At 25.5% G+C, this 57,166-nt stretch overlaps 2 protein-coding genes across 6 annotated transcripts in view; both read left to right on the forward strand.

Moving 5' to 3' along the window:
- Positions 1–302: 302 nt before the first annotated feature.
- On the forward strand, positions 303–21,523 carry LOC126845605 (uncharacterized). Of its 4 annotated transcripts, none has more exons than XM_050584358.1 (5): positions 303–523; positions 19,091–19,238; positions 20,656–20,723; positions 20,971–21,121; positions 21,402–21,487. In XM_050584358.1, the coding sequence occupies exons 1-5, from the start codon at positions 437–439 to the stop codon at positions 21,470–21,472; spliced, it is 525 nt and encodes a 174-aa protein (XP_050440315.1). In that variant the 5' UTR covers positions 303–436; the 3' UTR covers positions 21,473–21,487. The 4 variants fall into 4 exon arrangements, with proteins under 4 accessions (XP_050440315.1, XP_050440314.1, XP_050440312.1 ...); XM_050584357.1 differs by lacking the exons at positions 19,091–19,238; positions 20,656–20,723; positions 20,971–21,121 and adding exons at positions 882–1,029; positions 2,503–2,570; positions 2,876–3,026 and having other exon boundaries at positions 307–523; positions 21,402–21,523; XM_050584355.1 differs by lacking the exons at positions 19,091–19,238; positions 20,656–20,723; positions 20,971–21,121; positions 21,402–21,487 and adding exons at positions 882–1,029; positions 2,503–2,570; positions 2,876–3,026; positions 3,307–3,462 and having other exon boundaries at positions 308–523.
- A 32,795-nt stretch (positions 21,524–54,318) lies between these two features.
- The window catches only part of LOC126845607 (uncharacterized), a 3,096-nt gene continuing 248 nt past the window's right edge, over positions 54,319–57,166 (forward strand). Inside the window, exons 1-4 of one of the 2 annotated variants that reach the window (XM_050584360.1) lie at positions 54,319–54,485; positions 54,836–54,983; positions 56,456–56,523; positions 56,830–56,977. In XM_050584360.1, the coding sequence (XP_050440317.1) occupies positions 54,399–54,485; positions 54,836–54,983; positions 56,456–56,523; positions 56,830–56,977 (451 nt within the window). In that variant the 5' untranslated portion in view covers positions 54,319–54,398. The remainder of the gene's footprint in view (positions 54,486–54,835; positions 54,984–56,455; positions 56,524–56,829; positions 56,978–57,166) is intronic. The other variant, XM_050584361.1, reaches the window with a different exon arrangement.

The raw sequence follows: 57,166 nt of genomic DNA on the forward strand, positions 1-57,166 counted from the left end.
AACTATTTCGGATATATAGAGATGATACTCGAGTAAATCGATCCAAAGGGAAAAAAATGTGACCCTTCTTTTTAGGTATTAGGTCTATTTTTCATAGTTTTTCTTAAACAAAAGGTTAGCAACAAAATTTTAAGAAATATGTTTGTTTGTGTTATTGACTATTGTCCCAGTCTAGATTATTCTAAATATGTTCTTTAGATGCGGCACTACCGATAATCGTTGAAAATATATGCATATATTTTACACATAACTAAACAGTTTTAAAATGTGGTAAGTACATAAAAAATAACAGTTAGGGATTGCGTTTACTATAAATGCCATACAACGCAAATAACAACGTTCTTAAGTATCTGTTGCTTAAAGCGAAGTTCACGGTTCAATAGTTACAAACTTAGTTAAATATTCTAAATCCAAGTTTATTGTTCGAATATTTAAAATGTTTTCAAAAACCATGATACTGTTTTTTTGCGTGGCATTGTATTTTTCGAATTGTCAAGATGCTCCTCCTAATCAAAATCAACTTGTAAGCATAACGAGTACTGATTAATTATTAATAATAAAATACCTAAGATTGTTGCTTAACAGTGTACAAAATGTAATGTATAGTTTAGAAAAATACTTTAATGTTTAAACAACTTCCATTTTCGCACCGAAGAGTTTTTTAAGTAATATTTTCACTTATAACCAATTTTTGATAACAATAACAAAAAAACGTTAACTAATATGAAATTTATGTTATTATGCTGAAAAAATTTGCAAGCCATTTTATATATCTGTTTTATATATAACTACGCATTTTTATTTTCGTTAAAGAAGGATCAATTTAACTTACAAATTGTATTATACAATTTAATGAGTGATTTTTATTCTTATAACAACAGGAAGCAATAACAAGAATAGTCAATGCGCATAAAATAAGGGGTGGCCTGAAATACCAAGGGCTATTAGAAGTAGTTGACCAAGTAAAAACGGAAACAGGCGCAAATGGAAATTACTTCGATCGTGATGCTGTAGAAGCGAGAATAATAAGTAATGAATAATATGATAATATTCAACAAATATGTTGAGTAAAATGTACAAACCTATTAAAAAGACATTTTAATAATCAAATCTATCATTTGTAAAACTGTACATTGTATTCGTAAATTACGAACAAATTAATCAACTGTCAATGATGAAACCATTTTTGGTGCATACAAAAATATTAGCAAAACATGAGATACATAATCAGATTTAAAAAAAAGACAATACAGTAGGGTGGGGCATAGTGGGGCCGAGGAGGACAGAGGTTGAGAGGAATTATTACAACTCAATATGATAAAATTACTCTCGAATAAATGCTTCGATGCGAATCAGTAGTTAGTATTTTCAAATCAGTAAAATTCAAACCAAGCATAGTATAAACCAGCATAGTAAAAAAAAAGTGAGGTGTTGTGGTTACAAATAGCATCAAAGTGTTTATTTGAAAGTGATTTTATGACGTTTATCAATAAAGCTTCCTGTAGACCCGTGACCTCTCCGTCCCCGCTATGCTTTGATTACATTATTCCTCGACGCTACTGTACTAGTCCTCTCGGATTAAATTACTTTCAAACAAACGCTTTGATGCTAATTTATAAACACTACACTTCATTTTAACTCTTTTTTACTATGCTTGTTTATACTGTGCTTGGTTTAGACTTTACTGATTTAAAGATACTAGCTACTGATTCGCATCGAAGTGTTTATTTGAAAGTGATTTTAATACTTTTAGTTGTAATAATTCCTGTAAACCTGTGACTTCCCGTCAAAATCATTGTGGCCCAAATGACAAATAATTAAACCCTTGTTAAATTTATTTGGAATGGTAGGTGATTCATGTTTTAACCGTTTGTACTCCAAAACTTAAATTATAATCACTTATTCTCAATAAAAATAATATTTATGTATTATGTACTTTCATTAGAGTAATCGCACACTAACTCTTTATACTTCATAGATTATACTCTTTCATAGCTCTAATATACTTCTATTTTATTAGCTTGACAATGTACAAAACCAAACCTTTACATAGATCCTCAAATTGTATATTTATTTCTTGTATTGTTCTAAAGAAAAATTGAGTATCAAACATTGAAATTAAAAGTAAATCTTAAACTGTAATGGAGAAAACAATAAATTATACTTTTATATATTACTTATTAGTAAGAACTAATCAATGAGAGGTGCGATGTTTATAATTTAGCATCAATGCGTTTTTTTCAAAGTAGTTTTATCCTAGAGGACTAGTACACACATTAAAACTCGTATGGTTTGTTTTTTAAATTTAAACTGTTAAGAAGTAAACTTTTCAATTTACCGCCCCCTCCCACCAAGTACTAACTAGATAAAATTTTTAATTTACAGAGTTGCTATAATATTAAAAATAAAAATGTTGTAACACAATATTACACTCAAATTTTTTGCTGTTAAATTTACCGTATGTCATTTTTTAAAAATATATATACAATTGTATTCTTTCAGACTCCTTTTTAACGAAAGAAGATATTGTAACTTACACTCGAATGATTCTAGGTGACAATGAATCGGCGGTAAATATAAAACTAAAATTACTATATTACAATTTAAAGGTTGGTTAGATTAGGTTTATTTGAAGTATTCAAACTTTCAATTATTCTATGCAAATTGGTTTTATTTATTCTTATAAGTATAATAAGTGTATAAAATGTATGATAAATACGTTTCTTTGATTATTGCTGTTAAATATGCAAAATGTAAATTAATGTCTTAGAAAATTAATCCTATATTTTTAACGTTCCTATTATTTTGCTAAAAATGTTTTATTTGTAAATTGTAATGCACATTTTAATGTCTATTCTTATTCTTATAACAATAGGAGTATATAAGAGCTTTATACGATGGCCAACCAACTTATAAGGAAGAAATAAAATTTGTTCAAGCAGGTTTTCTCATTCAAGCAGCAGCACAAGCTAGGCATAGGGATACAGCCCCTTCTACATTTCAACTATTGATAGCGGAAATGATAAGTAATAAACAATAGAAAAATATTTAATAAATATGTTGAGAAAAATTTTTAAAAATTAGACATTTTAATAATATAGTCTATCATTAATTGCACAACTATAAATTATATACTTTTTTATAAAAATGAAATGTATCATGTAATTTTACATTATTATTCTTCAATTACGAAAATTTGAACAAATAATCTTCTGCAAGTGGAAAACATATTTTTTCTCAATATATTTGTCGTTGAATTGGCCTGATTCGTTTGATTAAAAAATGTATAATACTTTGTACTTTTAGGACTCACGTTTCTTTTTTGGACAAAAGATGATATGATTCGCAACATTAGTGAAAAATTAAATTTCAATTAATAAAATTAATGCGTGTGTGTACTATATAGTATGACACATACAAAAATGTAGTCTTGATTGATTAATAAATCATTTTGCTCTTACATTTCGTTAGTATTTATTTTATTACTTCCTATAACTCAACTGGATAATATTGAAGTTATAACAACATTTACATTAAAAAAAAATAAAAATAATCCATTCCTAATTTAAATCCGTTTTTGAAATGAGGTGTAAACTATTTTAATAGTTTACTTTTTGAAGTGTTGTGTTTAGACTTTAGATCAGAATAAAAACACATCATCATTCATCGTATGACTAATGCGTTCTCAAACTCGTATCAAAGCTAAAATATTACCATTAGCACTTTTCTAGGCTACAATATATTTCATTAATATTAGTATTATTGTGTATTCATTATAAACCAATACATACAGGATATCTCATATGAATTTTAAAATTTTTGAGACTTTTTGGTGTTTATAACCCATGATTCTTCAACAAAAATAGTCGAATTAGTTCTAAATTTGTATGGGCTGTTATAAAGATAAAGTACTAACGATAAACATGAACAAACCAAAAAAATATCAAAAAGCTATTCCACTAGAAGAGTTGGCGACTTTTTCTATATTTATATTTTGCGTGTAAAGGTTTTGATTTTAAGGACTAGAATTTAGACTGCAGAAAGACCTACGATAACGGGGCTATGTAATACACAATTTTCACTCTCGTGATATTCCTTTCACAAGAAAATCACACTTTGACCGTAGTTAATTTCTAGGTTGCTCTGTATGAGTGAATCAATAATTTAAATAGTAAAGATATAAAATCTACTTGAACCCTAGACCATAAAAATTATACACTTCTTGCGTACACGTGTTACGACAACGATGTTGTCATCTTCAGCGCTAACAACAGACTGAGTCTCCCTACTATTCTCTGTTCTCACTAAGCCTTGACTGTACTGGCTTTTTTAATTAATAGTTATTGATATTCAAACAGTTCACATCACTCGTATAGTTATATCCAATAATGGACAAAACATAAATTATAATCGTTGTATCGATGTTTAGGAAAAGTAGTAGTATTATGTTAGTTAATTATAATAAGTATTAAATACAAATTGTAAATTATAAATTTATATTAAAGGCTTTTGCCGAATTGATCTGTCTTTTGACTGGTTTCAACACTTCACAAAAATGTAAAATTTAATAAAACATTTTCAGCTGAGTCTGCAACCACGAAAGAGCATTTTCATGTCTCGTTGAAGTACCAAATTAATTTAAAGTAGTGGTGAAATTATAGACAATCATAGATAGATAATGATATAGTATATTAACAAGCTAATATATAAAGTGGCTAGTATATTAAAACATCAAGTTTCTGGCTAATATTTTAGTATTTAAAATCTGGCTTAAAACAATTCATAAAAATATGACCTCTTAAATTATTGAATTCAATTTAGTTCAGTTCTAGTTTGAACGTTGGGAATACAGCATAGTCGGTGAAACTCCCCAAATTATATTCTTTTTTTATTTAGTTCATGTACCCATTTTCTTTTTTTCGTCTTGCTGGACTCAAGGTAAGCAGAAGAAGCAATTCTTCTTTGTCAGAAGAACTGCTAGACATTTTGTAAAATAAAATGAAAACAGAAAACGTGAGATAAAAAAGTGAAAAATAAAAAACAACCAGCAGTACACTCTTGGTAGTGGCAATTTTCACACTGGTTCGCTCACACTTGTCCGCATTCTATTTGACTATCCTAGTCCGCAGTGGACCAACGGACTAGTTGACGGACATGTCCGCTTTCTGTTGGCCGATCCTTAAATCGTCATTTATATTCACCGTACAAAGTCTAGAGATACGTTTATTATAATATTTGTTTACTTAATTTGTATTATAATCCTTTATGTTTTAACATAATAAGAAATGTTAGTTTTACAAAATAGTGTGTATAGTTTTATAGTAGTTTTTTTTTTTAATAAGATAAAATGTTATCTGCATTGATTGAGACAGTGTAAACAACTGAAATAAACAAGCTTTTTTTGTCTCCACTGACCGCGTATCTAAATATTGTATAGCGAAGGCTGTGTTTAATTAAGCCTTAGAAGGCAGACAGTCGTGAGTGTGATCCTCCCCCCCCCCCACTGCACCATAACAAAGTTAAACGAATGGTAAGTTCCAAAAGGTATCACAAACATTGAATATTATAAGAAACTTCGTATTTTACGAAAACGATTTGTATGGTTTTATTATTATTTTTTTTTTTTATCAAAACCGAAGTGTTTTTCTTAACATATTTTGTTATGCAGTTGTTTCTGTATTTAAATGTTTGGCCTATTTTATTTCTTGCACGGTAGAATCTCGATGTTTCAATAATATTAGCAAATATCTTGATATGTCTAATTATTCTTATTTTATGTATTGCATTTAAAAGGAAATTTTAGATTAAATATTTTTTTTTTGGCAACAATGCTATCAATACTTTTTTTAAGACTTACGCAATATTTTTCGACAATTTATATGGTTTTATATTGCACGATTATATTTTAACATTGAAATATGTTGTTAGCAAAGTTAACATGTCGTTTTTACAACGACTGTTGCAATGTAACAATTTAAGACATAATTTGGACTAAAAAAACAAAGTAAAAATAGAACCAAATTGTAAAGCATTAAATAGACTATTTGCTAACAACAACTGTTTATTAAGTTTTTATGTTTTAACATATCTAAAAAAAAAATATAATTTTATAGTGATATTTTTTTGAAACAAAATTGTTTTCTGTTATGATTGTCGTACAGTATCAAGCTGTATTTTATAAAAAATTTTGTTTTGTTGCTTGTGTTTTAAAACGTTTAAATGTATTGTAGAACTTTATTGTAATAATAATAGGGTCAATAGCAATAAAGTATCTATGAAAATAATTAAAATTTGAATTGAACATTATTTTTCGACTTTCGATGAGCATCTAAACGAAATTCAAATAACACATGCCTCATAGCATATAAGTCGTTGGTGCAATTGAAAGTTTTTTTTCACTGTTTTTATATTTTGTCATACATCAAGTTGTTTTTTGAAACAATTTTTATTTTTTGTTGATTGTCTTTATATGATTTAAAAAAAATATGAAATGTAGAACTCTACATTACACAAGTTATACAGATACATATTATGTATCTGTTCTGATTCCGACATAATATTTTAGTTGTAATTGATAATTACTATTAATTACAATTATAATATTTAATAGTATAACTTAAAGAAATATACAACTAATATCAGCTGTAGTTATAACATTTTATTGGTTGGAATAAAAATCAAAATTTTGACACTAAAAAATTTCTGCAATTTCTCATCGGTTTTAGGCCCTAAGATTATTTCTTGAAAATGTATTTAATATCTAAATAACAAGTTTTTCTAACAAAACATTTAATTGGGTAAACTATAAAATAATCGTGTCTCTGCATTAATATAGTTCAATTGGACCAACTATGTATTTTTTCTGTGTAAGAGGGAAGTACACAAATCAATATAATATACATTATTTAACAAATGTTATTAAAACTATACAATAGAAACATATTTTTTAAAATATGACGCCAAAGGCATTATTATTTGGAAAATAACAGCACATAATACCGTGTTCTTACAAAACACGGAAGCCTGAAATAACATTTCATTAGCAATAAACAATTTTGGTTATCGTTGCATGAAATAATTGTGGAATATTTTAAATATTCCTGATATTTTTTGAAAAAAATAAGTCAAAATGTTTAAATATATTATTTAACCTATAAATTAAGGTGATTAAGCTACCCTCTTCAAAATATTAAGTTGGTCCAACTAAAACCATGGTTACATGAGGGCACGATACGATTCTAGTTGGACTGACTTATTTAAAATGTGATCCCACTAAAAGTAAGCACATAATAGGGGCTCATCAAATTTCTTGTTCAAATAACTAAATAACAAGTTGTTCTAACAAAACATTTAATTGGGTTATCTAAAAATTTATCTTGTCTGTACATTAATACAGTTCAAATTGGACCAATAATATACTTTTTCTGTAGAGTAGGGTAGTATACAAATCAATGGTGTAGATACATTAAGGATAAACCACTTATTTTTTCTAAAAAAATTCTAAGTTTTGGTTTTCCCATTTAAAAACATCTACAATTACTAAATTTCCAAACATATATGTCAAAAAAATATTCAATTGAATATAATATACACTATTTAACAAATGTTATTCAAACTATATACAAACATATTTTTATAAATATGACGCCAAAGGCATTATTATTTGGAAAAAAACAGCACATAATACCGTGTTCTTACAAAACACGGAAACCTGAAATAACATTTCATTAGAAATAAACAATTTTGGTTATAGTTACATGAAATAATTGTGGAATATTTTAAATATTCCTGATATTTTTTGAAAAAAATAAGTCAAAATGTTTAAATATATTATTTAACTTTTAATATTCAATTGAACATAATATACATTATTTAACAAATGTTATTCAAAGTATATAGAAACAGATTTATTAAAGTATGACGCAAATGGCAATAATATTTGGAAAAAACAGCACATAATACGATGTTTCTAAAAACACTTGATCCGGATGAATTATATCTTTGACAGTAAACAATTTTAGTTAGCTATGCATGAAAATATTGTTAAAAATAATTAATATTCCAAGTTTTTCGAACACAATTATTATTTCAAAATGTTGAAATATAATTTAACCTATAAAATAAGGTAAATAAGTTACGTTCTACAAAAAACAATGTCGGTCCAACCAAATTTATGGGTAATATGAAAGCACAATACATTTCTAGTTGTACTGAGTTATTAAAATTTGATCCCACTAAAAATACGCATATTATAGGGACTTAATACTATTTTAGTTTATATATCTAAATAACAAGTTATTCTAATAAAATATTTAATTGGGCCAACTATAAATTAATCGTGTCCCTACATGAACCATATTTTAAGTGGGATCAACTATATATATTTCTCTCTAGGAGGACGGTATTCAAATCAATGGTATAGATATATCAAATAAATGTTTTATGTGGAATACACATAATACATTAAGGAAAAAACACTTTTTTTTTTTTTAAACAATACTAATTTTTAATTTTCCCTTTTAAAAAACATTTACAATTACTAAATTTGCAAACTTATGTGTCAAAAAAATATTCAATTGAACATAATATACATTATTTAACAAATGTTATTCAAACTATATAGAAACAGATTTATTAAAGTATGACGCAAATGGCAATCATATTTGGAAAATAACAGCACATAATACCATGTTTCTAAAAACACTTGAGCCGGATGAATTATTTCTTTGACAGTAAACAATTTTGGTTAGCTATGCATGAAAATATTGTTAAAAAAAATTAAATACTCCAAGTTTTTCGAACACAATTATTATTTCAAAATGTTTAAATATAAATTAACCTATAAAATAAGGTGAATAAGTTAGGTTCTACAAAAAACAATGTCGGTCCAACCAAATTTATGGTTAACTTGAGGGCACAATACATTTCTAGTTGTACTGAGTTATTAAAAATTTGAACCCCACTAAAAATACGCATATTATAGGGACTTAATACTATTTTAGTTTATATATCTAAATAACAAGTTATTCTAATAAAATATTTATATGGGCCAACTATAAATTAATCGTGTCCCTACATGAACCATATTTTAAGTGGGATCAACTATATATATTTCTCTCTAGGAGGACGGTATTCAAATCAATGGTATAGATATATCAAATAAATGTTTTATGTGGAATACACATAATACATTAAGGAAAAAACACTTTTTTTTTTAAATAATACTAATTTTTAATTTTCCCTTTTAAAAAACATTTACAATTACTAAATTTGCAAACTTAAGTGTCAAAAAAATATTCAATTGAACATAATATACATTATTTAACAAATGTTATTCAAAGTATATAGAAACAGATTTATTAAAGTATGACGCAAATGGCAATAATATTTGGAAAAAACAGCACATAATACGATGTTTTTAAAAACACTTGATCCGGATGAATTATATCTTTGACAGTAAACAATTTTAGTTAGCTATGCATGAAAATATTGTTAAAAATAATTAATATTCCAAGTTTTTCGAACACAATTATTATTTCAAAATGTTGAAATATAATTTAACCTATAAAATAAGGTAAATAAGTTACGTTCTACAAAAAACAATGTCGGTCCAACCAAATTTATGGGTAATATGAAAGCACAATACATTTCTAGTTGTACTGAGTTATTAAAATTTGATCCCACTAAAAATACGCATATTATAGGGACTTAATACTATTTTAGTTTATATATCTAAATAACAAGTTATTCTAATAAAATATTTAATTGGGCTAACTATAAATTAATCGTGTCCCTACATGAACCATATTTTAAGTGGGATCAACTATATATATTTCTCTCTAGGAGGACGGTATTCAAATCAATGGTATAGATATATCAAATAAATGTTTTATGTGGAATACACATAATACATTAAGGAAAAAACACTTTTTTTTTTTTAAACAATACTAATTTTTAATTTTCCCTTTTAAAAAACATTTACAATTACTAAATTTGCAAACTTATGTGTCAAAAAAATATTCAATTGAACATAATATACATTATTTAACAAATGTTATTCAAACTATATAGAAACAGATTTATTAAAGTATGACGCAAATGGCAATCATATTTGGAAAATAACAGCACATAATACCATGTTTCTAAAAACACTTGAGCCGGATGAATTATTTCTTTGACAGTAAACAATTTTGGTTAGCTATGCATGAAAATATTGTTAAAAAAAATTAAATACTCCAAGTTTTTCGAACACAATTATTATTTCAAAATGTTTAAATATAAATTAACCTATAAAATAAGGTGAATAAGTTAGGTTCTACAAAAAACAATGTCGGTCCAACCAAATTTATGGTTAACTTGAGGGCACAATACATTTCTAGTTGTACTGAGTTATTAAAAATTTGAACCCCACTAAAAATACGCATATTATAGGGACTTAATACTATTTTAGTTTATATATCTAAATAACAAGTTATTCTAATAAAATATTTATATGGGCCAACTATAAATTAATCGTGTCCCTACATGAACCATATTTTAAGTGGGATCAACTATATATATTTCTCTCTAGGAGGACGGTATTCAAATCAATGGTATAGATATATCAAATAAATGTTTTATGTGGAATACACATAATACATTAAGGAAAAAACACTTTTTTTTTTAAATAATACTAATTTTTAATTTTCCCTTTTAAAAAACATTTACAATTACTAAATTTGCAAACTTAAGTGTCAAAAAAATATTCAATTGAACATAATATACATTATTTAACAAATGTTATTCAAAGTATATAGAAACAGATTTATTAAAGTATGACGCAAATGGCAATAATATTTGGAAAAAACAGCACATAATACGATGTTTTTAAAAACACTTGATCCGGATGAATTATATCTTTGACAGTAAACAATTTTAGTTAGCTATGCATGAAAATATTGTTAAAAATAATTAATATTCCAAGTTTTTCGAACACAATTATTATTTCAAAATGTTGAAATATAATTTAACCTATAAAATAAGGTAAATAAGTTACGTTCTACAAAAAACAATGTCGGTCCAACCAAATTTATGGGTAATATGAAAGCACAATACATTTCTAGTTGTACTGAGTTATTAAAATTTGATCCCACTAAAAATACGCATATTATAGGGACTTAATACTATTTTAGTTTATATATCTAAATAACAAGTTATTCTAATAAAATATTTAATTGGGCTAACTATAAATTAATCGTGTCCCTACATGAACCATATTTTAAGTGGGATCAACTATATATATTTCTCTCTAGGAGGACGGTATTCAAATCAATGGTATAGATATATCAAATAAATGTTTTATGTGGAATACACATAATACATTAAGGAAAAAACACTTTTTTTTTTTTAAACAATACTAATTTTTAATTTTCCCTTTTAAAAAACATTTACAATTACTAAATTTGCAAACTTATGTGTCAAAAAAATATTCAATTGAACATAATATACATTATTTAACAAATGTTATTCAAACTATATAGAAACAGATTTATTAAAGTATGACGCAAATGGCGATCATATTTGGAAAATAACAGCACATAATACCATGTTTCTAAAAACACTTGAGCCGGATGAATTATTTCTTTGACAGTAAACAATTTTGGTTAGCTATGCATGAAAATATTGTTAAAAAAAATTAAATACTCCAAGTTTTTCGAACACAATTATTATTTCAAAATGTTTAAATATAAATTAACCTATAAAATAAGGTGAATAAGTTACGTTCTACAAAAAACAATGTCGGTCCAACCAAATTTATGGTTAACTTCAGGGCACAATACATTTCTAGTTGTACTGAGTTATTAAAAATTTGAACCCCACTAAAAATACGCATATTATAGGGACTTAATACTATTTTAGTTTATATATCTAAATAACAAGTTATTCTTATAAAATATTTAATTGGGCCAACTATAAATTAATCGTGTCCCTACATGAACCATATTTTAAGTGGGATCAACTATATATATTTCTCTCTAGGAGGACGGTATTCAAATCAATGGTATAGATATATCAAATAAATGTTTTATGTGGAATACACATAATACATTAAGGAAAAAACACTTTTTTTTTTAAATAATACTAATTTTTAATTTTCCCTTTTAAAAAACATTTACAATTACTAAATTTGCAAACTTAAGTGTCAAAAAAATATTCAATTGAACATAATATACATTATTTAACAAATGTTATTCAAAGTATATAGAAACAGATTTATTAAAGTATGACGCAAATGGCAATAATATTTGGAAAAAAACAGCACATAATACGATGTTTCTAAAAACACTTGATCCGGATGAATTATATCTTTGACAGTAAACAATTTTAGTTAGCTATGCATGAAAATATTGTTAAAATTAATTAATATTCCAAGTTTTTCGAACACAATTATTATTTCAAAATGTTGAAATATAATTTAACCTATAAAATAAGGTGAATAAGTTACGTTATACAAAAAACAATGTCGGTCCAATCAAATTTATGGTTAACTTGAGGGCACAATACATTTCTAGTTGTACTGAGTTATTAAAAATATGATCCCACTAAAAATACGCATATTATAGGGACTTAATACTATTTTAGTTTATATATCTAAATAACAAGTTGTTCTAATAAAATATTTAATTGGGCCAACTATAAATTAATCGTGTCCCTACATGAACCATATTTTAAGTGGGATCAACTATATATATTTCTCTCTAGGAGGACGGTATTCAAATCAATGGTATAGATATATCAAATAAATGTTTTATGTGGAATACACATAATACATTAAGGAAAAAACACTTTTTTTTTTTTAAATAATACTAATTTTTAATTTTCCCTTTTAAAAAACATTTACAATTACTAAATTTGCAAACTTATGTGTCAAAAAAATATTCAATTGAACATAATATACATTATTTAACAAATGTTATTCAAAGTATATAGAAACAGATTTATTAAAGTATGACGCAAATGGCAATAATATTTGGAAAAAAACAGCACATAATACGATGTTTCTAAAACACTTGATCCGGATGAATTATATCTTTGACAGTAAACAATTTTAGTTAGCTATGCATGTAAATATTGTTAAAAATAATTAATATTCCAAGTTTTTCAAACACAATTATTATTTCAAAATGTTGAAATATAATTTAACCTATAAAATAAGGTGAATAAGTTACGTTATACAAAAAACAATGTCGGTCCAATCAAATTTATGGTTAACTTGAGGGCACAATACATTTCTAGTTGTACTGAGTTATTAAAAATATGATCCCACTAAAAATACGCATATTATAGGGACTTAATACTATTTTAGTTTATATATCTAAATAACAAGTTGTTCTAATAAAATATTTAATTGGGCCAACTATAAATTAATCGTGTCCCTACATGAACCATATTTTAAGTGGGATCAACTATATATATTTCTCTCTAGGAGGACGGTATTCAAATCAATGGTATAGATATATCAAATAAATGTTTTATGTGGAATACACATAATACATTAAGGAAAAAACACTTTTTTTTTTTTTAAACAATACTAATTTTTAAATTTCCCTTTTAAAAAACATTTACAATTACTAAATTTGCAAACTTATGTGTCAAAAAAATATTCAATTGAACATAATATACATTATTTAACAAATGTTATTCAAACTATATAGAAACAGATTTATTAAAGTATGACGCAAATGGCAATCATATTTGGAAAATAACAGCACATAATACCATGTTTCTAAAAACACTTGAGCCGGATGAATTATTTCTTTGACAGTAAACAATTTTGGTTAGCTATGCATGAAAATATTGTTAAAAAAAATTAAATACTCCAAGTTTTTCGAACACAATTATTATTTCAAAATGTTTAAATATAAATTAACCTATAAAATAAGGTGAATAAGTTACGTTCTACAAAAAACAATGTCGGTCCAACCAAATTTATGGTTAACTTGAGGGCACAATACATTTCTAGTTGTACTGAGTTATTAAAAATATGATCCCACTAAAAATACGCATATTATAGGGACTTAATACTATTTTAGTTTATATATCTAAATAACAAGTTGTTCTAATAAAATATTTAATTGGGCCAACTATAAATTAATCGTGTCCCTACATGAACCATATTTTAAGTGGGATCAACTATATATATTTCTCTCTAGGAGGACGGTATTCAAATCAATGGTATAGATATATCAAATAAATGTTTTATGTGGAATACACATAATACATTAAGAAAAAAACACTTTTTTTTTTTAAAATAATACTAATTTTTAATTTTCCTTTTTAAAAAACATTTACAATTACTAAATTTGCAAACTTATGTGTCAAAAAAATATTCAATTGAATATAATATACATTATTTAACAAATGTTATTCAAACTATATAGAAACAGATTTTTTTTAATGTATGACGCAAATGGCAATCATATTTGGAAAATAACAGCACATAATACCATGTTTCTAAGAACACTTAAGTCGGATAAAATATATCATTGGCAGTAAACAATTTTGGTTATCGTTGCATGAAATAATTGTAGAATATTTTAAATATTCATAATTATTTTCGAAAAAATGAGTCAAGATGTTTAAATAAATAATTTAACATATACATTAAGGTGAATAAGTTACGTTCTAAAAAAAACAATGTCGGTCCAACCAAAATGATGGTTAGTTTGAGGACACAATACATTTATAGTTGTACTGAGTTTTTAAAAATTTGACCCCACTAAAAGTACAAATAGTATAGGGGCCGAATTCATTTCTAGTTCAAATAACTAATTAACAAAACATTTATGTCGGCCTTATAAAAGCTAATCTTGTCTTAATATAGTTTAAATTGGACCAATAATATATTTTTTCTGTGGAAGAGGGTAGTAAACATAGCAATGGTATAGATTTAAAAATATGTCTTATGCTATATACCCAAAATACATTAAGTATAAAACACTTTTTTCCTGAAAATAATTCTAATTTTTAGTTTTCCTTTTTTAAAAACTTTTACAATTACTAAATTTGCAAATTTAACTATAGTTGAAGTCGGACCAAATATAAATTTTTTCTCTCTAGGAGAACGGTACACAAATCAATGGTATAGATATCTCAAATATATGTTTTATGTTGAATACACATAATACATTTAGGATAAGACGTTTTTTTTCAAAAATAATTACTCCAATAATGATTTTAAGAAATCTTTGCCCACCTAAGTTATGCAATGGTACACGTCTGCGTGTAATTGCTTTTCAGAAAAATCTTATAGAAGCTAACATTTTTACTGGTTCTGCAAATGGCAATTCAATTTTTATTGCTCGCATACACATTGTACTATCAAATGATCCTTTCCAATGGAAGAGATCGCTAGCTATTTATATTTTTATCATGATTATAATATTTGTGATAATATGTTAAACATATAATTTTTGTGATATTTGCTCATCTTTTATATTATTTATTATCATAAGCTTTCATATCAATTATTATTTTTATACTATTATTTTTAATTCTGTGTTGTTACGTTTTAAGAATCACAACAGACCTGTAAGGGCTCAGAGACAAAATTTGAATTAGATATAGATATTTATTTTTTTTATTTCAAGGGTCTCGCGTACTACTATTGTAGAACACCGATAATCAATTTTATTTTAAATGGTTTTAGGATTTCTTTATCACAATGATAATTATTATACCTTTAAATGATATTGTATTTTTGATATCTGTTAAGATTTCGGACTTTATTTTTTGTGTAATTCTGTATATTGAGCGATAAAGTTGCATATTCTACTATTGTAGATTACGCGACTACTCAGGTACAACATTTTTATACATTGTACGTTTATGGGTATATTTTAAATGTTATGTATTGATGTTATACACTTTATTATACTATATATATACTATACATATACATAATAAATATATATATATATATATATATATATATGTATATAAATATGTATATATATATATATATATATATATATATATATATATATATATATGTGTAAAAATATGTATTTTAAAAATATTGTTTTATTTATTCTCCTTTAAATTGTTACAGTTCCTTTTATATGTATTAAATTACTTAATATTGTACAACATTGATAGGAAATACACAATATATATGAGAATTGAATAATGTGGTCAAATCATTAATTTATGTTGCAATAATACATTTTAATTGGCAAAATTGTAATTTTTCTACATATGTAGACGCGCGACTACTCATGCGATTTTACACCGCGCGACTAATGCAGGGTTAAAGCTTTATTATAAACGTTATTTTGGTTGATTTACACTTAAAAAGACATTGCTTCTACAGTGAGTTACCCCCAAAAAGAGTGTTGCAAAACATAGTTGGACAACAAATATATAGACACTGTGAATTACGTCGCACTGGTTGCCTTTATATATTTCCTTAAAATTAGACGGGAGGGAGGGGTTCGACATACCCATCAGCACGATGACGTAACAATGGGGGAGGGTGCGTACGAGAACCTAAATTAATTTGGCGTCGTGTGATGATGGTTATCTAATCACAATATTTCTTCGGAAAACGCCGGGTAATTTGGCTAGTATTCGATATATCTTTATAATTGATTTGCATACCATCCTCCTACACAGAAAAAATATAATAGAGTTGGTCTAACTTAAACTATGGTTAATGTAGGGACACGATTATTTTTAGTTGGCCTAATTAAATGTTTTGGTAGAACAACTTGTTATTTAGTTATTTAACTAGAAATGTATTGTGCCACTATAGTATGCGTACTTTAAGTAGGATCAAGTTTTTAATAAGTCAGTCCAACTAGAAATGTGTTATGCCATTAAATTAACCATAAATTTGGTTGGACCAACTTTGTTTTTTTGGTATAGTCGCTTAATCACCTTAATTTATAGGTAACACAATACGCTGTTGGTTGATTTGTGTTGTTGGACACAGCTTAACCTCAGGTTCTTCGTGGCAGCTGAGGTGTCCACTGCACTACACCATGTCTCTTAAACAGAAAATTACTCAACGTTTTTACTCGTGTTTTGACATTACAGCCTGATCTCCATTGCATTATAGTACAGAGTGATTTTTTTATCACGAGCCACTCAACATCTTATAGGGCTTACAAACAAATTACAAATTTTTTTTTAATATTGTTTTTATATAATGTGATCTCAATTTTCACAATTTTTTTTGTTTTTACCCCCCTCCCAACTTAGTTTTTTTGATAACAACTTTAGAAACTTAAATAGTAACGTATATATTTTATTAAAGTTTTAAGCTGAGAATAATGTACTAAAAACTTGGACTGGTCGATAACCAGTTTCGGATAACTATTTTTGAAGTTATTTAAGTTTCAAGTTTAAGGCAAGAGGAAGGTGGAGTGGAGTATTATTTTTAACTACGCGCCTTTCCTAACCGCACTTCTCCTCCCATCCTAGTCTTAAAACCCTTATAACTTTAAAAATAGTTATCTGAAACTAGTTATCGACCAGTCAACATTTGTTATACATAATTCTCAATTTAAAAAAGAAATAAAATATATACGTTACCATTTAAGTTTGAAAAGTTGATATAAAAAAATAACTAAGTTGGAAGGGAGGGTAAAAATTACAAAATTTGTGAAAAATTTAGATCAGATTGTATACAAACAATATGAAAAAAAAATTTTAATTTCTTATTAAACCCTATGACATATTGAAGGGCTTATGATAAAAATATCACCCTGTATAGTCTTCTGGGAATTATAATATTTTATTGTCAATTGCAATAGTATATGTATATGTTTACTTTTCGTATTTCATATTGGCACAGGGTAATCCATTTAACATTTGTATATCTTACATAGACATGTTTAAAAAAAAATATGATTTTGTTTTATATCTTTTTTTACAAGTTACAGATATATATAGACCTATCTTCAGCTCTTTAGTTTCAAACCAAAACAATTTTAACATTTGGGGGGAGGGGGCAGGATGCAGGGCTATCGAAATTTGATTTGTGGCTATTTGGGGATAGAGACATGCCTTATAAATGTTCTATAAAAATTGCGCTTCGATCCGACCGTTTTTCAATAAGATCTAGTGAGTTAAAGTTCGAAGTTTAAAATCCGGCAAATTTTTTTTCGATTATGTTAGTTTTTGGGGGCAAAGAAGTCTTATGGTCCACCAAAGTACCAATAATCGCAAACTATTTCGGATATATAGAGATGATACTCGAGTAAATCGATCCAAAGGGAAAAAAATGTGACCCTTCTTTTTAGGTATTAGGTCTATTTTTCATAGTTTTTCTTAAACAAAAGGTTAGCAACAAAATTTTAAGAAATATGTTTGTTTGTGTTATTGACTATTGTCCCAGTCTAGATTATTCTAAATATGTTCTTTAGATGCGGCACTACCGATAATCGTTGAAAATATATGCATATATTTTACACATAACTAAACAGTTTTAAAATGTGGTAAGTACATAAAAAATAACAGTTAGGGATTGCGTTTACTATAAATGCCATACAACGCAAATAACAACGTTCTTAAGTATCTGTTGCTTAAAGCGAAGTTCACGGTTCAATAGTTACAAACTTAGTTAAATATTCTAAATCCAAGTTTATTGTTCGAATATTTAAAATGTTTTCAAAAACCATGATACTGTTTTTTTGCGTGGCATTGTATTTTTCGAATTGTCAAGATGCTCCTCCTAATCAAAATCAACTTGTAAGCATAACGAGTACTGATTAATTATTAATAATAAAATACCTAAGATTGTTGCTTAACAGTGTACAAAATGTAATGTATAGTTTAGAAAAATACTTTAATGTTTAAACAACTTCCATTTTCGCACCGAAGAGTTTTTTAAGTAATATTTTCACTTATAACCAATTTTTGATAACAATAACAAAAAAACGTTAACTAATATGAAATTTATGTTATTATGCTGAAAAAATTTGCAAGCCATTTTATATATCTGTTTTATATATAACTACGCATTTTTATTTTCGTTAAAGAAGGATCAATTTAACTTACAAATTGTATTATACAATTTAATGAGTGATTTTTATTCTTATAACAACAGGAAGCAATAACAAGAATAGTCAATGCGCATAAAATAAGGGGTGGCCTGAAATACCAAGGGCTATTAGAAGTAGTTGACCAAGTAAAAACGGAAACAGGCGCAAATGGAAATTACTTCGATCGTGATGCTGTAGAAGCGAGAATAATAAGTAATGAATAATATGATAATATTCAACAAATATGTTGAGTAAAATGTACAAACCTATTAAAAAGACATTTTAATAATCAAATCTATCATTTGTAAAACTGTACATTGTATTCGTAAATTACGAACAAATTAATCAACTGTCAATGATGAAACCATTTTTGGTGCATACAAAAATATTAGCAAAACATGAGATACATAATCAGATTTAAAAAAAAGACAATACAGTAGGGTGGGGCATAGTGGGGCCGAGGAGGACAGAGGTTGAGAGGAATTATTACAACTCAATATGATAAAATTACTCTCGAATAAATGCTTCGATGCGAATCAGTAGTTAGTATTTTCAAATCAGTAAAATTCAAACCAAGCATAGTATAAACCAGCATAGTAAAAAAAAAGTGAGGTGTTGTGGTTACAAATAGCATCAAAGTGTTTATTTGAAAGTGATTTTATGACGTTTATCAATAAAGCTTCCTGTAGACCCGTGACCTCTCCGTCCCCGCTATGCTTTGATTACATTATTCCTCGACGCTACTGTACTAGTCCTCTCGGATTAAATCACTTTCAAACAAACGCTTTTATGCTAATTTGTAAACATTACACTTCATTTTATAGATACTAACTACTGATTCGCATCGTAGTGTTTATTTGAAAGTGATTTTAATACTTTTAGTTGTAATAATTCCTGTAAACCTGTGACTTCCCGTCAAAATCATTGTGGCCCAAATAACACATAATTAAACCCTTGTTAAATTTTTTTGGAATGGTAGGTGATTCATGTTTCAACCGTTTGTACTCCATAACTTAAATTATAATCGCTTATTCTCAATAAAAATAATATTTATGTATTATGTGCTTTCATTAGAGTAATCGCACACTAACTTTTTATACTTCATAGATTAAACTATTTCATAGCTCTAATATACTTCTATTTTACTAGCTTGACAATGTACAAAACCAAACCTTTACATAGATCCTCAAATTGTATATTTATTTCTTGTATTGTTCTAAAGAAAAATTGAGTATCAAACATTGAAATTAAAAGTAAATCTTAAACTGTAATGGAGAAAACAATAAATTATACTTTTATATATTACTTATTAGTAAGAACTAATCAATGAGAGGTGCGATGTTTATAATTTAGCATCAATGCGTTTTTTTCAAAGTAGTTTTATCCTAGAGGACTAGTACACACATTAAAACTCGTATGGTTTGTTTTTTAAATTTAAACTGTTAAGAAGTAAACTTTTCAATTTACCGCCCCCTCCCACCAAGTACTAACTAGATAAAATTTTTAATTTACAGAGTTGCTATAATATTAAAAATAAAAATGTTGTAACACAATATTACACTCAAATTCTTTGCTGTTAAATTTGCCGTATGTCATTTTTAAAAATATATATACAATTGTATTCTTTCAGACTCCTTTTTAACGAAAGAAGATATTGTAACTTACACTCGAATGATTCTAGGTGACAATGAATCGGCGGTAAATATAAAACTAAAATTACTATATTACAATTTAAAGGTTGGTTAGATTAGGTTTATTTGAAGTATTCAAACTTTCAATTATTCTATGCAAATTGGTTTTATTTATTCTTATAAGTATAATAAGTGTCTTTGATTATTCCTGTTAAATATGCAAAATGTAAACGTTCCTATTATTTTGCTAAAAATGTTTTATTTGTAAATTGTAATGCACATTTTAATGTCTTATCTTATTCTTATTACAATAGGAGTATATAAGAGCTTTATACGATAGCCACCCAACTTATAAGGAAGAAATAAAATTTGTTCAAGCAGGTTTTCTCATTCAAGCAGCAGCACAAGCTAGGCATAGGGATACAGCCCCTTCTACATTTCAACTATTGATAGTGGAAATGATAAGTAATAAACAATAGAAAAATATTTAATAAATATGTTGAGAAAAATTTTTAAAAATTAGACATTTTAATAATATAGTCTATCATTAATTGCACAACTATAAATTATATACTTTTTTATAAAAATGAAATGTATCATGTAATTTTACATTATTATTCTTCAATTACGAAAATTTGAAAAAATAATCTTCTGCAAGTGGAAAACATATTTTTTCTCAATATATTTGTCGTTGAATTGGCCTGATTCGTTTGATTAAAAAATGTATAATACTTTGTACTTTCAGGACTCATGTTTCTTTTTTGGACAAAAGATGATATGATTCGCAACATTAGTGAAAAATTAAATTTCAATTAATAAAATTAATGCGTGTGTGTACTATATAGTATGACACATACAAAAATGTAGTCTTGATTGATTAATAAATCATTTTGCTCTTACATTTCGTTAGTATTTATTTTATTACTTCCTATAACTCAACTGGATAATATTGAAGTTATAACAACATTTACATTAAAAAAAAATAAAAATAATCCATTCCTAATTTAAATCCGTTTTTGAAATGAGGTGTAAACTATTTTAATAGTTTACTTTTTGAAGTGTTGTGTTTAGACTTTAGATCAGAATAAAAACACATCATCATTCATCGTATGGCCAATGCGTTCTCAAACTCGTATAAAAACTAAAATATTACCATTAGCACTTTTCTAGGCTACAATATATTTCATTAATATTAGTATTATTGTGTATTCATTATAAACCAATACATACAGGATATCTCGTATGAATTTTAAAATTTTTGAGACTTTTTGGTGTTTATAACCCATGATTCTTCAACAAAAAGAGTCGAATTAGTTCTAAATTTGTATGGGCTGTTATAAAGATAAAGTACTAACGATAAACATGAACAAACCAAAAAAATATCAAAAAGCTTTTCCACTAGAAGAGTTGGCGACTTTTTCTATATTTATATTTTGCGTGTAAAGGTTTTGATTATAAGGACTAGAAGTTAGACTGCAGAAAGACCTACGATAACGGGGCTATGTAATACACAATTTTCACTCTCGTGATATTCCTTTCACAAGAAAATCACACTTTGACCGTAGTTAATTTCTAGGTTGCTCTGTATGAGTGCACCAATAATTTAAATAGTAAAGATATAAAATCTACTTGAACCGTAGACCATAAAAATTATACACTTCTTGCGTACACGTGTTACGACAACGATGTTGTCATCTTCAGCGCTAACAACAGACTGAGTCTCCCTACTATTCTCTGTTCTCACTAAGCCTTGACTGTACTGGCTTTTTTAATTAATAGTTATTGATATTCAAACAGTTCACATCACTCGTATAGTTATATCCAATAATGGACAAAACATAAATTATAATCGTTGTATCGATGTTAAGGAAAAGTGGTAGTATTATGTTAGTTAATTATAATAAGTATTAAATACAAATTGTAAATTATAAATTCATATTAAAGTTCATATTAAATTCATATCAATATTGATGACAACATATTGTACTTAATTTTAAAATTGTTTTCATTTTAAAATTGTGCACTGAAAATGATCGATGAAACGAAACGATTGATTGATCTAGTGGGAGAATGCGTTTATTTGAATGATACGCAGAATCCGCTGAAAAATGGACAGATTCGGCAAAAGACTGGTTTCAACACTTCACAAAAATGTAAAATTTAATAAAACATTTTCAGCTGAGTCTGCAACCACGAAAGAGCATTTTCATGTCTCGTTGAAGTACCAAATTAATTTAAAGTAGTGGTGAAATTATAGATAATCATAGATAGATAATGATATAGTATATTAACAAGCTAATATATAAAGTGACTAGTATATTAAAACATCAAGTTTCTGGCTAATATTTTAGTGTTTAAAGTCTGGCTTAAAACAATTCATAAAAATATGACCTCTTAAATTATTGAATTCAATTTAGTTCAGTTCTAGTTTGAACGTTGGGAATACAGCATAGTCGGTGAAACTCCCCAAATTATATTCTTTTTTTATTTAGTTCATGTACCCATTTTCTTTTTTTCGTCTTGCTTGACTCAAGGTAAGCAGAAGAAGCAATTCTTCTTTGTCAGAAGAACTGCTAGACATTTTGTAAAATAAAATGAAAACAGAAAACGTGAGATAAAAAAGTGAAAAATAAAAAACAACCAGCAGTACACTCTTGGTAGTGGCAATTTTCACACTGGTTCGCTCACACTTGTCCGCATTCTATTTGACTATCCTAGTCCGCAGTGAACCAACGGACTAGTTAGACGGACATGTCCGCGCGGACAGTCCGCTTTCTGTTGGCCGATCCTTAAATCGTCATTTATATTCACCGTACAAAGTCTAGAGATACGTTTATTATAATATTTGTTTACTTAATTTGTATTATAATCCTTTATGTTTTAACATAATAAGAAATGTTAGTTTTACAAAATAGTGTGTATAGTTTTATAGTAGTTTTTTTTTTAATAAGATAAAATGTTATCTGCATTGATTGAGACAGTGTAAACAACTGAAATAAACAAGCTTTTTTTGTCTCCACTGACCGCGTATCTAAATATTGTATAGCGAAGGCTGTCCCTTAATTAAGCCTTAGAAGGCAGACAGTCGTGAGTGTGATCCTCCCCCCCCCCCCCACTGCACCATAACAAAGTTAAACAAATGGTAAGTTCCAAAAGGTATCACAAACATTGAATATTATAAGAAACTTCGTATTTTACGAAAACGATTTGTATGGTTTTATTATTATTTTTTTTTTTATCAAAAACGAAGTGTTTTTCTTAACATATTTTGTTATGCAGTTGTTTCTGTATTTAAATGTTTGGCCTATTTTATTTCTTGCACGGTAGAATCTCGATGTTTCAATAATATTAGCAAATATCTTGATATGTCTAATTATTCTTATTTTATGTATTGCATTTAAAAGGAAATTTTAGATTAAATATTTTTTTTTGGCAACAATGCTATCAATACTTTTTTTAAGACTTACGCAATATTTTCCTACAATTTATATGGTTTTATATTGCACGATTATATTTTAACATTGAAGTATGTTGTTAGCAAAGTTAACATGTCGTTTTTACAACGACTGTTGCGATGTAACAATTTAAGACATAATTTGGATTAAAAAAACAAAGTAAAAATAGAACCAAATTGTAAAGCATTAAATAGACTATTTGCTAACAAGAACTGTTTATTAAGTTTTTATGTTTGAACATATCTAAAAAAAAAAATATAATTTTATAGTGATATTTTTTTGAAACAAAATTGTTTTCTGTTATGATTGTCGTACAGTATCAAGCTGTATTTTATAACAAATTTTGTTTTGTTGCTTGTGTTTTAAAACGTTTAAATTTATTGTAGAACTTTATTGTAATAATAATAGGGCCAAAAGCAATAAAGTATCTATGAAAATAATTAAAATTTGAATTGAACATTATTTTTCGACTTTCGATGAGCATCTAAACGAAATTCAAATAACACATGCCTCATAGCATATAAGTCGTTGGTGCAATTGAAAGTTTTTTTTCACTGTTTTTATATTTTGTCATACATCAAGTTGTTTTTTGAAACAATTTTTTTTTTGTTATTTGTCTTAAATGATATAAAAAAAAATATGCAATGTAGAACTCTACATTACACAAGTTATAGCGATTACATATTATGTATCTGTTCTGATTTCGACATAATATTATAGTTGTAATTGATAATTACTATTAATTACAATTATAATATTTAATAGTATAACTTAAAGAAATATACAACTAATATCAGCTGTAGTTATAACATTTTATTGGTTGGAATAAAAATCAAAATGTTGACACTAAAAAATTTCTGCAATTTCTCATCGGTTTTAGGCCCTAAGATTATTTCTTGAAAATGTATTTAATATCTATATAACAAGTTTTTCTAACAAAACATTTAATTGGGCAAACTATAAAATAATCGTGTCTCTGCATTAATATAGTTCAATTGGACCAACTATGTATTTTTTCTGTGTAAGAGGGAAGTACACAAATCAATATAATATACATTATTTAACAAATGTTATTAAAACTATACAATAGAAACATATTTTTTAAAATATGACGCCAAAGGCATTATTATTTGGGAAATAACAGCACATAATACCATGTTTTTACAATACACGGAAGCCTGAAATAACATTTCATTAGCAATAAACAATTTTGGTTATCGTTGCATGAAATAATTGTGGAATATTTTAAATATTCCTGATATTTTTTGAAAAAAATAAGTCAAAATGTTTAAATATATTATTTAACCTATAAATTAAGGTGATTAAGCTACCCTCTTCAAAATATTAAGTTGGTCCAACTAAAACCATGGTTACATGAGGGCACGATACGATTCTAGTTGGACTGACTTATTTAAAATGTGATCCCACTAAAAGTAAGCACATAATAGGGGCTCATCAAATTTCTTGTTCAAATAACTAAATAACAAGTTGTTCTAACAAAACATTTAATTGGGTTATCTATTAAATATATATCTATATTCAAACTATATAGAAACAGATTTTTTAAAGTATGACGCAAATGGCAATATTATTTGCTAAATAACAGTACATAATACCGTGTTTTTAAAAAACACTCGGTTAGCAACAGATTTTTAAGAAAATTGTTTGTTTGTGTTATTGACTATTGTCCCATACTAGATTATTCTAAATATGTTCTTTAGATGGGGCACTATCGCTAATCGTTGAAAATATATGCAAACTCATGTGTCAAAAAAATATTCAATTGAATATACTATTCATTATTTAACAAATGTTATTCAAACTATATAGAAACAGATTTTTTAAGTATGACGCAAAAGGCAATATTATTTGTAAAATAACAGCACATAATACCATGTTTCTAAAAAACACTTAAGTCGGATAAATCATTTCATTAGCCGTAAACAATTTTGGTTAGCTATGCATGAAAATATTGTTTAAAATATCAAATATTCAATATTTTTCGAACCCAAAAAGTCCAAATGTTAGGTAAAATATTTAACATATAAATTAAGGGGAATAAGTTATTCTTTACAAAAAACAAAGTCCAACTAAAACTATGGTTCATATGAGGGCATAATACATTTATAGTTGGACTGAATTATTATAAATTTGTTCCTACTAAAAGTACGCATACTATAGGGGTTCAACACATTTTTAGTTCAAATAACTAATTAACAAGTTGTTCTAACCAAACATTAAATTGGGTTATCTAAAAATTTATCTTGTCTGTACATTAATACAGTTCAAATTGGACCAATAATATACTTTTTCTGTAGAGGAGGGTAGTATACAAATCAATGGTGTAGATACATTAAGGATAAACCACTTTTTTTTTCTAAAAAAATTCTAAGTTTTAGTTTTCCCATTTAAAAACATCTACAATTACTAAATTTCCAAACATATATGTCAAAAAAATATTCAATTGAATATAATATACACTATTTAACAAATGTTATTCAAACTATATACAAACATATTTTTATAAATATGACGCCAAAGGCATTATTATTTGGAAAAAAACAGCACATAATACCGTGTTCTTACAAAACACGGAAACCTGAAATAACATTTCATTAGAAATAAACAATTTTGGTTATAGTTACATGAAATAATTGTGGAATATTTTAAATATTCCTGATATTTTTTGAAAAAAATAAGTCAAAATGTTTAAATATATAATTTAACTTTTAAGTTAAGGTAAATAATTTAAGTTCTACAAAAAAACAATGTCGGTCCAACCAAAATTATGGTTAGTTTGAGAACACAATACATTTATAGTTGTACTGAGTTATTAAAAATTTGAACCCAAAAAAAGTACAAATAGTATAGGGGCCGAATTCATTTCTAGTTCAAATAACTAATTAACAAAACATTTATTTCGGCCTTATAAAAGCTAATCTTGTCTTAATATAGTTTAAATTGGACCAATAATATATTTTTTCTGTGGAAGAGGGTAGTAAACATAGCAATGGTATAGATTTAAAAATATAGGTTTTATGTGGAGTACACATTATACATTACGGATAAAACACTTTTTTTTCTAAAATAATACTAATTTTTAATTTTTATTTTTAAAAAACATTTACAATTACTAAATTTGCAAACTTATGTATCAAAAAAATATTCAATTGAACATAATATACATTATTTAACAAATAGTATTCAAAGTATATAGAAACAGATTTATTAAAGTATGACGCAAATGGCAATAATATTTGGAAAAAAACAGCACATAATACGATGTTTCTAAAAACAATTGATCCGGATGAATTATATCTTTGACAGTAAACAATTTTAGTTAGCTATGCATGAAAATATTGTTAAAAATATTTAATATTCCAAATATTTCGAACACAATTATTATTTCAAAATGTTGAAATATAATTTAACCTATAAAATAAGGTGAATAAGTTACGTTCTACAAAAAACAATGTCGGTCCAATCATATTTAAGGTTAACTTGAGGGCACAATACATTTCTAGTTGTACTGAGTTATTAAAAATATGATCCCACTAAAAATACGCATATTATAGGGACTTAATACTATTTTAGTTTATATATCTAAATAACAAGTTGTTCTAATAAAATATTTAATTGGGCCAACTATAAATTAATCGTGTCGTTATATGAACCATATTTTAAGTGGGATCAACTATATATTTTTTTTCTCTAAGAGGACGGTATTAAAATCAATGGTATAGATATATCAAATAAATGTTTTATGTGGAATACACATAATACATTAAGGAAAAAACACTTTTTTTTTTTTAAATAATACTAATTTTTAATTTTCCCTTTTAAAAAACATTTACAATTACTAAATTTGCAAACTTATGTGTCAAAAAAATATTCAATTGAACATAATATACATTATTTAACAAATGTTATTCAAAGTATATAGAAACAGATTTATTAAAGTATGACGCAAATGGCAATAATATTTGGAAAAAAACAGCACATAATACGATGTTTCTAAAAACAATTGATCCGGATGAATTATATCTTAGACAGTAAACAATTTTAGTTAGCTATGCATGAAAATATTGTTAAAAATAATTAATATTCCAAGTTTTTCGAACACAATTATTATTTCAAAATGTTGAAATATAATTTAACCTATAAAATAAGGTAAATAAGTTACGTTCTACAAAAAACAATGTCGGTCCAACCAAATTTATGGTTAATATGAAAGCACAATACATTTCTATTTGTACTGAGTTATTAAAATTTGATCCCACTAAAAGTAAGCACATTTTAAGGGCTCAATAAATTTCTTGTTCATATAACTAAATAACAAGTTATTCTAATAAAATATTTATATGGGCCAACTATAAATTAATCGTGTCCCTACATGAACCATATTTTAAGTGGGATCAACTATATATATTTTCTCTCTAGGAGGACGGTATTCGAATCAATGGTATAGATATATCAAATAAATGTTTTATGTGGAATACACATAATACATTAAGGAAAAAACACTTTTTTTTTTTTAAATAATTCTAAGTTTTAATTTTCCTTTTTAAAAAACATTTACAATTACTAAATTTGCAAACTTATGTGTCAAAAAAATATTCAATTGAATATAATATACATTATATAACAAATGTTATTCAAACTATACAATAGAAACAGATTTATTAAAGTATGACGCAAATGGCAATAGTATTTGGAAAACAACAGCACATAATACAATGTTTCTAAAAACACTTGAGCCGGATGAATTATATCTTTGACAGTAAACAATTTTAGTTAGCTATGCATGAAAATATTGTTAAAAATATTTAATATTCCAAATATTTCGAACACAATTATTATTTCAAAATGTTGAAATATAATTTAACCTATAAAATAAGGTGAATAAGTTACGTTCTACAAAAAACAATGTCCGTCTAATCAAATTTATGGTTAACTTGAGGGCACAATACATTTCTAGTTGTACTGAGTTATTAAAAATATGATCCCACTAAAAATACGCATATTTTAGGGACTTAATACTATTTTAGTTTATATATCTAAATAACAAGTTGTTCAAATAAAATATTTAATTGGGCCAACTATAAATTAATCGTGTCGTTACATGAACCATATTTTCAGTGGGATCAACTATATATTTTTTTTCTCTAGGAGGACGGTATTCAAATCAATGGTATAGATATATCAAATAAATGTTTTATGTGGAATACACATAATACATTAAGGAAAAAACACTTTTTTTTTTTAAATAATACTAATTTTTAATTTTCCCTTTTAAAAAACATTTACAATTACTAAATTTGCAAACTTATGTGTCAAAAAAATATTCAATTGAACATAATATACATTATTTAACAAATGTTATTCAAAGTATATAGAAACAGATTTATTAAAGTATGACGCAAATGGCAATAATATTTGGAAAAAAACAGCACATAATACGATGTTTCTAAAAACAATTGATCCGGATGAATTATATCTTAGACAGTAAACAATTTTAGTTAGCTATGCATGAAAATATTGTTAAAAATAATTAATATTCCAAGTTTTTCGAACACAATTATTATTTCAAAATGTTGAAATATAATTTAACCTATAAAATAAGGTAAATAAGTTACGTTCTACAAAAAACAATGTCGGTCCAACCAAATTTATGGTTAATATGAAAGCACAATACATTTCTATTTGTACTGAGTTATTAAAATTTGATCCCACTAAAAGTAAGCACATTTTAAGGGCTCAATAAATTTCTTGTTCATATAACTAAATAACAAGTTATTCTAATAAAATATTTATATGGGCCAACTATAAATTAATCGTGTCCCTACATGAACCATATTTTATGTGGGATCAACTATATATATTTTCTCTCTAGGAGGACGGTATTCGAATCAATGGTATAGATATATCAAATAAATGTTTTATGTGGAATACACATAATACATTAAGGAAAAAACACTTTTTTTTTTTTAAATAATTCTAAGTTTTAATTTTCCTTTTTAAAAAACATTTACAATTACTAAATTTGCAAACTTATGTGTCAAAAAAATATTCAATTGAATATAATATACATTATATAACAAATGTTATTCAAACTATACAATAGAAACAGATTTATTAAAGTATGACGCAAATGGCAATAGTATTTGGAAAACAACAGCACATAATACCATGTTTCTAAAAACACTTGAGCCGGATGAATTATATCTTTGACAGTAAACAATTTTAGTTAGCTATGCATGAAAATATTGTTAAAAATATTTAATATTCCAAATATTTCGAACACAATTATTATTTCAAAATGTTGAAATATAATTTAACCTATAAAATAAGGTGAATAAGTTACGTTCTACAAAAAACAATGTCCGTCTAATCAAATTTATGGTTAACTTAAGGGGACAATACATTTCTAGTTGTACTGAGTTATTAAAAATATGATCCCACTAAAAATACGCATATTTTAGGGACTTAATACTATTTTAGTTTATATATCTAAATAACAAGTTGTTCTAATAAAATATTTAATTGGGCCAACTATAAATTAATCGTGTCGTTACATGAACCATATTTTCAGTGGGATCAACTATATATTTTTTTTCTCTAGGAGGACGGTATTCAAATCAATGGTATAGATATATCAAATAAATGTTTTATGTGGAATACACATAATACATTAAGGAAAAAACACTTTTTTTTTTTAAATAATACTAATTTTTAATTTTCCCTTTTAAAAAACATTAACAATTACTAAATTTGCAAACTTATGTGTCAAAAAAATATTCAATTGAACATAATATACATTATTTAACAAATGTTATTCAAAGTATATAGAAACAGATTTATTAAAGTATGACGCAAATGGCAATCATATTTGGAAAAAAACAGCACATAATACGATGTTTCTAAAAACACTTGATCCGGATGAATTATATCTTTGACAGTAAACAATTTTAGTTAGCTATGCATGAAAATATTGTTAAAAATAATTAATATTCCAAGTTTTTCGAACACAATTATTATTTCAAAATGTTGAAATATAATTTAACCTATAAAATAAGGTAAATAAGTTACGTTCTACAAAAAACAATGTCGGTCCAACCAAATTTATGGTTAATATGAAAGCACAATACATTTCTAGTTGTACTGAGTTATTAAAATTTGATCCCACTAAAAGTAAGCACATTTTAAGGGCTCAATAAATTTCTTGTTCATATAACTAAATAACAAGTTATTCTAATAAAATATTTATATGGGCCAACTATAAATTAATCGTGTCCCTACATAAACCATATTTTAAGTGGGATCAACTATATATATTTTCTCTCTAGGAGGACGGTATTCGAATCAATGGTATAGATATATCAAATAAATGTTTTATGTGGAATACACATAATACATTAAGGAAAAAACACTTTTTTTTTTTTAAATAATTCTAAGTTTTAATTTTCCTTTTTAAAAAACATTTACAATTACTAAATTTGCAAACTTATGTGTCAAAAAAATATTCAATTGAATATAATATACATTATATAACAAATGTTATTCAAACTATACAATAGAAACAGATTCATTAAAGTATGACGCAAATGGCAATAATATTTGGAAAAAACAGCACATAATACGATGTTTCTAAAAACACTTGATCCGGATGAATTATATCTTTGACAGTAAACAATTTTAGTTAGCTATGCATGAAAATATTGTTAAAAATATTTAATATTCCAAATATTTCGAACACAATTATTATTTCAAAATGTTGAAATATAATTTAACCTATAAAATAAGGTGAATAAGTTACGTTCTACAAAAAACAATGTCGGTCCAATCAAATTTAAGGTTAACTTGAGGGCACAATACATTTCTAGTTGTACTGAGTTATTAAAAATATGATCCCACTAAAAATACGCATATTTTAGGGACTTAATACTATTTTAGTTTATATATCTAAATAACAAGTTGTTCTAATAAAATATTTAATTGGGCCAATTATAAATTAATCGTGTCGTTACATGAACCATATTTTAAGTGGGATCAACTATATATTTTTTTTCTCTAAGAGGACGGTATTAAAATCAATGGTATAGATATATCAAATAAATGTTTTATGTGGAATACACATAATACATTAAGGAAAAAACACTTTTTTTTTTTAAATAATACTAATTTTTAATTTTCCCTTTTAAAAAACATTTACAATTACTAAATTTGCAAACTTATGTGTCAAAAAAATATTCAATTGAACATAATATACATTATTTAACAAATAGTTATTCAAAGTATATAGAAACAGATTTATTAAAGTATGACGCAAATGGCAATAATATTTGGAAAAAAACAGCACATAATACGATGTTTCTAAAAACACTTGATCCGGATGAATTATATCTTTGACAGTAAACAATTTTAGTTAGCTATGCATGAAAATATTGTTAAAAATATTTAATATTCCAAATATTTCGAACACAATTATTATTTCAAAATGTTGAAATATAATTTAACCTATAAAATAAGGTGAATAAGTTACGTTCTACAAAAAACAATGTCGGTCCAATCAAATTTAAGGTTAACTTGAGGGCACAATACATTTCTAGTTGTACTGAGTTATTAAAAATATGATCCCACTAAAAATACGCATATTATAGGGACTTAATACTATTTTAGTTTATATATCTAAATAACAAGTTGTTCTAATAAAATATTTAATTGGGCCAACTATAAATTAATCGTGTCGTTACATGAACCATATTTTAAGTGGGATCAACTATATATTTTTTTTCTCTAAGAGGACGGTATTCAAATCAATGGTATAGATATATCAAATAAATGTTTTATGTGGAATACACATAATACATTAAGGAAAAAACACTTTTTTTTTTTTAAATAATACTAATTTTTAATTTTCCCTTTTAAAAAACATTTACAATTACTAAATTTGCAAACTTATGTGTCAAAAAAATATTCAATTGAACATAATATACATTATTTAACAAATGTTATTCAAAGTATATAGAAACAGATTTATTAAAGTATGACGCAAATGGCAATAATATTTGGAAAAAAACAGCACATAATACGATGTTTCTAAAAACAATTGATCCGGATGAATTATATCTTAGACAGTAAACAATTTTAGTTAGCTATGCATGAAAATATTGTTAAAAATAATTAATATTCCAAGTTTTTCGAACACAATTATTATTTCAAAATGTTGAAATATAATTTAACCTATAAAATAAGGTAAATAAGTTACGTTCTACAAAAAACAATGTCGGTCCAACCAAATTTATGGTTAATATGAGAGCACAATACATTTCTAGTTGTACTGAGTTATTAAAATTTGATCCCACTAAAAGTAAGCACATTTAAGGGCTCAATAAATTTCTTGTTCATATAACTAAATAACAAGTTATTCTAATAAAATATTTATATGGGCCAACTATAAATTAATCGTGTCCCTACATAAACCATATTTTAAGTGGGATCAACTATATATATTTTCTCTCTAGGAGGACGGTATTCGAATCAATGGTATAGATATATCAAATAAATGTTTTATGTGGAATACACATAATACATTAAGGAAAAAACACTTTTTTTTTTTAAATAATTCTAAGTTTTAATTTTCCTTTTTAAAAAACATTTACAATTACTAAATTTGCAAACTTATGTGTCAAAAAAATATTCAATTGAATATAATATACATTATATAACAAATGTTATTCAAACTATACAATAGAAACAGATTTATTAAAGTATGACGCAAATGGCAATCATATTTGGAAAATAACAGCACATAATACCATGTTTCTAAAAACACTTGATCCGGATGAATTATATCTTTGACAGTAAACAATTTTAGTTAGCTATGCATGAAAATATTGTTAAAAATATTTAATATTCCAAATATTTCGAACACAATTATTATTTCAAAATGTTGAAATATAATTTAACCTATAAAATAAGGTGAATAAGTTACGTTCTACAAAAAACAATGTCCGTCTAATCAAATTTATGGTTAACTTGAGGGCACAATACATTTCTAGTTGTACTGAGTTATTAAAATATGATCCCACTAAAAATACGCATATTTTAGGGACTTAATACTATTTTAGTTTATATATCTAAATAACAAGTTGTTCTAATAAAATATTTAATTGGGCCAACTATAAATTAATCGTGTCGTTACATGAACCATATTTTCAGTGGGATCAACTATATATTTTTTTCTCTAGGAGGACGGTATTCAAATCAATGGTATAGATATATCAAATAAATGTTTTATGTGGAATACACATAATACATTAAGGAAAAAAACACTTTTTTTTTTTAAATAATACTAATTTTTAATTTTCCTTTTTAAAAAACATTAACAATTACTAAATTTGCAAACTTATGTGTCAAAAAAATATTCAATTGAACATAATATACATTATTTAACAAATGTTATTCAAAGTATATAGAAACAGATTTATTAAAGTATGACGCAAATGGCAATCATATTTGGAAAAAAACAGCACATAATACGATGTTTCTAAAAACACTTGATCCGGATGAATTATATCTTTGACAGTAAACAATTTTAGTTAGCTATGCATGAAAATATTGTTAAAAATAATTAATATTCCAAGTTTTTCGAACACAATTATTATTTCAAAATGTTGAAATATAATTTAACCTATAAAATAAGGTGAATAAGTTACGTTCTACAAAAAACAATGTCGGTCCAACCAAATTTATGGTTAATATGAGAGCACAATACATTTCTAGTTGTACTGAGTTATTAAAATTTGATCCCACTAAAAGTAAGCATATTTTAAGGGCTCAATAAATTCTTAGTTCATATAACTAAATAACAAGTTGTTCTAATAAAATATTTAATTGGGCCAACTATAAATTAATCGTGTCCTTACATGAACCATATTTTAAGTGGGATCAACGATATATATTTTCTCTCTAGGAGGACGGTATTCGAATCAATGGTATAGATATATCAAATAAATGTTTTATGTGGAATACACATAATACATTAAGGAAAAAACACTTTTTTTTTTTAAATAAAACTAATTTTTAATTTTCCCTTTTAAAAAACATTAACAATTACTAAATTTGCAAACTTATGTGTCAAAAAAATATTCAATTGAACATAATATACATTATTTAACAAATGTTATTCAAAGTATATAGAAACAGATTTATTAAAGTATGACGCAAATGGCAATCATATTTGGAAAAAAACAGCACATAATACGATGTTTCTAAAAACACTTGATCCGGATGAATTATATCTTTGACAGTAAACAATTTTAGTTAGCTATGCATGAAAATATTGTTAAAAATAATTAATATTCCAAGTTTTTCGAACACAATTATTATTTCAAAATGTTGAAATATAATTTAACCTATAAAATAAGGTAAATAAGTTACGTTCTACAAAAAACAATGTCGGTCCAACCAAATTTATGGTTAATATGAAAGCACAATACATTTCTAGTTGTACTGAGTTATTAAAATTTGATCCCACTAAAAGTAAGCACATTTTAAGGGCTCAATAAATTTCTTGTTCATATAACTAAATAACAAGTTATTCTAATAAAATATTTATATGGGCCAACTATAAATTAATCGTGTCCCTACATAAACCATATTTTAAGTGGGATCAACTATATATATTTTCTCTCTAGGAGGACGGTATTCGAATCAATGGTATAGATATATCAAATAAATGTTTTATGTGGAATACACATAATACATTAAGGAAAAAACACTTTTTTTTTTTTAAATAATTCTAAGTTTTAATTTTCCTTTTTAAAAAACATTTACAATTACTAAATTTGCAAACTTATGTGTCAAAAAAATATTCAATTGAATATAATATACATTATATAACAAATGTTATTCAAACTATACAATAGAAACAGATTTATTAAAGTATGACGCAAATGGCAATAGTATTTGGAAAACAACAGCACATAATACCATGTTTCTAAAAACACTTGAGCCGGATGAATTATATCTTTGACAGTAAACAATTTTAGTTAGCTATGCATGAAAATATTGTTAAAAATATTTAATATTCCAAATATTTTCGAACACAATTATTATTTCAAAATGTTGAAATATAATTTAACCTATAAATAAGGTGAATAAGTTACGTTCTACAAAAAACAATGTCCGTCTAATCAAATTTATGGTTAACTTGAGGGCACAATACATTTCTAGTTGTACTGAGTTATTAAAAATATGATCCCACTAAAAATACGCATATTTTAGGGACTTAATACTATTTTAGTTTATATATCTAAATAACAAGTTGTTCTAATAAAATATTTAATTGGGCCAACTATAAATTAATCGTGTCGTTACATGAACCATATTTTCAGTGGGATCAACTATATATTTTTTTTCTCTAGGAGGACGGTATTCAAATCAATGGTATAGATATATCAAATAAATGTATATGTGGAATACACATAATACATTAAGGAAAAAACACTTTTTTTTTTTTAAATAATACTAATTTTTAATTTTCCCTTTTAAAAAACATTAACAATTACTAAATTTGCAAACTTATGTGTCAAAAAAATATTCAATTGAACATAATATACATTATTTAACAAATGTTATTCAAAGTATATAGAAACAGATTTATTAAAGTATGACGCAAATGGCAATCATATTTGGAAAAAAACAGCACATAATACGATGTTTCTAAAAACACTTGATCCGGATGAATTATATCTTTGACAGTAAACAATTTTAGTTAGCTATGCATGAAAAAATTGTTAAAAATAATTAATATTCCAAGTTTTTCGAACACAATTATTATTTCAAAATGTTGAAATATAATTTAACCTATAAAATAAGGTAAATAAGTTACGTTCTACAAAAAACAATGTCGGTCCAACCAAATTTATGGTTAATATGAAAGCACAATACATTTCTAGTTGTACTGAGTTATTAAAATTTGATCCCACTAAAAGTAAGCACATTTTAAGGGCTCAATAAATTTCTTGTTCATATAACTAAATAACAAGTTATTCTAATAAAATATTTATATGGGCCAACTATAAATTAATCGTGTCCCTACATAAACCATATTTTAAGTGGGATCAACTATATATATTTTCTCTCTAGGAGGACGGTATTCGAATCAATGGTATAGATATATCAAATAAATGTTTTATGTGGAATACACATAATACATTAAGGAAAAAACACTTTTTTTTTTTTAAATAATTCTAAGTTTTAATTTTCCTTTTTAAAAAACATTTACAATTACTAAATTTGCAAACTTATGTGTCAAAAAAATATTCAATTGAATATAATATACATTATTTAACAAATGTTATTCAAACTATACAATAGAAACAGATTTATTAAAGTATGACGCAAATGGCAATAGTATTTGGAAAACAACAGCACATAATACCATGTTTCTAAAAACACTTGAGCCGGATGAATTATATCTTTGACAGTAAACAATTTTAGTTAGCTATGCATGAAAATATTGTTAAAAATATTTAATATTCCAAATATTTCGAACACAATTATTATTTCAAAATGTTGAAATATAATTTAACCTATAAAATAAGGTGAATAAGTTACGTTCTACAAAAAACAATGTCCGTCTAATCAAATTTATGGTTAACTTGAGGGCACAATTCATTTCTAGTTGTACTGAGTTATTAAAAATATGATCCCACTAAAAATACGCATATTTTAGGGACTTAATACTATTTTAGTTTATATATCTAAATAACAAGTTGTTCTAATAAAATATTTAATTGGGCCAACTATAAATTAATCGTGTCGTTACATGAACCATATTTTCAGTGGGATCAACTATATATTTTTTTTCTCTAGGAGGACGGTATTCAAATCAATGGTATAGATATATCAAATAAATGTTTATGTGGAATACACATAATACATTAAGGAAAAAACACTTTTTTTTTTTAAATAATACTAATTTTTAATTTTCCCTTTTAAAAAACATTAACAATTACTAAATTTGCAAACTTATGTGTCAAAAAAATATTCAATTGAACATAATATACATTATTTAACAAATGTTATTCAAAGTATATAGAAACAGATTTATTAAAGTATGACGCAAATGGCAATCATATTTGGAAAAAAACAGCACATAATACGATGTTTCTAAAAACACTTGATCCGGATGAATTATATCTTTGACAGTAAACAATTTTAGTTAGCTATGCATGAAAATATTGTTAAAAATAATTAATATTCCAAGTTTTTCGAACACAATTATTATTTCAAAATGTTGAAATATAATTTAACCTATAAAATAAGGTAAATAAGTTACGTTCTACAAAAAACAATGTCGGTCCAACCAAATTTATGGTTAATATGAAAGCACAATACATTTCTAGTTGTACTGAGTTATTAAAATTTGATCCCACTAAAAGTAAGCACATTTTAAGGGCTCAATAAATTTCTTGTTCATATAACTAAATAACAAGTTATTCTAATAAAATATTTATATGGGCCAACTATAAATTAATCGTGTCCCTACATAAACCATATTTTAAGTGGGATCAACTATATATATTTTCTCTCTAGGAGGACGGTATTCGAATCAATGGTATAGATATATCAAATAAATGTTTTATGTGGAATACACATAATACATTAAGGAAAAAACACTTTTTTTTTTTTAAATAATACTAAGTTTTAATTTTCCCTTTTAAAAAACATTTACAATTACTAAATTTGCAAACTTATGTGTCAAAAAAATATTCAATTGAACATAATATACATTATATAACAAATGTTATTCAAACTATACAATAGAAACAGATTTATTAAAGTATGACGCAAATGGCAATAGTATTTGGAAAACAACAGCACATAATACCATGTTTCTAAAAACACTTGAGCCGGATGAATTATATCTTTGACAGTAAACAATTTTAGTTAGCTATGCATGAAAATATTGTTAAAAATATTTAATATTCCAAATATTTCGAACACAATTATTATTTCAAAATGTTGAAATATAATTTAACCTATAAAATAAGGTGAATAAGTTACGTTCTACAAAAAACAATGTCCGTCTAATCAAATTTATGGTTAACTTGAGGGCACAATACATTTCTAGTTGTACTGAGTTATTAAAAATATGATCCCACTAAAAATACGCATATTTTAGGGACTTAATACTATTTTAGTTTATATATCTAAATAACAAGTTGTTCTAATAAAATATTTAATTGGGCCAACTATAAATTAATCGTGTCGTTACATGAACCATATTTTCAGTGGGATCAACTATATATTTTTTTTCTCTAGGAGGACGGTATTCAAATCAATGGTATAGATATATCAAATAAATGTTTTATGTGGAATACACATAATACATTAAGGAAAAAACACTTTTTTTTTTTTAAATAATACTAATTTTTAATTTTCCCTTTTAAAAAACATTAACAATTACTAAATTTGCAAACTTATGTGTCAAAAAAATATTCAATTGAACATAATATACATTATTTAACAAATGTTATTCAAAGTATATAGAAACAGATTTATTAAAGTATGACGCAAATGGCAATCATATTTGGAAAAAAACAGCACATAATACGATGTTTCTAAAAACACTTGATCCGGATGAATTATATCTTTGACAGTAAACAATTTTAGTTAGCTATGCATGAAAATATTGTTAAAAATAATTAATATTCCAAGTTTTTCGAACACAATTATTATTTCAAAATGTTGAAATATAATTTAACCTATAAAATAAGGTAAATAAGTTACGTTCTACAAAAAACAATGTCGGTCCAACCAAATTTATGGTTAATATGAAAGCACAATACATTTCTAGTTGTACTGAGTTATTAAAATTTGATCCCACTAAAAGTAAGCACATTTTAAGGGGCTCAATAAATTTCTTGTTCATATAACTAAATAACAAGTTATTCTAATAAAATATTTATATGGGCCAACTATAAATTAATCGTGTCCCTACATAAACCATATTTTAAGTGGGATCAACTATATATATTTTCTCTCTAGGAGGACGGTATTCGAATCAATGGTATAGATATATCAAATAAATGTTTTATGTGGAATACACATAATACATTAAGGAAAAAACACTTTTTTTTTTTTAAATAATTCAAGTTTTAATTTTCCTTTTTAAAAAACATTTACAATTACTAAATTTGCAAACTTATGTGTCAAAAAAATATTCAATTGAATATAATATACATTATTAACAAATGTTATTCAAACTATACATAGAAACAGATTTATTAAAGTATGACGCAAATGGCAATAGTATTTGGAAAAAAACAGCACATAATACCGATGTTTCTAAAAACACTTGATCCGGATGAATTATATCTTTGACAGTAAACAATTTTAGTTAGCTATGCATGAAAATATTGTTAAAAATATTTAATATTCCAAATATTTCGAACACAATTATTATTTCAAAATGTTGAAATATAATTTAACCTATAAAATAAGGTGAATAAGTTACGTTCTACAAAAAAACAATGTCCGTCTAATCAAATTTATGGTTAACTTGAGGGCACAATACATTTCTAGTTGTACTGAGTTATTAAAAATATGATCCCACTAAAAATACGCATATTTTAGGGACTTAATACTATTTTAGTTTATATATCTAAATAACAAGTTGTTCTAATAAAATATTTAATTGGGCCAACTATAAATTAATCGTGTCGTTACATGAACCATATTTTCAGTGGGATCAACTATATATTTTTTTTCTCTAGGAGGACGGTATTCAAATCAATGGTATAGATATATCAAATAAATGTTTTATGTGGAATACACATAATACATTAAGGAAAAAACACTTTTTTTTTTTAAATAATACTAATTTTTAATTTTCCCTTTTAAAAACATTAACAATTACTAAATTTGCAAACTTATGTGTCAAAAAAATATTCAATTGAACATAATATACATTATTTAACAAATGTTATTCAAAGTATATAGAAACAGATTTATTAAAGTATGACGCAAATGGCAATCATATTTGGAAAAAAACAGCACATAATACGATGTTTCTAAAAACACTTGATCCGGATGAATTATATCTTTGACAGTAAACAATTTTAGTTAGCTATGCATGAAAATATTGTTAAAAATAATTAATATTCCAAGTTTTTCGAACACAATTATTATTTCAAAATGTTGAAATATAATTTAACCTATAAAATAAGGTAAATAAGTTACGTTCTACAAAAAACAATGTCGGTCCAACCAAATTTATGGTAAATATGAAAGCACAATACATTTCTAGTTGTACTGAGTTATTAAAATTTGATCCCACTAAAAGTAAGCACATTTTAAGGGCTCAATAAATTTCTTGTTCATATAACTAAATAACAAGTTATTCTAATAAAATATTTATATGGGCCAACTATAAATTAATCGTGTCCCTACATAAACCATATTTTAAGTGGGATCAACTATATATATTTTCTCTCTAGGAGGACGGTATTCGAATCAATGGTATAGATATATCAAATAAATGTTTTATGTGGAATACACATAATACATTAAGGAAAAAACACTTTTTTTTTTTTAAATAATACAAATTTTTAATTTTCCCTTTTAAAAAACATTTACAATTACTAAATTTGCAAACTTATGTGTCAAAAAAATATTCAATTGAACATAATATACATTATTTAACAAATGTTATTCAAAGTATATAGAAACAGATTTATTAAAGTATGACGCAAATGGCAATAATATTTGGAAAAAAACAGCACATAATACGATGTTTCTAAAAACAATTGATCCGGATGAATTATATCTTTGACAGTAAACAATTTTAGTTAGCTATGCATGAAAATATTGTTAAAAATATTTAATATTCCAAATATTTCGAACACAATTATTATTTCAAAATGTTGAAATATAATTTAACCTATAAAATAAGGTGAATAAGTTACGTTCTACAAAAAACAATGTCCGTCTAATCAAATTTATGGTTAACTTGAGGGCACAATACATTTCTAGTTGTACTGAGTTATTAAAAATATGATCCCACTAAAAATACGCATATTTTAGGGACTTAATACTATTTTAGTTTATATATCTAAATAACAAGTTGTTCTAATAAAATATTTAATTGGGCCAACTATAAATTAATCGTGTCGTTACATGAACCATATTTTCAGTGGGATCAACTATATATTTTTTTTCTCTAGGAGGACGGTATTCAAATCAATGGTATAGATATATCAAATAAATGTTTTATGTGGAATACACATAATACATTAAGGAAAAAAACACTTTTTTTTTTAAATAATACTAATTTTTAATTTTCCCTTTTAAAAAACATTAACAATTACTAAATTTGCAAACTTATGTGTCAAAAAAATATTCAATTGAACATAATATACATTATTTAACAAATGTTATTCAAAGTATATAGAAACAGATTTATTAAAGTATGACGCAAATGGCAATCATATTTGGAAAAAAACAGCACATAATACGATGTTTCTAAAAACACTTGATCCGGATGAATTATATCTTTGACAGTAAACAATTTTAGTTAGCTATGCATGAAAATATTGTTAAAAATAATTAATATTCCAAGTTTTTCGAACACAATTATTATTTCAAAATGTTGAAATATAATTTAACCTATAAAATAAGGTAAATAAGTTACGTTCTACAAAAAACAATGTCGGTCCAACCAAATTTATGGTAAATATGAAAGCACAATACATTTCTAGTTGTACTGAGTTATTAAAATTTGATCCCACTAAAAGTAAGCACATTTTAAGGGCTCAATAAATTTCTTGTTCATATAACTAAATAACAAGTTATTCTAATAAAATATTTATATGGGCCAACTATAAATTAATCGTGTCCCTACATAAACCATATTTTAAGTGGGATCAACTATATATATTTTCTCTCTAGGAGGACGGTATTCGAATCAATGGTATAGATATATCAAATAAATGTTTTATGTGGAATACACATAATACATTAAGGAAAAAACACTTTTTTTTTTTTAAATAATACAAATTTTTAATTTTCCCTTTTAAAAAACATTTACAATTACTAAATTTGCAAACTTATGTGTCAAAAAAATATTCAATTGAACATAATATACATTATTTAACAAATGTTATTCAAAGTATATAGAAACAGATTTATTAAAGTATGACGCAAATGGCAATAATATTTGGAAAAAAAACAGCACATAATACGATGTTTCTAAAAACAATTGATCCGGATGAATTATATCTTTGACAGTAAACAATTTTAGTTAGCTATGCATGAAAATATTGTTAAAAATTATTTAATATTCCAAATATTTCGAACACAATTATTATTTCAAAATGTTGAAATATAATTTAACCTATAAAATAAGGTGAATAAGTTACGTTCTACAAAAAACAATGTCCGTCTAATCAAATTTATGGTTAACTTGAGGGCACAATACATTTCTAGTTGTACTGAGTTATTAAAAATATGATCCCACTAAAAATACGCATATTTTAGGGACTTAATACTATTTTAGTTTATATATCTAAATAACAAGTTGTTCTAATAAAATATTTAATTGGGCCAACTATAAATTAATCGTGTCGTTACATGAACCATATTTTCAGTGGGATCAACTATATATTTTTTTCTCTCTAGGAGGACGGTATTCAAATCAATGGTATAGATATATCAAATAAATGTTTTATGTGGAATACACATAATACATTAAGGAAAAAACACTTTTTTTTTTTAAATAATACTAATTTTTAATTTTCCCTTTTAAAAAACATTAACAATTACTAAATTTGCAAACTTATGTGTCAAAAAAATATTCAATTGAACATAATATACATTATTTAACAAATGTTATTCAAAGTATATAGAAACAGATTTATTAAAGTATGACGCAAATGGCAATCATATTTGGAAAAAAACAGCACATAATACGATGTTTCTAAAAACACTTGATCCGGATGAATTATATCTTTGACAGTAAACAATTTTAGTTAGCTATGCATGAAAATATTGTTAAAAATAATTAATATTCCAAGTTTTTCGAACACAATTATTATTTCAAAATGTTGAAATATAATTTAACCTATAAAATAAGGTAAATAAGTTACGTCTCTACAAAAAACAATGTCGGTCCAACCAAATTTATGGTAAATATGAAAGCACAATACATTTCTAGTTGTACTGAGTTATTAAAATTTGATCCCACTAAAAGTAAGCACATTTTAAGGGCTCAATAAATTTCTTGTTCATATAACTAAATAACAAGTTATTCTAATAAAATATTTATATGGGCCAACTATAAATTAATCGTGTCCCTACATAAACCATATTTTAAGTGGGATCAACTATATATATATTTCTCTCTAGGAGGACGGTATTCGAATCAATGGTATAGATATATCAAATAAATGTTTTATGTGGAATACACATAATACATTAAGGAAAAAAACACTTTTTTTTTTTTAAATAATACAAATTTTTAATTTTCCCTTTTAAAAAACATTTACAATTACTAAATTTGCAAACTTATGTGTCAAAAAAATATTCAATTGAACATAATATACATTATTTAACAAATGTTATTCAAAGTATATAGAAACAGATTTATTAAAGTATGACGCAAATGGCAATAATATTTGGAAAAAAACAGCACATAATACGATGTTTCTAAAAACAATTGATCCGGATGAATTATATCTTAGACAGTAAACAATTTTAGTTAGCTATGCATGAAAATATTGTTAAAAATATTTAATATTCCAAATATTTCGAACACAATTATTATTTCAAAATGTTGAAATATAATTTAACCTATAAAATAAGGTGAATAAGTTACGTTCTACAAAAAAACAATGTCCGTCTAATCAAATTTATGGTTAACTTGAGGGCACAATACATTTCTAGTTGTACTGAGTTATTAAAAATATGATCCCACTAAAAATACGCATATTTTAGGGACTTAATACTATTTTAGTTTATATATCTAAATAACAAGTTGTTCTAATAAAATATTTAATTGGGCCAACTATAAATTAATCGTGTCGTTACATGAACCATATTTTCAGTGGGATCAACTATATATTTTTTTTCTCTAGGAGGACGGTATTCAAATCAATGGTATAGATATATCAAATAAATGTTTTATGTGGAATACACATAATACATTAAGGAAAAAAAACACTTTTTTTTTTTTAAATAATACTAATTTTTAATTTTCCCTTTTAAAAAACATTAACAATTACTAAATTTGCAAACTTATGTGTCAAAAAAATATTCAATTGAACATAATATACATTATTTAACAAATGTTATTCAAAGTATATAGAAACAGATTTATTAAAGTATGACGCAAATGGCAATCATATTTGGAAAAAAACAGCACATAATACGATGTTTCTAAAAACACTTGATCCGGATGAATTATATCTTTGACAGTAAACAATTTTAGTTAGCTATGCATGAAAATATTGTTAAAAATAATTAATATTCCAAGTTTTTCGAACACAATTATTATTTCAAAATGTTGAAATATAATTTAACCTATAAAATAAGGTAAATAAGTTACGTTCTACAAAAAACAATGTCGGTCCAACCAAATTTATGGTAAATATGAAAGCACAATACATTTCTAGTTGTACTGAGTTATTAAAATTTGATCCCACTAAAAGTAAGCACATTTTAAGGGCTCAATAAATTTCTTGTTCATATAACTAAATAACAAGTTATTCTAATAAAATATTTATATGGGCCAACTATAAATTAATCGTGTCCCTACATAAACCATATTTTAAGTGGGATCAACTATATATATTTTCTCTCTAGGAGGACGGTATTCGAATCAATGGTATAGATATATCAAATAAATGTTTTATGTGGAATACACATAATACATTAAGGAAAAAACACTTTTTTTTTTTTAAATAATACAAATTTTTAATTTTCCCTTTTAAAAAACATTTACAATTACTAAATTTGCAAACTTATGTGTCAAAAAAATATTCAATTGAACATAATATACATTATTTAACAAATGTTATTAAAACTATACAATAGAAACATATTTTTTAAAATATGACGCCAAAGGCATTATTATTTGGGAAATAACAGCACATAATACCATGTTTTTACAATACACGGAAGCCTGAAATAACATTTCATTAGCAATAAACAATTTTGGTTATCGTTGCATGAAATAATTGTGGAATATTTTAAATATTCCTGATATTTTTTGAAAAAAATAAGTCAAAATGTTTAAATATATTATTTAACCTATAAATTAAGGTGATTAAGCTACCCTCTTCAAAATATTAAGTTGGTCCAACTAAAACCATGGTTACATGAGGGCACGATACGATTCTAGTTGGACTGACTTATTTAAAATGTGATCCCACTAAAAGTAAGCACATAATAGGGGCTCATCAAATTTCTTGTTCAAATAACTAAATAACAAGTTGTTCTAACAAAACATTTAATTGGGTTATCTATTAAATATATATCTATATTCAAACTATATAGAAACAGATTTTTTAAAGTATGACGCAAATGGCAATATTATTTGCTAAATAACAGTACATAATACCGTGTTTTTAAAAAACACTCGGTTAGCAACAGATTTTTAAGAAAATTGTTTGTTTGTGTTATTGACTATTGTCCCATACTAGATTATTCTAAATATGTTCTTTAGATGGGGCACTATCGCTAATCGTTGAAAATATATGCAAACTCATGTGTCAAAAAAATATTCAATTGAATATACTATTCATTATTTAACAAATGTTATTCAAACTATATAGAAACAGATTTTTTAAGTATGACGCAAAAGGCAATATTATTTGTAAAATAACAGCACATAATACCATGTTTCTAAAAAACACTTAAGTCGGATAAATCATTTCATTAGCCGTAAACAATTTTGGTTAGCTATGCATGAAAATATTGTTTAAAATATCAAATATTCAATATTTTTCGAACCCAAAAAGTCCAAATGTTAGGTAAAATATTTAACATATAAATTAAGGGGAATAAGTTATTCTTTACAAAAAACAAAGTCCAACTAAAACTATGGTTCATATGAGGGCATAATACATTTATAGTTGGACTGAATTATTATAAATTTGTTCCTACTAAAAGTACGCATACTATAGGGGTTCAACACATTTTTAGTTCAAATAACTAATTAACAAGTTGTTCTAACCAAACATTAAATTGGGTTATCTAAAAATTTATCTTGTCTGTACATTAATACAGTTCAAATTGGACCAATAATATACTTTTTCTGTAGAGGAGGGTAGTATACAAATCAATGGTGTAGATACATTAAGGATAAACCACTTTTTTTTTCTAAAAAAATTCTAAGTTTTAGTTTTCCCATTTAAAAACATCTACAATTACTAAATTTCCAAACATATATGTCAAAAAAATATTCAATTGAATATAATATACACTATTTAACAAATGTTATTCAAACTATATACAAACATATTTTTATAAATATGACGCCAAAGGCATTATTATTTGGAAAAAAACAGCACATAATACCGTGTTCTTACAAAACACGGAAACCTGAAATAACATTTCATTAGAAATAAACAATTTTGGTTATAGTTACATGAAATAATTGTGGAATATTTTAAATATTCCTGATATTTTTTGAAAAAAATAAGTCAAAATGTTTAAATATATAATTTAACTTTTAAGTTAAGGTAAATAATTTAAGTTCTACAAAAAAACAATGTCGGTCCAACCAAAATTATGGTTAGTTTGAGAACACAATACATTTATAGTTGTACTGAGTTATTAAAAATTTGAACCCAAAAAAAGTACAAATAGTATAGGGGCCGAATTCATTTCTAGTTCAAATAACTAATTAACAAAACATTTATTTCGGCCTTATAAAAGCTAATCTTGTCTTAATATAGTTTAAATTGGACCAATAATATATTTTTTCTGTGGAAGAGGGTAGTAAACATAGCAATGGTATAGATTTAAAAATATAGGTTTTATGTGGAGTACACATTATACATTACGGATAAAACACTTTTTTTTCTAAAATAATACTAATTTTTAATTTTTATTTTTAAAAAACATTTACAATTACTAAATTTGCAAACTTATGTATCAAAAAAATATTCAATTGAACATAATATACATTATTTAACAAATAGTATTCAAAGTATATAGAAACAGATTTATTAAAGTATGACGCAAATGGCAATAATATTTGGAAAAAAACAGCACATAATACGATGTTTCTAAAAACAATTGATCCGGATGAATTATATCTTTGACAGTAAACAATTTTAGTTAGCTATGCATGAAAATATTGTTAAAAATATTTAATATTCCAAATATTTCGAACACAATTATTATTTCAAAATGTTGAAATATAATTTAACCTATAAAATAAGGTGAATAAGTTACGTTCTACAAAAAACAATGTCGGTCCAATCATATTTAAGGTTAACTTGAGGGCACAATACATTTCTAGTTGTACTGAGTTATTAAAAATATGATCCCACTAAAAATACGCATATTATAGGGACTTAATACTATTTTAGTTTATATATCTAAATAACAAGTTGTTCTAATAAAATATTTAATTGGGCCAACTATAAATTAATCGTGTCGTTATATGAACCATATTTTAAGTGGGATCAACTATATATTTTTTTTCTCTAAGAGGACGGTATTAAAATCAATGGTATAGATATATCAAATAAATGTTTTATGTGGAATACACATAATACATTAAGGAAAAAACACTTTTTTTTTTTTAAATAATACTAATTTTTAATTTTCCCTTTTAAAAAACATTTACAATTACTAAATTTGCAAACTTATGTGTCAAAAAAATATTCAATTGAACATAATATACATTATTTAACAAATGTTATTCAAAGTATATAGAAACAGATTTATTAAAGTATGACGCAAATGGCAATAATATTTGGAAAAAAACAGCACATAATACGATGTTTCTAAAAACAATTGATCCGGATGAATTATATCTTAGACAGTAAACAATTTTAGTTAGCTATGCATGAAAATATTGTTAAAAATAATTAATATTCCAAGTTTTTCGAACACAATTATTATTTCAAAATGTTGAAATATAATTTAACCTATAAAATAAGGTAAATAAGTTACGTTCTACAAAAAACAATGTCGGTCCAACCAAATTTATGGTTAATATGAAAGCACAATACATTTCTATTTGTACTGAGTTATTAAAATTTGATCCCACTAAAAGTAAGCACATTTTAAGGGCTCAATAAATTTCTTGTTCATATAACTAAATAACAAGTTATTCTAATAAAATATTTATATGGGCCAACTATAAATTAATCGTGTCCCTACATGAACCATATTTTAAGTGGGATCAACTATATATATTTTCTCTCTAGGAGGACGGTATTCGAATCAATGGTATAGATATATCAAATAAATGTTTTATGTGGAATACACATAATACATTAAGGAAAAAACACTTTTTTTTTTTTAAATAATTCTAAGTTTTAATTTTCCTTTTTAAAAAACATTTACAATTACTAAATTTGCAAACTTATGTGTCAAAAAAATATTCAATTGAATATAATATACATTATATAACAAATGTTATTCAAACTATACAATAGAAACAGATTTATTAAAGTATGACGCAAATGGCAATAGTATTTGGAAAACAACAGCACATAATACAATGTTTCTAAAAACACTTGAGCCGGATGAATTATATCTTTGACAGTAAACAATTTTAGTTAGCTATGCATGAAAATATTGTTAAAAATATTTAATATTCCAAATATTTCGAACACAATTATTATTTCAAAATGTTGAAATATAATTTAACCTATAAAATAAGGTGAATAAGTTACGTTCTACAAAAAACAATGTCCGTCTAATCAAATTTATGGTTAACTTGAGGGCACAATACATTTCTAGTTGTACTGAGTTATTAAAAATATGATCCCACTAAAAATACGCATATTTTAGGGACTTAATACTATTTTAGTTTATATATCTAAATAACAAGTTGTTCAAATAAAATATTTAATTGGGCCAACTATAAATTAATCGTGTCGTTACATGAACCATATTTTCAGTGGGATCAACTATATATTTTTTTTCTCTAGGAGGACGGTATTCAAATCAATGGTATAGATATATCAAATAAATGTTTTATGTGGAATACACATAATACATTAAGGAAAAAACACTTTTTTTTTTTAAATAATACTAATTTTTAATTTTCCCTTTTAAAAAACATTTACAATTACTAAATTTGCAAACTTATGTGTCAAAAAAATATTCAATTGAACATAATATACATTATTTAACAAATGTTATTCAAAGTATATAGAAACAGATTTATTAAAGTATGACGCAAATGGCAATAATATTTGGAAAAAAACAGCACATAATACGATGTTTCTAAAAACAATTGATCCGGATGAATTATATCTTAGACAGTAAACAATTTTAGTTAGCTATGCATGAAAATATTGTTAAAAATAATTAATATTCCAAGTTTTTCGAACACAATTATTATTTCAAAATGTTGAAATATAATTTAACCTATAAAATAAGGTAAATAAGTTACGTTCTACAAAAAACAATGTCGGTCCAACCAAATTTATGGTTAATATGAAAGCACAATACATTTCTATTTGTACTGAGTTATTAAAATTTGATCCCACTAAAAGTAAGCACATTTTAAGGGCTCAATAAATTTCTTGTTCATATAACTAAATAACAAGTTATTCTAATAAAATATTTATATGGGCCAACTATAAATTAATCGTGTCCCTACATGAACCATATTTTATGTGGGATCAACTATATATATTTTCTCTCTAGGAGGACGGTATTCGAATCAATGGTATAGATATATCAAATAAATGTTTTATGTGGAATACACATAATACATTAAGGAAAAAACACTTTTTTTTTTTTAAATAATTCTAAGTTTTAATTTTCCTTTTTAAAAAACATTTACAATTACTAAATTTGCAAACTTATGTGTCAAAAAAATATTCAATTGAATATAATATACATTATATAACAAATGTTATTCAAACTATACAATAGAAACAGATTTATTAAAGTATGACGCAAATGGCAATAGTATTTGGAAAACAACAGCACATAATACCATGTTTCTAAAAACACTTGAGCCGGATGAATTATATCTTTGACAGTAAACAATTTTAGTTAGCTATGCATGAAAATATTGTTAAAAATATTTAATATTCCAAATATTTCGAACACAATTATTATTTCAAAATGTTGAAATATAATTTAACCTATAAAATAAGGTGAATAAGTTACGTTCTACAAAAAACAATGTCCGTCTAATCAAATTTATGGTTAACTTAAGGGGACAATACATTTCTAGTTGTACTGAGTTATTAAAAATATGATCCCACTAAAAATACGCATATTTTAGGGACTTAATACTATTTTAGTTTATATATCTAAATAACAAGTTGTTCTAATAAAATATTTAATTGGGCCAACTATAAATTAATCGTGTCGTTACATGAACCATATTTTCAGTGGGATCAACTATATATTTTTTTTCTCTAGGAGGACGGTATTCAAATCAATGGTATAGATATATCAAATAAATGTTTTATGTGGAATACACATAATACATTAAGGAAAAAACACTTTTTTTTTTTAAATAATACTAATTTTTAATTTTCCCTTTTAAAAAACATTAACAATTACTAAATTTGCAAACTTATGTGTCAAAAAAATATTCAATTGAACATAATATACATTATTTAACAAATGTTATTCAAAGTATATAGAAACAGATTTATTAAAGTATGACGCAAATGGCAATCATATTTGGAAAAAAACAGCACATAATACGATGTTTCTAAAAACACTTGATCCGGATGAATTATATCTTTGACAGTAAACAATTTTAGTTAGCTATGCATGAAAATATTGTTAAAAATAATTAATATTCCAAGTTTTTCGAACACAATTATTATTTCAAAATGTTGAAATATAATTTAACCTATAAAATAAGGTAAATAAGTTACGTTCTACAAAAAACACTAGAGCAGCAGAGAATTAAAATATTATTAGATTCTTTTCAAACCATGAATACAGATCTGTAAATTCAGTGTTAGAAGACATTTGCTAACTTTAAACTTTGGTACTACTATAATGATTCTAAGAGATGTTTACCTGCCTAAGTTATTCAATGGTACACGCCTGCGTGTAATTGATCTTCAGAATAGTCTTATAGAAGCTAATATTTGCACTGGTTTTGCAAATGTCAAATCAGTTTTTATTCCTCGCATACACATGATTCCATCCAATTATCCATTCGAATTCAAGAGAGTGCAAGTTATTTATATCTTTATCATGATTATAATATTTATGATAAGTTAAACATATAATTTTTGTGATAATCTTTTATTTTATTCATTGTTTATAAGCTTTCATATAAATTATTATTTTTATACTATTATTTTGAAGTCAGTCTTATTACGTTTTAAGAAAAAAAACAGACCTGTAAGGGCTCGGAGACAAAATTTGAATACAGAGATAGATATTTTTTATTTATATTTTTCAATGGTTTTATATGTTGGACGTTATATATGTTTAAGGCTCTATTACAAACGTTATTTTGGTTGATTTACACTTAAAAAGACATTGCTTTTACAGTGAGTTACCCCCAAAAAGAGTGTTGCAAAACATAGTTGGACAACAAATATATAGACACTGTGAATTACGTCGCACTGGTTGCCTTTATATATTTCCTTAAAATTAGACGGGAGGGAGGGGTTCGACATACCCATCAGCACGATGACGTAACAGTGGTGGAGGGTGCGTAAAACAACATAAATTAATTTGGCTTCGTGTGATGATGGTTATCTAATCACAATATTTCTCCGAAAAACGCCGGGTAATTTGGCTAGTATTCGATATATCTTTATAATTGATTTGCATACCATCCTCCTACACAGAAAAAATATAACGCTGTTGGTTGATTTGTGTGGTTGGACACAGCTTAACCTCAGGTTCTTCGTGGCAGCTGAGGTGTCCACTGCACTACACCATGTCTCTTAAACAGAAAATTACTCAACGTTTTTACTCGTGTTTTGACATTACAGCCTGATCTCCATTGCATTATAGTACAGAGTGATTTTTTTATCACGAGCCACTCAACATCTTATAGGGCTTACAAACAAATTACAAATTTTTTTTTAATATTGTTTTTATATAATGTGATCTCAATTTTCACAATTTTTTTTTGTTTTTACCCCCCTCCCAACTTAGTTTTTTTGATAACAACTTTTGAAACTTAAATGGTAACGTATATATTTTATTAACTTTTAAAAGATTTTTAATTTCTTATTAAACCCTATGAAATATTGAATCTGGGAATTATAATATTTTATTGTCATTTGCAAAAGTATATGTATATGTTTACTTTTCGTATTTTTTATTGGCACAGGTTAATCCATTTAACATTTGTATATCTTACATAGACATGTTTAAAAAAAATTATGATTTTGTATTATATCTTTTTTTACAAGTTACAGATATATATAGACCTATCTTCAGACTAATTTTCAGCTCTTTAGTTTTAAACCAAAACAATTTGACATGCCTTATAAATGTTCTATAAAAATTGCGCTTCGATCCGACCGTTTTTCACTAAGATCTAGTGAGTTAAAGTTCGAAGTCTAAAAACCGGCAATTTATTTTCGACGATGTTAATTTTTGGGGGCGAAGGAGTCGATTTTTCTTTTTATGGTACACCAAAGTACCAATAATCACAAACTATTTCGGATATGTAGAGATGATACTCGAGTAAATCGATCCAAAGGGGAAAAAATGTGACCCCTCTTTTTAGGTATTAGGTTTATTTTTCACAGTTTTTCTTAAACAAAAGGATAGCAACAGATTTTTAAGAAAATTGTTTGTTTTTGTTATTGACTATTGTTCCATTCTAGAGTATTCTAAATATGTTCTTTAGATGGGGCACTACCGATAATCGTTGAAAATATATGCATATATTTTACACATAACTAAACAGTTTTAAAATGTGGTAAGTACATAAAAAATAACAGTTAGGGATTGCGTTTACTATAAATGCCATACAACGCAAATAACAACGTTCTTAAGTATCTGTTGCTTAAAGCGAAGTTCACGGTTCAATAGTTACAAACTTAGTTAAATATTCTAAATCCAAGTTTATTGTTCGAATATTTAAAATGTTTTCAAAAACCATGATTTTGTTTTTTTGCGTGGCATTGTATTTTTCGAAATGTCAAGGTGCTCGTCCTAATCAAAATCAACTTGTAAGAATAACGAGTACTGATTAATTATTAATAATAAAATACCTAAGATTGTTGCTTAACAGTGTACAAAATGTAATGTATAGTTTAGAAAAATACTTTAATGTTTAAACAACTTCCATTTTCGCACCGAAGAGTTTTTTAAGTAATATTTTCACTTATAACCAATTTTTGATAACAATATCAAAAAAACGTTAACTAATATGAAATTTATGTTATTATGCTGAAAAAATTTGCAAGTCATTTTATATGTCTGTTAGTTACGCATTTTTAATTTCGTTAAAGAAGGATCAATTTAACTTACAAATTGTATTATACAATTGAATGAGTAATTTTTATTCTTATAACAACAGGAAGCAATAACAAGAATAGTCAATGCGCATGGCGAGCCGGATGGCCTGAGTTACGATGGGCTATTAGAAGTAGTTTCCCAAGTAAAAACGGAAACAGACGCAAATGAAAATTACTTCAATCGTGATGCTGTAGAAGCGAGATTTGAAAGTAATGAATAATATGATAATTTTCAACATATATGTTGAGTAAAATGTACATATCTATTAAAAAGACATTTTAATAATCAAGTCTATCATTTGTAAAACTGTACATTGTAGTCATAAATTACGAACACATTAAATAACTGTCAATGATGAAACCATTTTTGGTGCATACAAAAATATTAGCAAAACATGAGATACATAATCAGATTTTAAAAAAAGACAATACAGTAGGGTGGGGCATAGTGGGGCCGAGGAGGACAGAGGTTGAGAGGAATTATTACAACTGAATATGATAAAATTACTCTCGAATAAATGCTTCGATGCGAATCAGTAGTTAGTATTTTCAAATCAGTAAAATTCAAACCAAGCATAGTATAAACCAGCATAGTAAAAAAAAAGTGAGGTGTTGTGGTTACAAATAGCATCAAAGTGTTTATTTGAAAGTGATTTTATGACGTTTATCAATAAAGCTTCCTGTAGACCCGTGACCTCTCCGTCCCCGCTATGCTTTGATTACATTATTCCTCGACGCTACTGTACTAGTCCTCTCGGATTAAATTACTTTCAAACAAACGCTTTGATGCTAATTTATAAACACTACAGTTCATTTTAACTCTTTTTTACTATGCTTGTTTATACTGTGCTTGGTTTAGACTTTACTGATTTAAAGATACTAACTACTGATTCGCATCGAAGTGTTTATTTGAAAGTGATTTTAATACTTTTAGTTGTAATAATTCCTGTAAGCCTGTGACTTCCCGTCAAAATCATTGTGGCCCAAATAACACATAATTAAACCCTTGTTAAATTTTTTTGGAATGGTAGGTGATTCATGTTTCAACCGTTTGTACTCCATAACTTAAATTATAATCGCTTATTCTCAATAAAAATAATATTTATGTATTATGTGCTTTCATTAGAGTAATCGCACACTAACTCTTTATACTTCATAGATTAAACTATTTCATAGCTCTAATATACTTCTATTTTACTAGCTTGACAATGTACAAAACGAAACCAAACCTTTACAGAGATCCTCAAATTGTATATTTATTTCTTGTATTGTTCTAAAGAAAAATTTAGTATCAAACATTGAAATTAAAAGTAAATCTTAAACTGTGTTGGAAAAAACAATAAATTATACTAACATATATTACTTATTAGTAAGAACTAATTAATGTGAGGTGCGATGTTTATAAATTAGCATCAATGCGTTTATTTGAAAGTGGTTTTATCCTAGAGGACAAGTACAAACTTTAAAACTCGTATGGTTCGTTTGTTAAAATTTAAACTGTTAAGAAGTAAACTTTTCCAATTTACCGCCCCCTCCCCCCAACTAGATAAAATTTTTAATTTACAGAGTTGCTATAATATTAAAAATAAAATGTTGTAACACAATAATACACTCAAATCCTTTGCTATTAAACTTGCCGTATATCATTTTTTAAAAATATATACACAATTGTATTCTTTCAGACACCTATTTTACGAAAGAAGAAGTTGTATTTTACACCCGAATGATTCTAGGTGACAATGAATCGGCGGTAAATATAAAACTAAATTTACTATACTACAGTTTAAAGGTTGGTTAGATTATGTTTATTTGAAGTATTCAAACTTTCAATTATTCTATGCAAAATTGATTTTATTTATTCTTATAAGTATAATAAGTGTATAAAATGTATGATAAATACATTTCTTAGATTATTGCTGTTATATATGCAAAATGTAAATTAATGTCTTAGAAAATTAATCCTATATTGTTAACGTTCTTATTATTTTGCAAAAAATGTTTTATTTGTAAATGGTAATGCACATTTTAATGTCTATTCTTATTCTAATAACAATAGGGGTATGTAAGAGCTTTATACGATGCCAATCCATATGGGAATGAAGTAAAGTTTCTTCAACTAGGTCTTCTCGTTCAATCAGCAGCACAAAATAGGCATAGGGATGTATCCCCTAATACAATTGACATATTGAAAGCGGAATTGTTAAGTAATACACAATAAAAAAATATTCAATAAATATGTTGAGAAAAATGTTCAAAAACTAGACATTTTAATAATAAAGTCTATCATTAATTGCACGACTATAAATTATATACTTTTTTATCAAAATGAAATGTATCATGTAATTTTACATTATTATTCTTCAATTACGAAAATTTGAAAAAATAATCTTCTG

This window comes from Adelges cooleyi, unplaced genomic scaffold (assembly GCF_023614345.1).
Source record: "Adelges cooleyi isolate 19-005CV unplaced genomic scaffold, UGA_ACOO_1.1 ACOO_flye_CR_arks_rails_tigmint_CR_PRNA_8, whole genome shotgun sequence".
NCBI classification, from domain to species: domain Eukaryota; kingdom Metazoa; phylum Arthropoda; class Insecta; order Hemiptera; family Adelgidae; genus Adelges; species Adelges cooleyi.

Bases quoted from the DNA above. Each gene is read 5' to 3' on its own strand.
- LOC126845605 (XM_050584358.1), top strand. From the start codon at position 437: ATGTTTTCAAAAACCATGATACTGTTTTTTTGCGTGGCATTGTATTTT. The intron at 524-19,090 runs GTAAGCATAACG...TTATAACAACAG, and splicing joins CTCCTAATCAAAATCAACTT to GAAGCAATAACAAGAATAGT. The intron at 21,122-21,401 runs GTAATAAACAAT...TTGTACTTTCAG, and splicing joins ATTGATAGTGGAAATGATAA to GACTCATGTTTCTTTTTTGG.